General features: G+C 35.1%; 1 protein-coding gene, 2 long non-coding RNA genes and 2 pseudogenes across 4 annotated transcripts in view; 4 read left to right on the forward strand and 1 right to left on the reverse strand.

Annotated features, from left to right (window-relative positions):
- Positions 1–2,150, forward strand: part of LOC145142345 (uncharacterized) — a 3,453-nt pseudogene extending 1,303 nt beyond the window's left edge.
- A 10,402-nt stretch (positions 2,151–12,552) lies between these two features.
- On the forward strand, positions 12,553–16,620 carry LOC145142336 (uncharacterized). The gene is made up of 2 exons (XM_079074762.1): positions 12,553–15,733; positions 15,863–16,620. Exons 1-2 carry the CDS (start codon positions 12,742–12,744, stop codon positions 16,177–16,179), a joined length of 3,309 nt encoding a protein of 1,102 aa, XP_078930888.1. The 5' UTR covers positions 12,553–12,741; the 3' UTR covers positions 16,180–16,620.
- A 21,641-nt stretch (positions 16,621–38,261) lies between these two features.
- On the forward strand, positions 38,262–39,974 carry LOC145142349 (uncharacterized). Of its 2 annotated transcripts, none has more exons than XR_013723412.1 (4): positions 38,262–38,562; positions 39,221–39,368; positions 39,471–39,608; positions 39,825–39,974. It is a non-coding gene; the product is annotated as an uncharacterized LOC145142349 (long non-coding RNA). The 2 variants fall into 2 exon arrangements; XR_013723411.1 differs by having other exon boundaries at positions 38,262–38,558.
- Positions 39,975–67,740: 27,766 nt separating this feature from the next.
- The window catches only part of LOC145142346 (uncharacterized), an 8,627-nt pseudogene continuing 4,278 nt past the window's right edge, over positions 67,741–72,089 (forward strand).
- Positions 71,233–72,089, reverse strand: part of LOC145142347 (uncharacterized) — a 1,527-nt gene continuing 670 nt past the window's right edge. The window contains exons 5-7 of the long non-coding RNA XR_013723409.1: positions 71,862–71,917; positions 71,600–71,760; positions 71,233–71,510 (exon numbers count right to left, since the gene is read on the reverse strand). This is a non-coding gene — a long non-coding RNA (uncharacterized LOC145142347). The remainder of the gene's footprint in view (positions 71,511–71,599; positions 71,761–71,861; positions 71,918–72,089) is intronic.

Consider the following 72,089-nt stretch of genomic DNA (forward strand, 5'->3'; position numbering starts at 1 on the left):
GCAACTTACAATGGCTGGCTCTCCAAGATAATAAATTTTCTGGTCCCATTCCTAGTGAACTTGGGAAGTTGAAGTTTCTTACACATCTTTCGTTGAGTAGAAATCAGCTTAGAGGTTCTATTCCTTCATCATTTGGTGATTTGACATCGTTAAATTTTCTTTATATGTATCACAATCAGCTTGCTGGTCCCATTCCTACTCAACTAGTGAATTTGAAGTCTCTCACAGATCTTAAAGTGAACGACAATCAAATTAGTGGTTCGATTCCTCTAGAGTTTGGAAATTTAACTCAACTACAAAGACTTGATCTGTCTTCGAATCATTTGATTGGTGAGATCCCAAAGGAGTTTGGGAAGATGAAAAGTATGTTGAATTTATGCTTGGCTGATAACCAACTTAAAGGTATTATACCTCAGGAGCTTGAATTCTATGAACTCTTGGAAGAACTCGATCTCTCTAGAAATAGATTGAATGGGTCGATACCAAAAAGTATTGGTAAATGGGTACACATCCACTACCTGAATCTTAGTAATAACCAGCTTAGTGAGAAAATTCCATATGAGATTGGTAAATTAGTTCATCTTACAGAACTTGATTTATCTCAGAATTTGCTCACAGAAGAGATACCATCTGAAGTTCAAAGTTTGCAAAGTTTGCAAAAATTGAATCTTTTTCACAATAGACTATCTGGTTCTATTCCAATCGCATTTACAAGTTTGCCTAGTGGGATTGCCATCGACCTGTCCAACAATGAACTCACAGGTCCAGTTCCCCTTTCCTCTAACTTTGAGAACGCATCCATACAAGGAAATCCAGGTTTGTGTGGAAACTTTACGGGACTAAAACTTTGTGCAACCCAAATCTTGAAGAAGAAAAATAACCCCTTTCATCATCGGCTAATCCTTGTAATTATGCTCCCTCTTATCGGGGCAATTTTACTTGGTTTTTTCATGTATGGCTTCATTGCTTATCGAAAACAAAAGAAACATTCTCCACATAAACCATTGGAAAAAGAAGGTGGTGATTATTTCTCCATAACAAGTTTTGATGGGGGAGTAGTGTATGATGACATCTTGAAAGCAACGAATAATTTCGATGACGCATACTCTATTGGGACCGGAGGATATGGGACTGTGTACAAAGCCGTGCTACAACCTAACAATGTGGTAGCTGTCAAGAAACTTCATTCATCATCTGAGAATGTCGATCATAATGGATTCCTTAACAAGATACAAGCATTAACCAACATAAAGCATTGAAACATAGTGAAACTTTATGGATATTGCTCTCATGCGCGCCACTCATTTTTGATTTATGAATACCTTGAAAAGGGAAGCCTTGGATCAATCTTAAGAAGTGATGTTTTAGTACAAGAACTGGATTGGTTGAAAAGGGTAAATATTGTAAAGGCTATAGCTAATGGTTTGGCTTATATGCATCACGATTGCTCACCTCCTCTAATTCATAGAGACATTTCCATTGCCAATATCCTTCTTGATTCTGATTATGAGGCACATATTTCTGATTTTGGCACTTCCAAGCTTCTAAAGCTAGACTCATCCAACTGGACTGCAATTGCAGGAACCTATGGTTATATCGCGCCAGGTAACGTTCTTTTTTGATGTTAGTTCTACATTTTCTCATGTTTCCTGATATATATATATATATATATATATATATATATATATATATATATATATATATATAAGTATATGTACATATATGTATCTATGTTAGAATCTTGTGAGGTTGATATAACTTTTTTTTGTTTTTATCGCATATATCCTTGGATGTAGAGCTTGCTTATACGATGGTGGCAACCGAGAAATGTGATGTGTATAGCTTTGGGATTGTTGCACTAGAAGTGATGATGGGAAAGCATCCTGGTGAACTACCAACATTGTCTGCTGATTATCTAGTGTTATCAAGTGTTGGAGATAGTCGTATTCCACTTCCTTCAGCACAAGTTGAGAAAAAAGTGAATTTGGTATTGAATCTCTCAAGAGCATGTTTGAACTCGAATCCACAAGAAAGGCCAGCAATGCGCCAAGTTTCAAATCTGTTGATGAAGGCTTGATATTATTGTACTTTCAATGTTATTTGCTTTTGTCATGTTCGCTACATGCATCCTGATAATATGTATTTGTTTAAACGCCTTTTTGTTATGAAACTTCTCATATGTTTTCTTAAATCATTATGTAGTAGATAAACAAATTAAATAATTAAGTTACTGAAGATTGCTATCCTCTTAGAAGCTTCACTTCTGTAAAATCAAGTATTATTCAGGGACAAATCTGTCGCTGAATACTCATACAGGTACCAGTTGGTGCCAGGTGGCAATGGTTGATTTTTATAGTAAGAGAAGTGGAATTAGTAATCCTGACTTAATTTCACAACAAACATTTAAAACAAATTAAAATACTTGAAAAGCGTCTTCTCTTTTCTTATAATTACTTTGGCCATTACTTTAAACTTCACCAAATACAATACCATAAAATTCAAATTCAAGAGGGTTGCCAAAGATTGTAGGCAAGTGGGTAACATAATTTTTTTGATTTTGATGCTACCTACCAGCTAGACTACATACATATTGTGGGGCTTTTTCAAGTTTAAGACATTTATCTTAAAATTTAAATCAAGGAGAAGAGTTTTGGGCAATTAAATAGAAACGAATGGTTTATTGTTGACATACTGAAAAATTAAATGTTATCTTAACTTTTTACTGTTATCATGCATAACATAGTAAAAAGATGATAGCTATATTGTCATCATAACTTTTTATTGGTAATATAAAAAGTATATTTGTTTTCTTTTTAATTAATATGTACAATATTTAACTTGCTTTTTAATTTATACATTTAAATTTCAATAATTTTAAAAATTGATGTTTTCAATAACTTATAACTAAATAGTTACCAATGAGATATGATAGTTATATAAACATAAATTAATTTGAATTGTCAATTTAAAAAATATAATATTTTGAAAATTGTTTTCCGCCGATGTATGAAATGGTTTGGAGATAATCATATTTTCATTAAATTATTTAAATATGACGTTTTTCATAGAAAAATTTAATAGACCAGAATCAAAACTCAAATTAGAAAATGATATTTTATCAACTCCGATTTAGTTTTATTATAATTTAGATTGTTGATTTTGTTTGTACTCTAAATTTAGGTTTTTTATTTAATTTGATTTTTTGACACTTATTAATTTTCATATACAAATGTACTAATAAAGATATAAGTTAATATTTTAATTGATAATAACCATAATTTACACAAATAAATATTTTTAGAAAAATATTTCCCTTTAATATTTCAAATACATTTTGAAAATTGTATACCAAACTTAACACTTCTATGAATTATAGTGTTGGTAATTGTAAATCACCATCATCTTTAACATTTATTTGTGTTAAGATTTTATCTGTCAAATTTCAACTTTTCGACAAATATATCTTCCGAGTATAGTCGTTTTCTTCGAGCAATTAATTGCTAAAAAAGAAATATCACAAATTCAACCAAAAGAGCTTCTGAAAGGAAACTAACGACGCTCGGAAACTAATCGACGCCCGCAGCATCGCGCGGATAGCCTACTAGTATATATATATATATATATATATATATATATATATATATATATATATATATATATATATATATATATATATATATATATATATATATATATATATATATATATACACTAGGTTAAAACCCGTAGAACCCACGGGTGTTAATTTTAAATAGAATTAAAAAAAATTGATTATATAATAAAATAATATACCATTAATTTAAAAAAACTTATGAATTGTAATTTTATATCTTTTTAATAACTTTGTAATATGTAATTATTTAATTACACATGTAAATCCTCATATTTTATAAAAGTCATGAGTTTGTATAATGCAACATATTATCAGTTTTGGAGGTTTTTTTTATATTAAATAAATGGAAGTTGTGACGCACTCACAAGACAAGAGCGTAGGTTGTAAAAAAAATATTTATTGTTATTAAACTCTTACTTTTGATGCATGATTTTTGGGAAGAAAAAATGTTTTGTCGACTAAAACGTCACTTTTTCCATTGTAACTTATCACCCCCAACAAATCTTCAACTTCAATATCTCAATCACTCCTCATTTTCATTCCACGGTAGAGAAAAAAACATTCATTCATAATTCGAAATCTCAATGACTAATAAAATATTTGCAACAACTTTTTTATTAATTTACAATATACTATTGGTATCGGGCAACAAATGAGCATAGGGGAACAAATGGGATAAAATGTAAATAATGTTGAAATAATAAAATACATGTAAGAAATATAAAATGATGATTTTTGACAAACGAATCAAAGTAGATTGCTATTTATTGCATGATTTGATTTGGTATTTTTTTATTCTTACTTTTCTTATTTTTTTTACTGTTGGTATAGGGGTAACAAATGGCATAATTTGTAAATAAGACTGAAAATAAGAAAATATATGTAGGAAGTATAAAATGACGATTTTGATAAACCAACAAAAATACATTACTATTTCTTGTCTGATTTGACTTAGTACTTTTTTTCCCAAGAATGGCACTACTTTGATGAAATGTTGAACATTATGTGCAGGTAATTCTATATGACTACAAGTGGGCGGTACCTGCAACAAAATGTGCAAAAAGGAGGCTAACAAACAAGGAGATGAATTGTTGAATTAATGAAGGAAAATGTCACTGGGAAAACTGACCACTCTTCACTGTTTTGGTCATATCGCAAGCGCTGGAGCTCCGATTGACTTGATTCAAGAAGTTTCGGAAACTAAAAACAATTTACCACAACTTTCATCTTTTGTGTTTTTATTGATTCTACGGTTTTCATCACCAGAACGTGCTCGGAAGATGAAGGACGTGGATTAGGCGTCAAAGATGCCTCCTAGGTCGTCTATCCATTTTAGGCCGTTTTCAAGTGAAAATCAAGTACGACAGAAGACATCTAAAATGTCCCGAAGGATGCCCAGACGTCCGACACAATGTCTAAGATGCCTACAAGGACGTCGACGTGGAAAATTGATCATAAAATATATTTTTCAGCACCTATTTAAAGGAGATTTAACCCTAATCAATGGAGGACTTCTCTCTTGGGATTTTCCACAGTTTTGGAGGCTTCCAAACACACTCATGTTGAGTATGAATCCACAGAAATGTTGAGTGTGAATCCACAGAAATGTTGAGTGTGAATCCACAGAAAAGCTGGTCAAAAATGGCAGGAACAATGTGAAGTTGTGAAGCCACAATTGTTGAATGAAGACCCAGTTGTGTTTTTTGACTACATCTGATTTCCATCTCTATATAAGAGATTATTTTGTATTTGTAAAACTTGTATCTAGTGTAACACAGAAAGAGTGCAGATTAGCACCAAGAAATGTAAATTCCTAGTTACCGGTGGACGTAGGTCAGAGAAGGACCGAACCACGTTAAATCCCTCATGTTCATCCTTGTGTTCTTGTTTTTCGTGAGCTGTGTGTGTGTTTAGAGTCATGTGTTAAGTGTCTCGATCCTAACAAGTGGTATCAGAGCAAGGTTGTAGCTCCAGAAGGTGATTTTAAGTTTTTGGTCGAAATTTTTTTTCGTCAAAAACGATTTTGGTGTATACCGTTGGAAAGGTCTCGTTCCGAAGATTCCGAAAATATTTTTTTCTGAATTTTTTGACCACCGGAAGACGTCCAAATCGCCGGTCAAAGGTTACCAGAATAGTGACCGGAAAAAACCAGTTTGGCCGGAGAAGACGACACTGTAGACCGGAGTTCCGCCGGAGAAGACGACAATGTAGACCGGAGTTCCGCCGGAGAAGACGACACTGTAGCAACACTGTAGCAACACTGTAGCAGATTTGAAAAATTGCAGTTTAGCCCCTGAACTTTCAGAAAATTGCAGTTTAGCCCCTGAATTTCCAGAAAATTGCAAAATAGGTCATTGTTCTTTCAGAAAATGGCAGAAAGCAATAAGCTTCAGATTGAGAAGTTTGATGGGAAAGATTTTGGTTGGTGGAAGATGCAAATTAAAGATTTACTCGTGCAGAAAGACTTGGACGCAGTTTTAGGTGAAAAACCAGAGGCGATGACACAGGCAAACTGGGAGACTTTGGATAAGAAGGCCAAGGCATTTATTAGACTGACGTTGTCAAAGGATGTTGCCTTCAACATTTTGAAGGAGACCTCGGCAAAGGGAATCATGAAGGCATTGTCTAATATGTACGAGAAGCCGTCGGCAGCAAATAAAGTCTTCCTGATTCGGGAACTAGTCAACACGAGGATGAGGGAAGGAAGTTCAGTTACAGTACACATCAACAATTTGAACTCGATTTTATCCAGACTTGGGTCAGTGGGAATAAAATTTGAGGACGAAGTTCAAGCTTTACTACTGTTATCATCATTACCTGACAGTTGGTCCGGAACAGTTACAGCCGTTACTAGTTCCGCAGGATTGAAAGAGCTCACTTTTGAGGGAATTCGGGATTTAATTCTAGGCAAAGACGTCAGACGAAGAAATTCCGGGGAATCATCAAGTGAACAATTGAATGCGGTCAGAGGTAGAAGAAATAACAGAGGTAGTGGGAGCGGGAACAGGAGAAGGAGTCAGTCAAGGACTCGAAATGATGTGACTTGTTGGAACTGTAAAGAGGTTGGACATTTCAGGAATCAATGTCCAAAAGACAAGAAAGAAGTTAACGTTGCAGTAGACCATTCAGATGATGATGTTTTGATCTGTAGTGTGGAGAGCAATGTGGATTCCTGGGTTATGGATTCGGGTGCTTCATTTCACGCTACCCACAGCCGTGAAGCACTGCAGAATCTAAAAGAAGGAGATTTTGGTAAGGTAAGACTGGCGAACGATGAGGTTCTTGATGTGACGAGCATAGGTGACTTAGATCTGAAGACTCCAGTCGGTCCATGGACTTTGAAGGATGTCCGGGTAATTCCAAGTCTGAAGAAACAGTTGATTTCTGTTGGGCAGTTGGATGAACAGGGACACGAGGTTAAGTTCAGGAATGGGCAGTGGAAGGTTGTCAAAGGAAATCTTGTGATCGCTCGTGGACATAAGAGGGGTTCATTATATATGGTCAGTTTACCGTCTGAGGGAGTAACCGTCCCAGTTCAGAAGAAAAACAAAATCCGGTTCATAGAGTCTCGTGGACAGAAGAAGGTTTGCTTTGCAGATGGCAAACCCAGAGTCACAGGTCAGATTCAGGTTGAACGTGTTTGGAACGGTTCAAAAAAACCAGTCAAGGGCATTCATAGCAGTGGGAGCAAGGGTTGTGCTTCAGCTAGAATACCCAGAACACAGTGGGTTAAGAGGACCAGTATTCCATCTGTAAAAGTCTCTCCAGATTATCTGCTTCACATGGAGAGTGTCGTTTGTTCTCAGGATGTTCCAGGATCGGGCAGTTCATTTCAGTGGGAGCCGGTGGAGACAGAGAACAGGTCAGTGGCAGACTTAGCCATGACTGATGCGTTGGAGCTAACGAAAGCTTCAACTGGCCTTCAGGTTAATTGAAGAGAATGCCAGGGTAACTAGGAAGGAGTTAAGATCAAATACAGATGCACAGTTGAAGCAAAGGTGAAGATTGTTCCGTGGCTTCAAGTGGGAGATTGTTGAGTATGAATCCACAGAAATGTTGAGTGTGAATCCACAGAAATGTTGAGTGTGAATCCACAGAAAAGCTGGTCAAAAATGGCAGGAACAATGTGAAGTTGTGAAGCCACAATTGTTGAATGAAGACCCAGTTGTGTTTTTTGACTACTTCTGATTTCCATCTCTATATAAGAGATTATTTTGTATTTGTAAAACTTGTATCTAGTGTAACACAGAAAGAGTGCAGATTAGCACCAAGAAATGTAAATTCCTAGTTACCGGTGGACGTAGGTCAGAGAAGGACCGAACCACGTTAAATCCCTCATGTTCATCCTTGTGTTCTTGTTTTTCATGAGCTGTGTGTGTGTTTAGAGTCATGTGTTAAGTGTCTCGATCCTAACAACTCAAACCTTCTCCAAACACGTTCCTAATCATCAATTTCCGAATCAAAGGTGCGAAACCATCAAATTCGCTATCCTTCAACGTTTGAAGATCGTTCAACCGGCGGATCTACATCAATTCCATCAAGCTCCAGATTTGATTACTTCATCCCCAAGGTTTCATCGTTCCAAAGTTGATTGATCATTAAACTTCATTGGTTTAATGATTTCAAGTTGGTCTGTGAGTTTTACTATAAATTCCATTGTTTTTATTGAAGTTGTGTGTTTTGTTAATCGTATGGAAGGCTAAATCACCTAGGTTACTTTCGGGAATGTTGTAGGATGCTAGGATGAACATGTTTTGATTATTACTTTTATTCTAGTTAAATTTAGTTATTGTTTCATGCTTAAAGTTCTGATTTTTATTTATAGTAATTGAAGTTGGATTTTCTTATTGTGTGATATTGCAACTAAGATAGTGTATTGTTAATTCACTAGTCATTTTGAATTCAAGTAGTTTAGGAACTAAGATGATCGGTTGAATCCACATACACTATTTCAAACTTGTATTATTATATGTTCAACATTGTAATAGGTAATCGTAAGACACATTATCGCCAAACCACTAATTGTTCCTAATCTAATTAGACATAAGGAGTAAGACAATTAGTTGAACCAATATTATGTGTGCCCAAAATTATTTATTCCATGTGAGTGAACCTTAATTATGTCTAGGTAATTAAATTGGAATATAAGGGAAGAAAAATGTATTTGTCCAACCATCTGAACAATTGAACCGAAAGTACCATATTTTCTTATTCATAATATTTGTTTTAACAACCTTTTGCAATATAAAGTTTCTAGCTGTTTAGTTTAGTTTTAGTTTAATTTGATTTTGTAACAATTACAAGCATTAGTTCTTTCTTTATGACTATTTTTAACACAAGGTTTGACCATAATCTCCTCGTAGATTCGACCCTTACTTACCCTAGCTATCTAGTGTGTGTGTGATTTATTTTTGACCGAGACAATAACTTTGATCACTTACGTTTGTGGTGCCCTAATAAAAAAAAGCAAAAAACACATATCGTCATTTTTAGACACTCACAAGTCATGGACAAAGAACACATCCGCTTTGTATGAATGTTTTCAATTTTCAATTTTATTTGGATGTTAATGAATTTATGAATTTATGCTGAAAACCTCTTTTTTTTATGTTAATTGCTTTAATCACTTTATGATTTTATGTTGAAATAATCTCATTTTTAATGCGTTGCTTATTTATTAAACGGGTTATATGGGTTGAGTTCGACCCACTAACTTGTGAACCCGTAAACCCATATACTAAAACGGGTTATATGGGTTGCGTTGGGTTGAGGTTTCCAACCCACCAACCTATGACCCACCATCCCGCTAACCCATATATTATATGGGTTAGATTGAGTTTATGCTTTTTGACCCGCCAACCTGAACCCAACCTGATTGCTAGGCCTAGTTACGACTCAATTGACATGATGTGAGTTTAAATGTTTATATATGATGATTTAAGAGATTCATGATTGTTACGACTCAATTGACATCATGTGAGTTTAAATGAGATAAATGGATCCCCAAGAGTTGATATCATTAGAACTTGTTTTGTTTCTCTCTCTACAAGTTTTGTCGTTAGAAAAATCCTAAAAAAAATTTGCGGTTTTTTAGAAGTTGCATCATTTTCACAATATATGCAATCAAAAAGCCATTTTATGAAAAGTTTGATTCACTATTCTATTTTTAGACAAAATTGCAAAAATGGTCCTTGTGGTATGCATTTTTTTAAGGTTTTAGTCCAAACTTTGATTTTTTTGGATTAGTGGTCTTTTTAAGCTAGTTTCGTTGCGGATTTGGTCCATTGGGGTATTTATTTTCTATTTATTTTCTAGTTTTCTTTCATTTTTCTTAAATCTAATAATTATTTATTTATTTAAACAATAAAAATAAGATGTCCCACATCTCTCTCTCTCTCTCTCTATCTCTCTCATAGCTCACCAGACCAACCTTCCCCTTCCTTCTTCTTCACTTACAACCAAGAACCACCGATGTCGGCCACCAGAGCAGCTCCCTCCGTCACTCCCTGCTGCCATGGTACTAAAAACCCACCACCACCATGTTTATTTTGTCGAGTACAACAGCCCCAAACATCCTCCAAACATCTCCGATCCTTACTCCTTCCTCCCCTCGTCTCTCACACATCGACCTCGCCAAATGAAATAAACAGAAGCAGTAGGAGTCGCCGGAGCGAGCACCAACGGTTGCCACCGTCGTTCTCAGCCCACTCCGCACTCCCATGTTGTGACCCACTGCTTCGACTTCCTTCCTTCTTTCCATTGAGGTAAATCACAGTAGCTGCCACCTCCTTCATTTATGTCGGCTCTTAGGTCTTTCACAAGCTCCACCATTTGACAGTTGTTGGAATCACTACCAAGTTTTTCCAATAAATAACATTATATACAAAAACAACTTCAAACCAACAAATTAAAGTTCATCCAATGTACCTGGAACGAAATCAGGGATGAGAGGGCCAAATCGGAGACAAATACACATATGTAGGTACACACAAAAGCATTCAGAAAAGCACAACCAATATTTCTCAGAAGCTAAACACCCACCAAGAAATTAAAACTCATAAATTGATAGAGAGGTGGGAATGGGTCTGATAAAAAATCATCAATCTTGAGTTTCTTTTTGTTGAAACAAGGTCTGTTAAAAGAAAAATAGAAAAGGACGAAGGTGGAAGAAGGAAGAAGATGGGAGTCAGGGGAATTGGGTGTGTTTTCTGGAGAGAGAGAGAGAGAGAGAGAGAGAGAGAGAGAGAGAGAGAGAGAGAGAGAGAGAGAGAGAGAGAGAGAGAGAGAGAGAGAGAGAGAGAGGTGGGTCCTCTCATTTTTTAATTATTAAAATGAATAAATAATTGTTAAACATTAAAAAACTGAATTTAAAAATAGAAAATTAATACCCCAAGGGTATTAAAGTCATTTCAGTTTATCGAGGGACCAAATCGGCAATAAAACTAGCTCAAAAGGGCCACTAATCCAAATAAGTCTTGATTTGAACTAAAACCCTAAAAAAATTTATACCACAAAGACAATTTTTACAATTTTGTCCTATTTTTATTCCCAGGATAGATGGCATTTTATAATAAAAGTTAAAAATATTAGCTTTGGTGAGTGGGCGTTGTTCACTTTTTTCTTTTCGTCATTTTTTGCTTTCTTATGAAATAACCCAAATGATAATCACAGCCAATTTCTAAATGATCTGCTTTTCCCTTGATCAATTAATATACAAGGTTCGTTCATTTATTTTAGATTCTTTTGAAGGACCATAAGAAGTTGTCTCCATTGATCCACTAACTTAGATTGGACCCCAGAACATTAATTTCTGAAGTAAAATTTTGTCTTTTTCAAATGAAAAGGGTAGCTATTTAAAGATTGAAAATTCAGTTGACGAAGACATTTTGATAGCAACTTTTTCCGTCATAAGTTTTCGGTTTTCCATGTTAATATATATATATATATATATATATATATATATATATATATATATATATATATATAGATTTTCAGAAATTACTTTGGTGTGTAATTTAAAACAATAATGAGTCCCATTTGATTTCAGAAAACAACTATACACAATTTGATCAATTTGGTGGGTACATTTGTTTTTAGAATGAAACTTTATTTAGAATTACTTGGAAAACAAAATTAAATATGTCTAACAATTTGATTGTAGTTATAGTGCACTCCTATTTCCATCAAAAAATCTGTTTTGTCACTAAAATGTGAAGATAAGGACACTAAGAGAAAGAATTGATCAAGAAATGTGATGTGCAGAGGAATTCTAAAGATTTGCGTAAACTAATCAGTTGTGGAAAAGATGAGAAAAAAACAATAATTCAGTTGTATTTCATATTTTATTTAATTATCTTCATTTTTAAGTTTATGCAAGTATGAGACGTTTAAAGGATGAACAGATGCAATAAATGCATGAAACAATAAGAACCATCAGCTTTCATTTAATAATCTTCATATTTATCTTCTTGTCGCTTATTCACACTTTCAAGGAAAATGGGAAAAGATTATTTTACCTTGTTCATTTGTTTTTAAGATTCTTTTAAAGGGCACTTACGTCCCCATCTCCATCGACCCATTGACACAGTTTTGAAGTGACAATCATCTATATAATAGTCAGTCATCAGTTACAGAATTGATTATGAAGTAAAACACACTTTTAGTGAAACATCTATTAAAGCATTAACTGAAAAACAAAAATAAATACGTCTAGATAATCAAGTTATATAAGTTGAATTATTACACTGTTAAATACAACAATAACATGTAATAACTCATGTTGTCTTTTTATAATCCTGGCGCTTTGATAAATTTCGAGTTACAAAGAATTTCATTGTTCAAAGAAAAAAGATTAATGTCATGTAATATACAATTCATGAAATATACAATCCAAATTGTCAAACACTCCTTTGTGGAAAAATATGCCACTGACTTCTAACAATACACTCCTTTGTGGAAAAGTATGACACTGGCGGCTAACAATACTTTCCTTTGTGGAAAAATATGACATTGCCCAAATTTCCTTTTCAAGTATGTGAAAAAGAAAACAAGAGAAAAAGGTAGCTCAAGTATAAATTAGGATATGTAAACCATCCTCTTTTAGTAAAAGTAACACGGCAAAGCAAATAATGCTGTCTTCAAAATTCTTGTTTTTCTCTGTAACTCTACTAATCATCACACTCTCCTCCATACCGAATTTTGCTTCTCCTACTTTGGAGGAAGCCAATGGTCTTCTCAAATGGAAAGAAAACCTTGAAATTCCACACAACTCCTTGCTCTCTTCATGGATTCCATTCCCTATGAACTCCATGACATCATTTCCATGCACTTCTTGGTTTGGAGTAGTTTGCAATGCTGTTGGGAGCATTCAGAGGTTGAACCTCAGTTCATCGGGCTTAAAAGGTACACTCCACCAATTTTCATTCTCTTTGCTACACAATCTTACGCATTTTGATCTCTATGAGAACAACTTCTTTGGCCCCATCCCACCAGAAATCAGACTCTTGTCCAAACTTGTATATCTTGATTTTTCATTGAATATGTTTTCTGGAGTAATTCCACCTGAAATAGGAAACCTGCACCAGCTGACCAACTTGTACCTAGACTCGAACAATATATCTAGCTCAATTCCTTCATCCTTAGGTGATTTGACATCTTTGAATACCCTTTATTTGTACAAAAATCTTCTATCTGGTCCCATTCCTATTGAACTTGGCAATTTGAAGTCTCTCACTCATCTTGCGGTATACAAAAATCAACTTAGTGGTTCTATTCCTTCATCACTAGGAAACCTGAGCAACCTACAGTCTCTATACCTTTATGAGAATAGATTATCTGGTCCCATTCCTATTGAACTTGGGAATTTGAAGTCTCTCACTCATCTTGCGGTATACAAAAATCAACTTGGTGGTTCTATTCCTTCATCACTAGGAAACCTGAGCAACCTACAGTCTCTACGCTTCTATGAGAATAGATTATCTGGTCCCATTCCTATCGAACTTGGCAATTTGAAGTCTCTCACTCATCTTGTGGTATACAAAAATCAACTTAGTGGTTCTATTCCTTCATCATTGGGTGATTTGACATCTCTGAATATTCTTTTTTTGTATAAAAATCAACTCTCTGGTCCCATTCCTATTGGATTTGGGAATTTGAAGTCTCTCAATTCAATTTCCATGAGCTACAATCAACTTAGTGGTTCCATTCCTTCATCACTAGGAAACCTGAGCAACCTACAGTCTCTACGCCTCCATGAGAATAGATTATCTGGTCCCATTCCTATTGAACTTGGGAATTTGAAGTCTCTCGCTGATCTTCAGGTTGGCAAAAATCAACTTAGTGGTTCTATTCCTTCATCACTAACAAACTTAAGCAAGCTACAGACATTGTACCTTAAAGGGAACAAATTATCGGGTATCATTCCTATTGAACTTGGGAATTTGAAGTCTCTCACTGATCTTATATTGAGCGACAATGATCTGACTGGCTCTATTCCTTCCTTGCTAGCAAACCTGAGCAACCTACAATATCTGTACCTCAAATACAATAAATTATCAGGTCCCATTCCTATTGAATTTGGGAATTTGAAGTCTCTTGAAGAATTGGTGGTGAGCGGCAATCAACTTAGTGGCTCTATTCCATCATCACTAGCAAACATGAGCAACCTACAGACTATGTACCTACATGAGAATAAATTATCTGGTCCAATTCCTGTTGAACTTGGAAATATGAAGTCCCTCACTCAGCTTATGGCGAACCACAATCAACTTAGTGGTTCTATTCCTTCCGAGTTTACAAATTCAACTCAACTACGAAGGCTTAATCTGTCTTCAAATAATTTGGTTGGTGAGATCCCAAAAGCATTTGAGAAGATGAAAAGTATGTTATATTTGTATATTTCTGATAACCAACTGTCAGGTAATATACCTCTGGAGCTCGGGTCATTCCGTGAACTCCTTGAACTAGATCTATCCACAAATAGATTGAATGGGTCGATACCCAAAAGCATTGGTAATTGGGCACACATCCATCACTTGAATCTTAGTAATAACCAGCTTAGTGAGAAAATTCCACGTGAGATTGGTAAATTAGTTCAACTTACGGAACTTGATTTATCTCAGAATTTTCTCACAAAAGATATACCATCTGAAGTTCAAAGTTTGCAAAATGTACAAAAATTGGATCTTTCTCACAATAGACTATCTGGTTCTATTCCTGAAGCTTTTACAAGTTTGCCTCCCGGGATTGATATCAACCTTTCTTACAATGAGCTCTCAGGTCCGGTTCCCGCTAGCGCCAACTTTGTGAATGCGTCCCTACAAGGCAATCCAGGTTTGTGTGGAAATGTTACGGGAGTGGAACTTTGTGCAAGTCAAATTATGAAGAAGAAAAATGATCCCTTTCATCAACAACTCATCCTTGTAATTATGCTCCCTCCTATTGGGGCAATTTTACTTGGTTTATTCGTGTGTGGCCTCATTGCTTATCGAAAAGAAAAGAGACATTCTCCACAGAAACCTTTGGACAAAGAAGGTGGTGATTATTTCTCCATGATAAGTTTTGATGGAGGAGTAGTGTATGATGACATTGTGAAAGTAACGGATGATTTTGATGAAGCATACTCAATTGGGACCGGAGGATATGGGACTGTGTACAAAGCCGAGCTACAACCTAACAATGTGGTAGCTGTCAAGAAACTTCACTCGTCATCTGAGAATGTTGATCATAATGGATTCCTTAATGAGATACAAGCATTAACGAATATAAGGCATCGAAACATAGTCAAACTCTATGGATATTGCTCCCATGCCCGCCACTCATTTTTGATTTATGAATACCTTGAAAAGGGAAGCCTTGGATCAATCTTAAGAAGTGATGTCTTAGCAAAAGAATTGGATTGGTTGAAAAGGGTAAATATTGTAAAGGGTGTAGCTAATGGTTTGGCCTATATGCATCATGATTGCTCGCCTCCTATAATTCATAGAGACATTTCCATTGCAAACATCCTTCTCGATTCTGATTATGAGGCACATATATCTGATTTCGGCACGTCCAAGCTTTTAAAGCTAGACTCATCAAACTGGACGACAATTGCAGGCACCTATGGATATATCGCGCCAGGTAACGTAATCTTGTGATTTTAGTTCTACATCTTCTTAAGTTTTGTAATATATATATAAGTATCTATGTTAGAATCTTGTGAGGTTGATATAGCTTTTTTGTTTTTATCTTATGTTTCTTGGGATGTAGAGCTTGCTTATACAATGGTGGCATCCGAGAAATGTGATGTGTATAGCTTTGGAGTTGTTGCACTAGAAGTGGTGATGGGAAAGCATCCTGGAGAACTGATAACATCTTTACCAACATTGTCTGCTGATTATTTGGTGTTAGCAAATGTGGGAGATAGCCGGATACCTCCTCCGTCATCCCAAATTGAGAAACAAGTTAAGTCGGTGCTGACTCTCACAAGAGCATGTTTGAACTCAAATCCACATGAAAGGCCAACAATGCACCAAGTTTCAAATCTGTTAATTAGAATCTGCTTTGAATTGACATCTTCGGCTTGATAAAGTGTACATTCGATGTTCTTAATTTTTCTGTAGTGTCGTATGATGCTCCTGACTATATATATACAATTGAATGCCAAGGACGATTGCAATCCTTCTACTCAATACTGGAAAAAAGTGTTAGCTACACAAGTTTCGCCTTTATTTCCAGGTGAAATATTGAAGCGGGAAAGTAATATACAAGGTTTCTACAAAGAGATCAACAAGTCATTAGTTAACCCTAACAAACATGATTAAAATCAGCATCTACAAATTACCATTGCCATAAATGTAAAACATTTTTCCTGTCATCGGATGAACAGAAACTAAAATTAAAATATTTAAAAAGTGTCATGTCTTTGTTATATTTACTTTGGTCTCCGGCTCAAGGGTTAAATATGACAGTTGTTTGCTATCCTTTTTAATAATATATCACCCTTCCACCAACCTCCATACCATCAAATTCAATATCAAGAGGGAGGCCAAAGATTTTAGCCAAGTGGCTACAACTAATTTCATGATATGGATGCTATATACCCCCTGCTGGGGTTAGGGAGGATTAATTGACTTTATATGGCATAACATGGGGGTAGCATTCATTGACTTTTAACAAAGAGGGTAGCAGATACCAAATCCTCTGTTCCATTTAAGCTCGAGGACGAAAGGGAAAGGAAGGTCCTCCATAATTACCACAAAAATGTGACTATCATTTTCTTTTTTGAAGGCCAAAGCTTGATTCTTTTTGTGATACATAAAATAGAGTAGTTTTCATCTCTTCTTACTCAATTTTTATGTTCAAAGCTTGACAAGTAAAATGACACATAATGCACTGATCAAGGTTCACGTTCATTCCTTTACATTTATTTAAAGGGAATTAGCTAGTGAGCTTCTTGTGACTGCAAGTCACCCTTCCCTGCCATTGGCCTAATGTTTAAGCAGGTTAGTAATCAGGGTCTTTCTTATCTTAAACATTTACTTGAAAAATATGACATACAAGTGCTATATATCATCTTATGTTGTTAGATTCCTAACAAAGAACAAATCAAGACTCATTAATGCAAGTATAAAAGCTTCATCATCTGAACCTCCCTTGCATGTCTACTAGGAGCAGCGAAATGGCAGCCGTAGTTATATGGATTCTCAATCGATCATGGAAGAATTTGCAAACTATTTGTCATGTGTGACTATTGTTACTGGAATCTGGAAAGAACTAAAACAAGGGCTATTAATGTTGATAGACATCATAATTTTCCAGAGACATGATATCTAATGTTGAGCAACTTTTCTGAAGACATCATAGCAAGATTAACTAGTTATAACGACAGGCAAATCTGGTTCATCTGAAAGTGTAATGATAGCTGACTATTAGACAATTATAAAATAGTTTAGTATTATAGGGATGCATAGTGTAATTGTATGATCTATATATACTCCTTAGGTACGTGATTATTGATATAATACAATACACAATATTTGACCAAGTTTGTCTTGGTATCAGAGCATAATTCTCGGCAACCCTAATGGCCACCATCTTCTAATCCTTCTTCTAAACCTTCGGCTGTACAATGGCCCTAATCGCCGCCTTCACTGCACCTAAGAAAACTTCCCACAATTCTCACAAGTTCGGTTTCACCCTCTCTCCTACAAACTATCGTTTTTGGAAAACCATGATTCATCCTTTTCTTTTCACAAACAATCTCATCGGTTATGTCGATGGTACCATTCCTTGCCCACCGGAAACAATTGAACATACCAGTACTTCAGAAAAAGAAACCACCACAAAATCTTAGCCAAACCCTAACTATCCGATTTGGATTTCTAATGATGCCCATGTCAGGATGTTGATCATCTCTGCAATATCAGAGGCTGCCTTCCCACATGTTCATGGAACTACTACATCACGTGAAGTCTGGCTCTCTCTAGAACGTGCCTACGCTCCTCACACGTCTTCCAGTGAATACACTCTCAAAACACAGTTACTGAAGATACAAATGAAGGTGATGAAACATAAGAAGTCTATCTCGATAGGGAAAAAGAGTATGCTGATGCTTTATCCAACATTGGTGAAGCTTTTAAAGAAAAAGATTTGGTTATGCTTGTAATTGCAGGTCTTCGTGAAGACTATAATAGTTTGAAATCGACTCTTCTTGCTAGACAGGTTCCAACTGCCTTTAATGAGTCACATGGACTACTCTCAGATCACGATTTCATGATCAAACAATCTGTTCCTGTTGTTCCATCACCACAGGCCTTTACTACTAATACTACTGGCATGTCTTTTCTAACAGGGTCTTCACAACAGGATCCCGTTCAAGCTCTTAATCAACTTGCCTCGCCACTCGGATTCAGTCTACAACCTTTTACTCAACAGTCATAAGCTTGCTTCACTTCCTACTCTCAAAACAACCGTGCTTGTCGTTGCACCACCAACAATCGTGGGTTTGGACGTAGTCCAAACAACCGAACCAACAGAGGACAATTTAATTTGGCATCCAATCAAAATACGGTGTATGGAACTTGCAAGCGATGTGGCATTGGTCACATCCCATCTAACTGTCGGAACCGTGACCCGGCAACCATCCGAAACAGACAATAATCTTCAGTCAATCATGATGATTACCGGTCCAAATCCCCCTCCTGGCTCCTTGACACTGGTGCTAATAGCCATGTAGCACCAGAATCGTCTAGTATCTGCACGTCTGAACCATATTATGGTTATGATGTTCTCCATGTTGGAAATGGTAAGGACTTACCCATTTTACATGTCGTTTCCACTAAACTTCACTCTCCAAACAAAACTCTTTCTTTACTCAATATTCTTCATGTACCACAAATTAAACAACATCTTCTTTCTGTTAAACAATTATGTCATGATAACAATGTTTTCTTTGAATTTCATAAAACTTTTCACTCCATGAAGGATGAGATGTCGGTCAATATCCTCCTCATAGTCCAAGTAAGAACACGCTCTACTCGCTTCATCTCCCATCCTTCCAACCAATTTCTAGAAGCGTCTTCACCGGTGTTCGTGCTCTTGTGCACACATGGCATTAACGGCTTGGTCACCCTCATCCGCAACTTTTACATTCCATGTTAACAAAATACTCTCTTCTAGTTTTGCACAAAAAGTCAAGTATTCCTTGTAATGCATGTCATGTAGGAAAATCCTCTAAACTTTCTTTGCCTTTATCGAATTTTAAAAGTTCTTGCATTTTAGATTTGTTTTTCTGTGATGTATGGGACCTTCTCCTATTACCTCTTCTGATGGACATAATTGTTTCCTACTTTGTGTTGATCATTTTACTCGTTACATGTGGTTTTTCCCTTTAAAACATAAATATGATGTGTTTGCTCACTTTAAACACTTTGTAGCTATGGTTGAATGATATTTTAACACACAACTTAAACTTGTCCAAACTGATTGGGGTGGAGAATTTTGAAACCTTGCTAATTGCTTTTCTACACTCGACATTACTCATAGACGTTCATGTCCTCATACGATTGAGCAAAATGGCTTTGTTGAACATCGTTATCGACACGTTGTGGAAACATGACTCACTTTGCTTGCTCAATCCGGTGTTCCATCTCGTTTTTGGCAATTTTCTTATGACACTGTTGTTTACCTAGTCAATCACATGCCATCCCATAACACATCCAATATGTCACCTCTTGAATACGCCTTCTCTCACAAACTCGATTTTTCATTCTTGTGTGTTTTTGGTGGTTTGTGTTATCCTCATATTCGTCCATATAATAAACACAAAATGGATTTTCGTTCCCTTCCATGTGTCTTTCTCGGTTACAGTCCCGATCACCATGGTTACCAGTGTCTCGATCTCACTACTGATCGCATGTACATTGCCCGTCATGGTCGTTTTGTTGAACAAAACTTCCCCTTTCTACAAACCAATCCTCCACCTGGGACACCTACACCTTCCGGCCCATATAGATCCAGTTATCCTACACCCATTCCATCATCCGAAACGTGACAATCTACCCGTTATTGACACCACACTAAACAACCCAAATTCTTCCAATGACACCCAACCTACCAGCCCATCTACATCTACTGCTCCTAATACCACATCACATGTAACTCCACCTGCTACCTCCACTGATACTTCTTCTCATAATCATCAGATGCCTCCTCGAGTTCGACCATCCAATCTTCGCCCAAGTCCCAAACCACGAGTTCCATTCGACCCATATGCCTTCGCCACCCATACCGACTTCTCTACTTTTGAACCGACAACCTTTATCGATTCCAACAAATCATCAAAATGGAAAGTTTCCATGAATGAAGAATATCATGTGCTAATACGTAATAAAACATGGTATCTTGTTCCACCTATTCCTGATGTGAATGTAGTTGATTGTAAATGGGTGTACAAACTAAAAAACAGATCAAACCGGGAAAATCACTCGGTACAAAGCACGTCTCATTGCAAAAGGGTTCAATCGACAATCAAGTATTGACTACACTGAAACATTCAGTCATGCTGTAAAATCTACTACTATTCGTACAATGCTTTCTCTTGTTGTTACACAGAAATGGGCTCTACGACAATTGGATGTTTAAGATGCCTTCTTGCATGCAAAACTCCAAGAGACTGTTTACTTACGACAGCCACCTGGTTTCGTTGATCCCCTAAAACCTCATCATTTATGCTTGCTTCATAAATCTCTATAGGGGCTCAAACAGGCGCCTTGTACGTGGTTTCATCGATTAACAAAGGCTTGTAAGCTCTCGGCTTTCGTTGCTCAAAGACCGACCCCTCTCTTTTCTTTTATTCATCTAAGGGCACCAACTTGTATATAATGGTTTATGTTGATGATATTATACTCATCGGTAACAAATCTGCTGCCATCGATCATATCATTAAAAAGCTGAGTCAAACCTTTACAAGTCAAGATTTGGGAACTCTTTCATATTTTTTGGGCATTGAAGTGGTTCACAAAAACTCTGACATTATTTTATCTCAAAAGAAATATATTTTAGAATTACTTCGGTGAGCAAATCTATCTCATGCGAAACCGGTATCATCTCCGATTACTACCACTGCAAATCCGTACCTCGGTGACAATCCATTATTCCATGACCCGGTTAAATATTGTCAACAAGGTTTGCCAATTCATGCATTCTCCTACTACAAATCATTGGTCTGCCGTTAAAAGGATTCTCCTACTACAAATCATAGTCTGGGGATATGCCATTTATCTTGGCAAAAATCTCATATCTTGGTCGGCCAAAAAACAACGAACTGTCTCTAAGTCATCAACGGAATCAGAGCACAAAGCCTTAGCTGACATTGTAGCTGAACTCACTTGGCTTGAAGCCCTTCTCCATGAACTCAAAGTTTCTATGACGTCTGTCCCTGTATTGTGGTGTGATAATTTGGGTGCTACATACTTATCAGCAAATCCGATCTTTCATGCTCGCAAGAAACATGTTGAGGTTGATTTCCATTTTATCGGAGAAAATGTAGGTCTACGGAAACTCTCGGTTCAATTCATTTCCACACATGATCACCTTGCATATATCTTTATAAAGCCATTGCCATCCCAACGGTTTGCTGAGTTAAGATCCAAGCTATAGGTCGCTCCTTAGCCTTAGCTTGTGGGGGACTATTAGACAATTATAAAATACTTTAGCATTATAGGGATGCAAAGTGTAATTGTATGATCTATATATACTCTTTATGTACGTGATTATTGATATAATACAATACACAACATTTCACCAAGTTTGTCTCTGACATATGGGAACCATTACTATTTTTTATATTGTATAGTGTGAATAAACATATGTTTGGATACCATTATGGTACTTATTTCCTGAAAATATTCTTTGTTTTCTAGTAGTCTATGAAATCACAACACTACACTATGAACAAACCATACAACTAATCTCAGCATTTAATTCAAAAAAACAAAATCATTCAGGCATATCATCTAACGGTTAATATGTATTAATCTTTTCTTAAAACAACCATGAGTAAAGGAACATAAGTTCAGCATAAATGGAGTGTTGTAATTCGATGGCAAAAAAATGAGCAAATGATTTCGTAGCGAATTCTGATAGATCCAAAACGAATTTGTGTCATCTTTAAAGGATTCGAATGATTTGGTTTGTGTTTCTGCACTTGGAAATTGACACCGTTGGAAGGAAGGTGGAGGACTGTGGAAGGGGTATGGGGTGTGAAAAGTAGGCAGGGAGCTATGAAAATCGATGAGGAGAGTAATATGATTGTGAGCATCAACGAAGGAGTAGCGCGTTTAGTTGGTTAGGGTCGTGTTGGATGAAGTGAAACTTAACTAACCTATCTGTCGTTCCATAATAAAAAAAACACAACAAAATTTCATTTAGGCTGTCCGGAGTACTCCTCACGAACTACGAACCACTTCAATTTTCATCTTGTTCCACCTGGGCATCTTCTTCTTCCACAATAGCTGGTGTACACGGTACATAGCACAAACCAATTTGTAGGAAACGCAGAGGGTAGAAGAAAGATCATTGGTCATTGTGGCTAGTGCTCCCCACTACATTCAAGGACGATCACAACTCACCACGGACAACCAGGGTAGTGTTCACCTTTGTGGTGGGTTGGAGAACCACGATCCATCGTAGAGAGTACTAAGGAGAGCATTATTAACAAAAATAACCAACTTTTTTTAGTTTATATAAACTAACCATTTTCTCCGGATTATAAATAATCAATTCCCACTTTTCATAGTTTCTCTTGGTGGCTCTGCTGATACAAGTTGATCAAGCTCTAGGATGTTGTTACAAATTCAAGTTTGGCCCTACTTTATGGTCAAATCTACATGCTCTGCTACAACCATGGAATTTCATGGCTCTACATGCTTCACCAAACTATAGACAATGCAAGTTCAAGGCTTCTTTTGTTCCTATAATGCCCTCGTATACCTCCAATGCCCTAAAAAATTCCTAACTTCATAGTCTAAAAGGGTGTTGCTATCCATTTTTTCCTTCTTCCAAATCCAAATCCTAGAGTCTTTATTTTTTTTACTTTGATTATAACTCAATTTCTTTTTTCCAGCTTGGTGTTGGGCCTTTATATATATATATATATATATATATATATATATATATATATATATATATATATATATATATATATATATATATATATATATATATACCTTTTATAATTATAGAATTTGAAATCAAAGAATTCAATATAGTATGATATGAATCACAATATTAATTTCTTCATATCCTTTCCAAAATCGTTGTTCAAAATTATGTATAAGTATAATCTCATTCAGTTGTTATCACAATTTCGTGATATCTGGACTTTGCAGCATCAGGTTCGAATATCAGCTTCATAAGGTTAGCAATTTTTTTGATTTACTGATTAATTTCTTACATTTGATTATAGTTTATGTGTTCAGTATATGTGTCAATGGCTTATTAGTGGGTTTTTGATAAATGGATTTTCTATTCTCTCTCTCTCTCTCTCTCTCTCTCTCTCTCTCTCTCTCTCTCTCTCTCTCTCTCTCTGTGTGTGTGTGTGTGTGTGTGTGTGCGTGTGTGTGTGTGTATGTGTTTGTATGTGTGTGTGTGTGTTTGGATTGGATTCTATGTTTGGATTGGATAAAGTAAAATTCAGTTTAATTAGTTTTGTGTTAATTGGATTGGATTATGCGTTGGGATTAGATGAAAAAATAAATAAATAAAAGTAAAAATGGAGTACCTTCACGAAGGGTTTAGTTTCTATATATATCAAAAGAGAAACGTGATTACATTGCCTTCAATAATCAACGCCATTCATTGCGTTTCCTTGATTAATTTCAACCATTGGATCATTTTGATGATGTCATCATAAAATTAATATTAACTAAATTAAGCTGACTACGTTTGGAAAGTTGAAAACTTATTAATGGTTACTGAAATTTTTAATTGGAATGTATTGGAGTGAAATAAATGTCAACATAATTGTCAAAACATAAATATGGTTTCTTCCTTTTTAAAATCAGTTAATTTGTATATACCTTTCATAATTATAGAATTTGAAATCAATGAATTCAAAATAGTGTGATATGAATCACAATATTAATTTCATCATATCCTTTCCAGAATCGTTGTTCAAATTATGTATAAGCTCATTCAGTTGTTATCACAATTTCGTGAAATCTGGACTTTGCAGCATCACGTTCGAATACCAGCTTCATAAGGTTAGCAATTTTTTTTTTATATACTGATTAATTTCTTACATCTAATTATAGTTTATGTGTTCAGTATATGTATCAATGGCTTATTAGTGGGTTTTTGAAAAACGGATTTTCTATTATCTCTATGTGTGTGTGTGTGTGTGTGTTTGGATTGGATTCTATGTTTGGATTGGATGAAGTAAAATTCAGTTTAATTAGTTCTGTGTTAATTGGATTGCATTATGTGTTTGGATTGGATGAAAAAAATAAATAAATAAAAGTAAAAACAGAGTACCTTCCTGAAGCGTTTATTGTCTACATATGTTATTTCTTCAAAATGACTTATTTAAGCTTGATGTAAAACTACTTTTAATTGGAAAGATTCGTATATTCTTTAATATATGTGTGTGTCTGTCTTTCTCAATCAGCATATGCATTTTTGTCCAAAGGTAAAAAAAGACAAATGTAATTTTGATATGGCTGTATTATACATAGTTGTTGTAAAATAACATATTTACCCTTGCTGTGTGTGTATGTTTGTGTTTGTGTGTGTGTGTGTTTGGATTGGATCCTATGTTTGTATTTGATGATGTAAAATTCAGTTTAATTAGTTATGTGTTTGGATTTAATTCTGTGTTTGGATCATATGAAAATAGAAGTATAGAAAAGTAAAAGTGGAGTACCTTCCCGAAAGGTTTAGTGTCTACATACATTATTTCTTCAAAATAACTTATTTTCCTTTGCAGTAAAAACTACTTTTTTGGAAATGATTCATATATTTCTTTAATATATATATATATATATATATATATATATATATATATATATATATATATATATATATTAAAGAAATATATGAATCATTCAAAAAACCCGGTTATATTTTGTGTCTACAAAAGACTACATAGGACCCACTATAAAAGACCCAGTTATTCAAAAAACCGGGTTATATTTTGTGGAAACCGGATTTCATAAAAGGGAGAGCAATATGACCCGGTTTAAAGTAAGGAACCGGTCTACATGATCAAGTTAAACAACCCAGTCTCAATTATACAACCGGATCTTTTTATTTGTGTAGTCATATGGCCCGGTTTTGTAAATACAACTGTGTCCCATTGCCAGAATGCCAGTTGCCAGGGGATCTAATTTATGAGATGATTATCCGAATATATAAGAAAAAACTTGATTTTTAACATATATGTTATGGGTATTCAAGGCACAGGTTTTTTTGATAGATCATGAAACAAAATTTAACTTTTAGGCTCAAACTATTAAGTTATTTGAGGATAATAACCACTAATTTCTAATTGTTTCTTGCAATATCTATTTATTCAACCATTCACTCAATATAAAGGAAGTTAGCAGCATATTTCTCTGTCCCTGGTGCCCAATGTTTTCCTATTTTGCTTCATATTTTGACCATTTTGCCCCTTGTTTTGAGTCTTTTTTGCCTGCGTATGTCTCCTCTCTGGTTCCTTGCTAGAGTACACCATCCATACACTGGAAAACTCATCTGGTGAAGTTCAAGTTGTTGATCTTCTCATCTTAGTTTTGTATTTTGACGTTTGTCATTTTTTCCCTTACGGGTAGCCAATCTGCTATACCACAACAAATTATCAGTATAATTGCAAGTTGCATCATATACTTGAATATGATGTTAATTAAACACTAAAAAACGAAAAGAAAATCGAATTTAAACTATATATAAAAAAAAAACTTAGATCACCAATATGCTAGCACAACAAAATACACAAAGGCATCCAGAGGTACCAGGTACCAAAGGAGAATAAAAAAATAAAAATAAAAAAACACCTCTACAGATCAGAAATGGGGGAAATAGATTTAACACACTTAAAAATGATAGGAGGGACTTACCAGACCATTAAGAATGGAGTAAGGATGTGAATCCGGCTGGTGATTTGGTGAGGGCGTGAGGGCATGATAGAGGAAAAACAGAGAATATCATGATACAAACTACAGAGGGTGAATTTCTTAAATTAAAGAGGGTGTAATGTTTTTCTTTCTCGCCTCTCTTTTTATGTTCTCTATCACCTCCACCTCTCTTACCCTTTGCGTTTATCTCTGCCTACAACAGTCCCTCACGATTTCTTCCCTTTTATCTCTATCTCTCTTTCTCTCCGCTGTGTGTATTAACAATCGAAGTGTTGTTTGTGTATTACAGAAAATAAATTGTACGTAGGTGATTCTAGAGAGAGCGGGTTGAAAAGGTACGGTGCTGTAATCCATCAATGGAAGAATATGATGGAGTTTGTTGGCGGGAAAAAAAATGTAATCCCGACTTCAACAACAAAATAAAAAGTTAGAAATTGATAATGATAATACTAAAGAGGTTTCATAATCGTCAAAAAAAAAATATTATATGTATTTCAATTAAGAGGGTATTTTTGTCCATTATTATTAACTAATTTCATTTATTATTTGTTTGTTGCATACCAAACAATATTAATAGATAATTCATCTAAGGGATAATATCTTAGGTTAATTTTGAAGATTTGAATTTTTAAAAAGGTTTGAATTTCGAAGATTGTTTTAATATTTTTAATATCTAAATTTTAAAATGTTGTTTGGATGGAACCTTTTGTTGTGTTGTATTATTAAAATTACTATTTTATCATTTTCTATTATTTTTTTGTTGAATAATAATAAAAAAATATAAATACCATACAAAATCCAAATTAACACAAATCACAATTTATCTTTAATAATTTGTAATGATATTTTTTTACTTATATTTACAAAAATAACATCCTTTTTATTTCCCTAGGATTTCAAAGTTAAAAACAACGTATTTAAGATTGAAAGTCAAATTTCTGTCCCCAACATTTGAGTTAATGTGTCTATATGATTCATAAGGCAAGGGATGTTGAGACATCCATATGAAATAGAACCATGAGACATCCAAACAACAAACCTCCATAAATTACAACGAACTTTAATAACTTCAAAAAAAACAAAAAAAAATCAAAAAACAACGCTCTATATACCAGCACCATGGATAATTTTGTCCAGCAAGCAGCACAAATCCCGAAAACCACCAACACAAATAAATCAGGCACCAACCAATGAACCACAACAAAACCATGGGTAATTTGGTCCAATAATATGCCAAAAAACCAGCAAGAGCACCACCAGACCGACAAACATGTAAAGGATCAAACATTGCACCTCATTTTCCAATTTATTGTATTGAAATTAGTCATAGTCTTTAACCAATTTAACATGTACATGCTAATGTCGTCCGCGATTATCATAGTAGCCTGTCTCTTGCTAGTAAAATCGATAATGTTTTAAATATGTCATCCGAGAAAATTAGCCAAATTTTACAACGAAAATAGCTACACGTTATATATCATAACAATCCATAAAGCTTAATAATGCAAGGGCTTAACCAATAAGCACTTAATCCTTAAAGCCCGAAGTTAATCCTTTCCATAAGTGATTCTAACACCAAGACCATCCCAAATGTAACATCTAGTTCCTGCAACAAGGACAGTTCAGTTACTACACGACACTGAGATGACCCTTGAAAGGGTTATGAGTATGAAAGGGTAAATAAGGAAAATTGTTATGTGTAGGAGTTGAGAGGAGTTGATCCCAACAACAAGGACAGTTCAGTTACTACACGACACTGAGGTGAGTTACCTTCCAGTAAAAGTGGGTCTATGGCCACAACGCCGACCCACTAGTAGGAGTTGTTTGATAGATGATTGTCTTTGTGATAGTTATCTAAGTTTGCTACTACCTGATATGTTTTATGTGCTAGCATGATATGATGTTATGTGATAGTGGTAGTAGGGGAGATAGTCCCCAGTTACCGGTCAATAGGACCGAAGGGTAGTTTATGAAATAAATCACTTGATGATGTTTTCTTATGAATTGTTTTATGAAACGCTATATATAAAAAAATTGGACTTGAAAAATGAGATGTTACACCAAAGGTTGGTGCTTTTTTGACATACATGTCCAATGTATGTCATGAACCCATATTAGCTCAAAATGAGAATTTATGACCTAATCTCTATGCATGGAATCAAATAAACAAGCCTAGGCTTTGATACCATTGAAGGGTTTTGAGCATTATAACACTCCTAAGGTGTACATGTTGATGGGTTTTGAGCATTCGAACACTTCCTAGGTGTACATGCAACCCTAATAACCTTGAATCTATGTTTTCTCTATATACATGCAAATTTCTTTTTCAAGGTTATTTCCTAACTAGCATGGCATGGGGATTACATAAAACATAAAAACTAGTAGAAATACATACCTTGTTGCTTGGATTCCTTCAAGACTTTGTGAGCCTAGCACCCCAAATGTTGTGCCTCAAATGCTTCACACAACACCACAAAACTTGGAATAACTTAAGAGAATACTTCTTGCACTTGAAAATCGGTTATGCCCTCTCTAGAAACACTAGGTCGCCGATTTGCTAGCCAAAGGGTTCCTTTTATAGTGTTGTCACAATTAGGGTTTTCACATGAATACTCTTAATTGTCATGACTCTTCATTTCTCATGGCCCATGGGTTTATAACTCCCATGGACTATCCATGGAGCTCCATATGGTTATAACCAAACCCATAAACCATGGATCATTAATCCACCATGAAAGAATTGATGATTGTCATAATCAACCCTATATATTTAATTAGTCTCACTTTGATCACCAAATTAATACTAGATTAATACTTGATCAATACTAATTAAATAATACTATTATTAATATATTAGAACTTATAATATATTAATAATCATAAGTGCTTTATTCTCTCATCTAGTCTCTCCAATTATTGCAATGTCATGCAACCCAAATGGACCATGTCGGGTCGGGTCAAGTACATACCAAATAAAATTATGGACTTAGACACTATATCCAACAGTCTCCCACTTGGATAAGTCTAATAACTATATTTGCAAATATGACTTCAAAATCCGACTAGCAATCGTAGCTCTTTCAAAGTCTCTCGGAACTGAGATGATGATGATACGCCATTTAAGATAAGTGATCATATAATCCTCTGTTCTCATGATATCAGCCGGACAAACATATGGAACATGGTCTTACTTATTGTCCAGCATTTTGTTTCTCGATCTCTGATTTGTTTCGACATAGAACTAAATTGAACACATCAATTAGGTTCTGACCGGGCCCGGTACATAGGTCAAAACCAAATCATCGAGGGGCCCAGATATCGCTTCTATTTCTAGAAGGAACAGATAAACTTCAACTGATATGCTTGTACTAACTACTTGTTGAATTATTCACAAAGGCACGTTTTATAACATCGAGTTACCAATGCGTTTTCGTACAATCAATGAATAACCAACTCATAGTCAACAACTCATATCTCTAGGTTTGAAGATTCATATGATATTACCGTCTCACGATCACTCGAGATAAATTCCATGAAGTGATGCAAGTGAGCGTGGGTTGGATCCAATACTCAACCCTTATGAGTACTCATGAATGTTGTAGCAACCATTGCATTGTCCAAAGCACTTTAGACAAATCATACAAGCCAAATTCATGACAGTCTTAAATCAATACTTACTTCCAAAGTTTGACTGACTGTGGATGGTTTGAATAATAACATAATTATTCTGGAAGTAAAAACATGCAAAATTGAAACATAGTAAACAATCAACACAAGATAGTAACACCTTACTCATAAATAAATAACAACTTTTATTTATCATCAAATGTCAATTACATTTTACAAGTTTCAGGAATCTAATTATTGAAACTAATATCATCCTTCAGCCAAATGCGCCTCGCATGCTGTAAATGCTTAACCCTGCTCAGTCCCTTCGTGAGGGGATCTGCCGGGTTCTCATCTGATGATACCCTCTTTGCCACGAGGAGTCCTTCTTTTATTCTATGTCTGATGAAATGGTATTTCCTGTCAATGTGCCTAGATCTCCCGTGATCTCTTGGTTCTTTAGCCAAAGCAACCGCACTTTCACTGTCATAGAAAATTTCCATTGGCTCTTTTATAGCTGGTACAACTCCAAGGTCTCCGATGAAGTTCTTTAGCCATATCGCCTCTTTTGCTGCCTCGCTTGCTGCTATGTACTATGATTCACAAGTTGAATCAGCTACTGTCTCCTGCTTGGAACTTTTCCAAGTAATTGCTCCTCTATTTAGGATAAAGACCCAGCCTGACTGAGAGCGGAAATTATCCCTATCAGTCTGAAAGCTAGCATCACTATATCCTTCCACTCTCAAGTCATCACTGCCCCCGAGGGTAAGGACCCAGTCCTTAGTCCTCCGCAGATACTTGAGAATGTTTTTTACCGCTGTCCAGTGTGCCTTGCCAGGGTTCCCTTGATATCTACTGACCATGCTCAAAGCAAAGGCCACATCAGGGCGAGTACAAGTCATAGCATACATGACCGAGCCCACAGCGGAAGCATATGGTATCTGACTCATCTCAGCTATCTCAGCCTCTGTACTCGGACTCTAAGTCTTACTTAGCTTGGCATTACTCTGGATTGGTAATTCTCCTTTCTTGGAATCTTGCATACTGAACCTCTTCAGTACCTTATCCACATAAGTACTCTGACTAAGTCCAATTAGTCTCTTACTCCTATCTCTCAATATCCTTATCCCTAGGATATAGGCAGCTTCCCCAAGGTCCTTCATAGCAAAACACTTCCCAAGCCAGGACTTAACCTCCTGCAAAGTTGGGATGTCGTTTCCTATGAGAAGTATGTCATCCACATACAACACCAAGAAGCTAACTATGCTCCCACTAGCCCTGACATACACACAAGACTCATCCTCACTCCTAGAAAAGCCAAACTCTTTGACTTTCTCATCAAAGCAAAGATTCCATCTGCGAGATGCTTGTTTCAATCCATAAATGGATTTCTCAAGCTTACACACTCTATTAGGGTATTTTGGATCGACAAAACCCTCTGGCTGAGCCATGTAAACATCCTCAGCCAACTTCCCATTAAGGAAAGCGGTTTTGACATCCATTTGCCATATTTCACAATCATGAAATGCAGCTATGGCTAACAACACTCTAATAGACTTAATCTTAGCTACTGGTGAGAATGTCTCATCATAGTCAACTCCCGGAGTTTGAGTAAAGCCCTTCGCAACCAGTCGCGCTTTATAAGTGTGTACTTTCCCATCCATGTCAGTCTTCTTCTTGAAGATCCATTTGCACCCAACTGTCTTACGACCTGGTACATTGTCAACCAAGTTCCAAACTTGATTGTCATACATGGACTGAATCTCGCTGTCCATAGCCTCCTTCCATTTCGCAGACTCAGGGCCTGCCATGGCTTCCTTATAATTATTAGGTTCATCCAAATCTATCAATGTACTATCACTGATAAATGTATCACCTTCAGTGGTGATGTGATAACCATAATAAATTTCAGGTGTGTTCCTCACCCTAGTGGAACGTCTTGGAGGTACAGACTCATCTATCGGCTCAACAAGAGTTTCCTCCTCAGGTTGGCTGACAGCATTTGAGGTTCCTTCACCGCTTGACTCTTGAAGCTCTTCAAGGTCAATTTTCCTCCCACTGTCCCCTTGGCTTATGAATTCTCTCTCACGAAAGACTCCTCTTCTAGCTACAAAGACTACATTATCAATGGGTCTGTAGAAGAGGTAACCAAAGGATCTCTGTGGGTAGCCGATGAAAATACACCTCTCGCTTCGGGGTTCAAGCTTGTCATGAGTCTCACGCCTCACAAAAGCTTCACAACCCCAAATCTCGATGTGGTCCAAATTGGGTACTTTCCCAGTCCACATCTCGTGAGGTGTTTTGGCAACCTTTTTAGTAGGGACTAGATTAAGGATATGGGCGGCAGTCTCTAAAGCATACCCCCAGAAAGAGATTGGTAACGAAGCTCGACTCATCATGGAACGAACCATATCCAACAAGGTTCGATTGCGCCTCTCAGCCACACCATTCAACTGTGGTGTCCTGGGAGGTGTCAATTGTGAGACAATCCCACATTCCTTAAGATAGTCAAGGAACTCAATGCTAAGATACTCTCCTCCCCGATCGGATCGGAGCATCTTGATGTTCCTGCCCAATTGATTCTCAACTTCCTGCTTAAACTCTTTGAACTTTTCAAAGGTTTCTGACTTATGCTTGATTAAGTAAATATATCCATATCTACTGTAATCATCAGTAAAAGTCACATAATAGCGATTAGCATCCTTTGTAGCAACTCTGAAGGGCTCACACACATCCGTGTGTACAAGGTCCAACAAACCTTCACCCCTATCACAAGTACCTGTGAAGGGTGACTTTGTCATTTTTCCAAGTAAACAAGACTCGCAACTATCATCTGACTTGAGGTCAAATGATTCCAAGACTCCAGCCTTTTGGAGTTGGCCTATGCGCTTCTTGTTAACATGTCCAAGACGACAATGCCACAAGGATGATTTATCAAAGCTATCTGAAGAATCAATATACAACACATTATTTCCTAGATTGTCTACAACATTCACAGCTTCATATACACCATCACAAGGTAATGCTTTAAAGTAAAATACATCATTGTAATAAACATTAACAACACCATTTTTATTATCAAATGCAAATGAAAAACCTTGTTTGTACAAGCCATGAAAAGAAATAATATTTCTCGCCATTTCGGGCGAGTAACAACACTTATTCAAATCTAACATTAACCCATTATTAAGCAATAAAGAATAAACTCCTATCTTGGTAACAGGTGATGCTTTCCTGTTGCCCATGACTAAGTTTATCTTCCCGTGCTCCACTTGCTCACTTCTTCTTAGTGCCTGCAAATCAGTATAAATGTGAATACCACAACCTGTATCAAGCACCCAAGAATTAGCATTAGATGAGTTGTTAGACAATATTGTGTAAATACCTGCATGGGTGGGTTTAACCTTCCCATCCTTTACATCTTGCAGATATTTGGGGTAGCTTCGCTTGAAGTGTCCCTTATCTTGGCAATAGAAGCACTGTGCTTCCTTTGGGTTTGAAGAAGGAGTAATGGGACCTTTCTTTGTCCCACTTGAAGAGGAACCATCAAGAGTCTTACCCTTGGTACCCTTTGAAGGGCTTTTCCTCTTCTTACCCTTTCCCTGCCCAATAGCCAGAACAAGGGTTGTTGAAGGAGTAGAAGTAGCAACCGCTTTACCCTTAAGGCCATTTTCAGCTGTCCTTAAGAGTCCTTGAAGTTTGCTAAGTGTGACTTCCTCCTTGTTCATGTGATAAGTCATACGAAACTGATCATAACTTGGAGGTAAGGAATGGAGAATGATGTCAATCGTCATTTCCTCAGGGAAGTCAACATTTAGCTTCAGCAACCGGTCAACGAACCTTTGCATCTTCTGCAAGTGACCGGTGATGGGTTCACCATCCTTCATCCTTGCGGTTATCATGGAGGAAATGATTTCATACCTCTCTTGACGCGCGCTCTGATGGTACCTTTCCATCAGATCCTGGTGCATCTCATAAGGGTAGAAATCTTCATAAGACTTTTGGAGTTCCGGAGTCATTGTGGACATCATGATGCAGGACACCTTGGTAGCATCCTTCTCATGTGCAATGAACTCTGCAAACTCTTCAGGAGTAGCAGTGGCTTCATTAACAACCTTAAGCTCCCTGTCAAGGACATATTCTTTGTCCTCATAGCGGGTAATCATTCTGATGTTTCTGATCCACTCATTGAAATTGGATCCATCAAAGATGACCTTACCACACAAGTTCATAAGGGAAAAAGAGCCTATAGGGTTTGAGCCAGCAACGTTATTGGAAGACATCTGAAAGAAGGACAAGTTTCATTAGATTAAGAGTCCTTAATAAGTCACCCAAATGAAATATTAAGGCTAGGATTCAACAAACTATTTACAGTTGGAAGAGGGATGCCGTAATCCACACTATAAAATATTTGAAGGTAGGTAAATGACGATTTACCAATTTCCACCATAAGAACAAAATATTTTATTATTAGGTTTTATTGGTTTTGAAACTCCTAGATCTTTTGAGATACATTGAACTTTTCAATGGCATGTTTGAATCTCGATTGTGCCCTCTTAAGTTTGTGACTGGGATGCCGAGGATCACAAACAATGTGTGAATAACCATACAAATTGACTTGATACCCTCAACAATATTACCTAATCGATGTGCCGGTTAACCACACACGCTCCACCGATCTATAATAAAGTCAAGTTACCCTTTGCCACTCTTACTAGTCCATGTTAGTGTGTCGGTTAACCACACACGCTCCACTAACGACTTGGTAAGGTACAAAGTGTAATTTTATGGGCTAGCACCAATTTCACATTTTCCTAAAGTAACTAAGATTGGTAATTTATAATGTATAGTTACTTTATAATTCATTATACTTTTAATGAGTATTTAAAGTCGTATCCTACCCGTTCGGCTAACGACCCTCCACCGATCAGGGAAGCGGTGGGTGAGAGTGGACACCCATTAAGTCACCATTTTATAGGCAACAACCTTATACCCCCCTTATAGACCGGCTTCGTGAATGAGGCCTACTAACGGTAAGAATAACATATTCTTATACATATCTATATAATAAAATTATAATAATAGTATAAGTGTTGATTTTTAAACTTTTTAAAAATCTAAGGTTTAATTTGGAATTAAAGTATTAAAGTGTATGACTTTTCAAATTCCAAAACTTGAGGGCAAGATTTGAAACTATTCCAAGTCTCTTCAATTTGTAACTTATGAGTTTTAATGGTTCATAAAATGAAGACTCTTCATTTTATGAAACCTCTTTAGTTCTTTAATCACAATTCAAAGAAGTGACTTTTGGTTATCCATAACTTGAGGACAAGTTATGGACACCATCATTGCCATTAAGATCATGAATTAAACACACATGGAGGTTACACATAATTCCTATGATCTTCTAAAACTCATAAGAACACAAATTCATGTCAAGCAATTTCAAGAAATCATATAAACATATACAATACTTGAAAATTGATAAAAGTCATGTAAAATGGGTTAACATAATCATTATCATTTTGAAAAACAGATTTTACAAGTCCAAAACAGATTGGGATAATGATTTTAATCCATTTCCAGCAACAAAACTCGAAAAAACTGCCCAGCACGCTCCTACTCGTCGAGTGCATGATTCTACTCGTCAAGTAGGATGAATTTGTTCATGGACTCGGTGAGTCCTCCCCATGAACTCGGCGAGTCTAGTCGTCAGAGTGCAGAATTTTCGATTTTTAAGCAGTTTTGCATCAAGTATACAAAAAACAATCCTAGGCTCTGATACCACTAATGGGTTTTGAGCATTCTAACACTTCCTAAGTGTACATGCAACCCTAATAACCTTGAATCTATGTTTTCTCTATATACATGCAAATTTCTTTTTCAAGGTTATTTCCTAACTAGCATGGCATGGGGATTACATAAAACATAAAAACTAGTAGAAATACATACCTTGTTGTTGCTTGGATTCCTTCAAGACTTTGTGAGCCTAGCACCCCAAATGTTGTGCCTCAAATGCTTCACACAACACCACAAAACTTGGAATAACTTGAGAGAATACTTCTTGCACTTGAAAATCGGTTATGCCCTCTCTAGAAACACTAGGTCGCCGATTTGCTAGCCAAAGGGTTCCTTTTATAGTGTTGTCACAATAGGGTTTTCACATGAATACTCTTAATTGTCATGACTCTTCATTTCTCATGACCCATGGGTTTATAACTCCCATGGACTATCCATGGAGCTCCATATGGTTATAACCAAACCCATAAACCATGGATCATTAATCCACCATAAAAAAATTGATGATTGTCATAATCAACCCTATATGTTTAATTAGTCTCACTTTGATCACCAAATTAATACTAGATTAATACTTGATCAATACTAATTAAATAATACTATTATTAATATATTAGAACTTATAATATATTAATAATCATAAGTGCCTTATTCTCTCATCTAGTCTATCCAAGTATTGCAATGCCATGCAACCCAAATGGACCATGCCGGGTCGGGTCAAGTACATACCAAATAAAGTTATGGACTTAGACACTATATCCAACACATGCAACCCTAGAAACCTTGGATCTATGTTTTACTAAGATACATGCAAATTTGTTTTTTCCAAGGTTATTATCCTAACTAGCATTACATGGGGAACTTTTAAATATAATAGCTAGTTGAAGTACATACCTTTTGTTGTTTGCATTCCTTGAAAACCTTGTGAGCCTAGCACCTCAAGTGTGATGCCTCAAATGTCTCACACAACACCACAACACTTAGAATAACTTGAGAGAAGATCACTTACACCTCAAAATCGGCTAGCCCTCTTACTTGCTTGTAGTAGTGCCGATTTTGGTTAACATGTGGTCTTTATATAGTTGTCACACAAGTAGGGTTACACCATGTAAACCCTAATTGTCATGGCTTTCCATATTCCATGATCCATGGGTTTGTAACCTCCATAGATTATCCATGTAGCACCTTATGGGTTTTAGCCCAATCCATACAAACCATGGATAATATTTAATATGTAAGGGGTCCCACCTCTCTCTCTCTCTCTCTCTCTCTCTCTCTCTCCGCCAAAATAATAAAGGACCATATTAACCCACCTTCACTGCCATCAACATTGCAGCCTTCCCCTTCCTTCTCGTCGTGAATCGCCGGATGCCAAAATAACCGGGCAGCAGAGCTGCTACCCACCATTGGCAAAACCCACTTCACGACCGCCACCGCAGTGACTGTTGGAACACCCCTACTCTGACCATCTACCATCTGACATCGTCCATCGCTCTTCCCTCTCATCATCCCCGCTGAGCAGAAGCAAGAAAGGCAACCAGAGCAACCTCCGGCCACCACTACAGCCGCCATCTGCTGCTGCCACCATGATTCCAGCCGCCACCACCACCTTCCACTGCTTCAATCGATTTACAATGCAAAATTACCTTTTCTGGAAGGATATTGGGAGGATTGGTAGAGGACTAAGAAGCACAAGAATGTGAGGAGTGGGATCAGGTGAAGGGAATGATAATGGATAAGCAGAGCACCTACGATTCCTCATGCCTGTATCCAAGCCTCTTACAATTCTCCCTTATTTTAATTCCAACTCCTTAATTTCTTATTCCCATCTCTATACATGTTCATCTATTTGCTTAATTGGATGTCTCTGGACAGAAAATTGGAATTGTATGCTTCCAATGGTGATAACTCTTACTAAATAAATCAGAAAATGAAGGAGGAGAACAATGCACTCCAGGTGCTCGATGAAACACTTGAAAGAAATGTTCCTTCACAAAACTAAAAGTGTATAATTTCACACCTGGAGAAGAAGATTGGCTCTCAATTCAAACAGGCCACACTCGATGAGGTGTTTGGGTTACAACAACAGCAACACCACCCTTGCGGGTGGTGGTGTTTCTCGGTAGTGAAGGAAAAGGGGAAGAGCAGTAGAAAAACATGAATGGAAGGCAGTAAGTGGTGGTATTTGAGGGTGGGTTTGAGTGATCAAACGGGATGGAAGATGGGTAGCTGGGTTGTGGTTTCCGGTGGGGAAGGATGTGATGGCAGTGGTGGTTTTATGGCGGAAGGTGGTGCTACCGTGTGGAATCGTAAGAGAGAGAGAGAGGGGGGGACCCCTTGCATATTAAATATTATTTATTTATTTATTTTAAAAAAAGTAATTGAATACCTCATAAATGGTCCCTGTGTAGTGAAATGACAAAAACGCCCCTGACTTAATGGCTAAATGGTAACGGAGTTAGCCGAAAGGACCAAATGTTAAAAGTTTTGAAACCACAGGGATGATCCGGGAGGTTTTTGTAAATTAGGGACCAAACTTGATATTTTCGAACCACAAGGACCATTTTTGAAGTTTTGTCATTAATATATATCCCGCCCAAATTTCGTGAAATTTATTGAAAAGAAGCGCCCTTTTCATTCCACCATCTCACACCCCCATTTATCTCTGACGACAACAAAAAAAATCAGAAACCCTAATCGCATCATCTCTCTTACTTACCGCCAACACCGGAGCAAAGGAACTGCCGTTTCTCCTCTATCGTGCTCCTACTTCAAGTCTTCATTTATCTCGTACGGTACCAAAAAGATGAGAAAGCCCGACTAACCATCATCTCTCCTTCTTACCACCACCGTCAGAGCAAAAATATAGCCTCGTTTCCACTGTCGCGAAAGCATTGCCGCCTCTCCTCTATCGCAAATCTACTCGTGTAAGTAAGCATTGCTTATCTTCCTTAACACCATGATATCTTTTACTTACCACCATTAAACCAGCAATGACATAACCTGAAGATCCACATGTAGCACAATCAATAGTCTCTTGGTCAAGATTCTACGAACACGAGTTCGAGATTGTAGATTTATTTGATTTTTGGCAATAAAAGTAAACATTTAATAGACTATGAACAAATATTTACTAAGAAATCCCTAAAATTCAGTTAATAGACTCCTATATTCTATACCGTGCTATTATTTAACTTATTGTTTATATGTTCACTGAACCAATTGACCATCCACACTGAGTACATAGAAAAAGTGTATATTGCTACAACTTCATTTGAAGTACAGATATCTGATGGCTTCCAATAAGCATCTGATGGCTTCCAACAAGCATTGTTCATTTGTACCATACAATTTTATAGGATTTATTGGCTGCTCAGAATTAAACATATGTATTAAGCCATTTTCTGTTAGTTTTGTCTAGATGAAGAATTTGAAACCACAATTAACAAATATTTGATTGTATAATTCCATACAATGCCATAAATCTTCTTCCAAATGATATTAAAGAAAGAAACCATTACTCTGTTTTTTTCCATACATATGCACCTTTTATGATGTTATAATTTCATTATTTATAAATGTCCTCCAGAATAAATACATTGGATGCTCAGACACAACAATAAGTCAACAACAGCCTTCAAGAAGAGGCTTAAAAAGAATTTCTTGGACAAGAAATGAGATCCACTTAATATCTACCTACATCTGGATGAGGCTACATTGAAAAACTTAAAGAGAGGGTATAATTTGAGGAATTTTAGTTTTGTGAGACTTGAATGTCTCTTTTGAGTATTATTGTTATGTTGCTATGTTTTAACTAAGTTACTTAGTTGTATTTGTAGGTAAAAATTCAGAAAGAGACGAGCTCGGAGTTTTTTAAGAATCCTATCCAACTAGGCCATCATGGGTATATGGGCAAAAAACCTTCGTGGGAATATGAGATGCCATCCAATGATAACATCTTACTTTAATGATATATGGTTAGTTCTTCATATTTATAACATCATACTTATAGTTTAATGATATTTTGTTGAGATTCTTTTTTTTTTTTGCATCCAACACCCTGACATTGCTCCAACATGATATGATGACGTAATTTTATGTAGTAGAAAAATCTCATGTGCTTGCAATTGTTAAAATTCAACTGTCTTATAATTATGGTAAAAAACTAATTATCTGTTATGTTTGTTTTTCAGTGGTGATAGAGGATAGAACTGCTTGGGACAATTCCTCTACGATGGAATCGCGGGTGTTCTTTCTTTAATTTTTTATGCAAGTTTTATGATGTAGTAGGAACTTACCAAATTAATGGTTTTTTTGTTAAATAGTCGTGTTCTTTCTTTGAATGATGTTTTTATTGATGTCTATTATGGTTGAGTTAATTGGCATGTCAACATTTACAAAAGATTTCATCCATAATTATTTAAAATGTTTTCTTTTAATAGTTTTGTTGTGAATTAATTGTTGTAAGTATGTTGTTACTAGGTTTGCAGAATTAATTAAAAAATAGAAAATAAAATAGTTATAAGACCTGGTTGCATATTGTAGATTCTGGCTATAAAGTACAAGAAGAATGGATTTTGGGTTTCATAATGGAATCCGGTTGTAGGAATAAGAACTGAGTCATATTATCCCACAAAAGTGATCCTAGTGAGGAAGAAAAACACAGTTTTAAACATAAGAACTGGGCTTTATTATGAATATATGACCCGGTTGAAAAACCGGGTTCTATTACGTTTTCTGAATAAGACTCGCCCATAAGAAACCTGGTTGCAAACCGGGTTCTATAAAGCTTTTAACCGGGTTTTTTGAGGCTTTTTGTAGTAGTATGTTTGTGTCTGTGTTTCTCAATCATCATATGCTTTTTTGTCCAAAAGTAAAAAAAAGGCAATATACTTTTGATATTGCTTTATTATACATACCTGCTGTAAAACGATTTGTTTACATCAAAATGATATTGCAGGTGTTATCGTCCTCTCACATATGGCAAAGCTCAAAACTTGGGGTGATAAAAATATATTTTTATTATAAATGTCCATGTCATTAGATTAATATTTTATTTATAAGATAAATTAATATATAACTTTAATTGTTATTTCCAGGTCAGCCTCAAGTGGCTCACTGTTTGTTTGGGTCGAAATTGCATATTAATGATGACATGTCTCACATTTCAGAATTAAAAAAACCATATGTCTTTTATCATTAATTAATAGATTAATGTTTGTTTTTCCTTATTCTTAATCATTAATTATTTATATTGTTTAACTTCTTCACTTTTTTTTTCTTATATGTAGTATTGCTGATATGGATTTAATGTTGAGTCTTCCATTATTACTACACAACTTAACGCCGATACTATTTTGGCCAAGGCCAAGGATTACTACCTTCGTTTTCCAATCAAGAATATTGATGATATTCCAGATTACCATGAGGTATACTTAACAATATTAATATTTTTTCATTAATTTTATAAATTTATGGCACATAACACAATGAATATATATATATATATATATATATATATATATATATATATATATATATATATATATGAAAAAATTATATATTTTAAAAAAAAAATTATGAAATAGGAAATTGGTTTGTCCATCATTGCTACTGTCATCGGTTTTGATTTAGACGAAGACTGATATTCTTTTTATTGTTGTGACTATTCAAAAAAAGTAAGTAAGAATAATGATGATACTAATGCTGAACCATTTACTTGTGATGGTTGTGGTGGAGCTTCCGATGTTTACAACAAGTAAATTCATAATTTTACATTTGTAAAGTTCTTGTGCCATTAATCTTTATTCGAATGTTTCAAATTTTATTTCATTGTCCATTAAAGTGTCATTTTATAAGTTTTAGGGTGAGGGTTGCAATTTGTGTTCAATATGAAACTGAGTCTGCTTCTTTTGTATTGTTTGACTGTCATATTAAAGATGTTATTCACCGTGGTAATCAGTGGCTGATAGAAAAGATATCAAAGATAGCGTTAATTTTTTTTTTGTTTTATGATATTAATTTTGTTTATTATACGTATTGAAGAATTGAATAAATTCATTTTAACCCATTAATGCATCCAATTCTTTTTAGCATAAAAAGTTGTCTACAAATATGTCCTTTAATGATTTGTACTTTTTATGCGTTCTTTCGCGTTTAACGCAGGTTATAATCTAGTTTATTAAGTAAAACACGCTCCACTTGACTTTGTCATTGGTCTATATACTCTCCACATAACAACATGTACTAAATGATTGAAAATTCAGTCCGCAAAGAATTTTGCATGGCAACTTTTTCCGTCATATGTTTTCCGCTTACAAAGTTAAATTTTGTCTTTTCTAAAATTAGTTTTGTTTGTAATTTAAAATAGTAACAATGAACCCAATTTGATTTCAAGAAGCAACTATACACAATATGATCAATTTGATAGGTACATTTGCTTTTAGAATAAACTATTATTAGAATTTTTTGGAAAACAAAATTGAATATGCCTAACAATCTGATTGATGTTATAAGGCACTTCTAATTCCATAAAAAATCTGCCGCTAATAGTGTCGATAATATGTGAAGATAAGAGAGAATTGATCACAAAATGTGATGTGCAAACAAAATTGAATATGCCTAAAAATTTTATTGAAGTTATAATGTACTTCTAATTCCATAAAAAATCTGTCGCTAATTCTACAACTAATATGTGAAGATAAATAAGGACCATAAGAGAAAGACTTTGGGTAATCAATATATGAAATTGTAATGGAAATTTTTTGTTTTGCAACCTTATTAACTTTTAATACTTACTATGATATTCGTATAAATTTTAAAATTACATATATGGATTTGATTCGCATCATCTCAGGGAATTTAACAAACCACAACATTTAGAATTAGTGAACTCACTAACATTGTTGTAGCTCAGTTTCATGGCTGATTCACATCTATGTTTTATCTGTTCTAACAGTAGTTGATTTTTTTCTGATAATTTATTTAATATACCATAAGAATGTAAGAAAATCTATTCCCTTGGGTTTTTAAATGATAATCATGTTTATGTCATAAATAATCCATAACATGGATTTTGGTACGTGTTGAACTGGACAGACTTGATTACAAAGCTAGAACTTGTCCAACTCTTCTAAATTGCTGTTCAATTAAACAAAATTAAGCAAAAGTTCCATCAATTCATGTGACAACCCGAAATTTTCTATCCTGTTCAGTCAAACACTTCATTGAAAGTCAAACTCATTTCTGCTATCTTTTAGCACAATTAGGAGTTTATTTGAGCGTTCTGAGCCTTGTACACTTAAGGGATAAGTGTCGGGGTTTATCTGCTGGAACTATAGTACAAAGAACAAGCCTGAAACACCTTGACCAAGAGTTCACGGCCACCACAATGGAGTTTACGGCCGTAAACTCCATGTGGGCCGTAAACTCCACCTTATATGATGAAATGTTGGCCATTTGTTCATTCCTTTCTTTCCCTTGGCTGATTTCCTCTCAAATCCTCTCAACTATCATCCCAATCTTCATTCCCGATCTTCAAAACTGTTGGATTAGGTGTCTAAGCCCATAACTATAATTGGTATGTACTTGAATTGACAGCAGCACAGTCCTTTTGGGTTGCCCTCAACCTAGCAACTGGACAAGGAAATTATGAAAGGAGAGATATTAATTTATAAGATTAATAAATTATATATATATATATATATATATATATATATATAATGATTTATTAATATGTTAATGGATTAATATATTAATTAGAAATCATTATGTTTAATTAATTGTTAGCCAGAAATTAATCAGAATTGATTTTGGGGTTAAAAGAATTAATTATAAGGTGCAGGGACTAGTTTGCAATTATCTAATAGTTGAGTGGAAGGCTCTAGAACCCCCTTGGAAGAGGGTGGACGAAATCTTTAGGGGAAACCCTAATAATTTCGTCCATAGGGGCTTGGATAAGGCCCTTGGGTTTGCTTAGGCCCTAAGCAAAGGATAACTAGGGTTTCCCTTAAACCCTAGATCCCTCAGCTATATAAGGAGCCTCCTGGTTCATGTTTTTGGACACTCTTTCTTTTGAAGAAACCCTAAGGCCGAGATTTTGCATACTCCCTCTCCCCTCTCTCTCCAAGTTTCCTTCTTGCTAGTCATTGGGTGTGATTCCATTAGAGGCATTACACTTGTGGTGCTAAAGCTTCCAAGAAGATCAAGATCAAGATCAAGGGAATATCAATTGTTTGCTATAGCAATTGAAAGGTATGTAAACCCTAAACCCTAGTTTACTATTTTCGATAATAGCCTCTCTCCTCTAGGGTTCTTGTATTGCAATTCAAAGTTGTATGTTCAATAGTTAAAACATAGATCCAAAGTAGGTTGCATGTGAACTTAGGAATTGTTTTTCTAGTTTATTTGTTTTACCTAAAACCCATCAGTGGTATCAGAGCCATTGTTGTTTTAAATTGAATTGCTACAATTGTTGAATTGCAAATTAGGGTTTATAGCTATTAAACCCTAAAGGCCAAATTTTCGATTTCTAGGGTTTTGGATCAAAGGGTTTTTTCGAAAACCCTAGCCTCCAAAGAACCCTAATCGAAATTAGGGTTAGGGTTTTGAAAACCCTAGCCTCCTCCCTTGTAAATTTCGAAATATGCTAGAGGATAACTAGGGTTTCTTGTTTTTTGGATAATTGTTACTTAATTAGATTAATTGGATAATTATCCTTACCCTATTTTTCGAAATTAGAGGGATAAGGATTAGGATTAAATTAATTGATTAATTTAATTAGATAATCCTTACAAGATTTAATAATTTGATTAATAGTTAATTAATAGATAAATATTAAATCTAGTGAATTGGTTTATTTAAATTTGAATTTAACAGCTTAAATTTCGAAATTTATATAAACCCTTGAAGTTTTAAAAAGTTTTAAAACACACCTTATATATATATTATAATTAAAGGTTTAATATTATATATATAAGAATATGGTCAGTCAAATCGCTAGTATGCCTCATTCACGAAGCTAATCTATAAGGGGGGTATAAGGAAACTGCCTATAAAATGGTAGTTGAATGGGTGTCCACTCTCACCCACCGCTTCCTTGATTAGTGGATGGTCGTTAGCAGAACGGATTTGATAGGACAACTACTTCTCATTAAAAGTATAATGATATTAAAGAAAGTACTAGAACATTATTTTCAAAATCCCAACTCTAGTTACTTTAGGAAAAATGTGAAAAGTATGCTAATCCATGAAATTGCACATTATGCTTTATTGGTCGTTAGTGGAGCGTGTGTGGTTAACCAGCACACTAAAAGGCACTAATAAAGAGTAGCAATGGGTATCTCATAATTGTCATTTTGATGGAGCGTGTGTGGTTTACCAGCACATCAATAGTTAATGATAAAGACAATGAGGTTACCAAGCACATTTGCATGGTTATTCACATCTTGTTTGTGATCCTCGGCATCCCAGTCACAAATAGAAGAGCATAATCTGAGAATAAAACATGCCATTGAATAGTTTCAATGTATCTCAAAAGAATTAGGAATTTCACTTCGTTTGTTTCGTCTAATGGTGGAATTGGTGAATCGTCATTCACCTACCTTTATGAAATTTTGCACTTGGATCTCGGCATCCCATTTCTAAGTTGTGAATCTTCATAGTTGGATCCTAACCTTGATATTATATCTTTGGGTTATTCTATTAAGGTATCTTGAAATCTAACTAAAACTTTCTTTCTTTTCAGATGTCTACTCCTGGAAACACTTCTGCTTCGTCCTCCTCCAACCAAAACTTCTCTTTGCTCAATATTTGCTCCAAAGTCGTTATGGATGGCTCAAACTATAACGATTGGATGCGCAACATCAAGATGGCTCTTCGTTTCGAGAACAAAGAATATGTTCTTGAAAAGGAGCTCAAAGAGCTTGATGAGAATGAAGCTACTCCTGAAGATCTTGCTGCCTACAAGAAACATTACGATGATGCTACCAAAGTGGCATGCATCATGGTGGCAACTATGTCCCCAGAACTGCAGAGGTACTATGAGGACTACTGGCCTTTCGAGATGAACAAGGACCTTATGGAAAAGTACCATAAGCGAGCTCGTCAAGAAAAGTTCGAAGTAGTCAAGTCACTCATGGCTTGCAAGATGAAAGATGGGGAGTCGGTTGTGTCACATGTGCAAAGAATGCAACGCTACATAGAGCGTTTGGTCAAGCTCAATATTCACTTTGATGAGGAATTGGCCATTGACATGGTCTTGAACTCACTTCCTGAATGTTATGGTCAGTTTATTCTAACTTACCATTTGAACAATACTGAGCAGACCTTGGCCCAATTGCACAACTTGTTGCAGACAGCTGAGGCAGGGATGAAGGGTAAAAGTATACCCTCCACACCTACGAGTGCCCCTGTTTTGGCTATTGGACAGGGAAAGGGGAAAAAGAGGAAAGGTCCTCCCAAGCAAAACTGGAAGAGCAAGGCTCAAGCTGGGTCATCTAGTAATGACCCAAAGGCTAAGCCCAATGGTTCCACTCCCCATGTTTCTGATCCAAAAGAGGCAGTTTGCTTTTACTGCAACCAAAAGGGGCATTGGAAGAGATCTTGCCCACAATATCTGCAAGATATCAAGGATGGCAAAGTGAAGCCATCTTCGGCAGGTATTTACACTATTTCTGCTAATAACTCATTATCTTCTCGTTCATGGGTCCTTGATACAGGATGTGGTTTTCATATCTGTTCTGATTTGCAGGGTCTAAAGGAAAGTGAGGAGATAGAGCGAGGAAGGATAAACCTGATCATGGGAAACAAAAAGTCTTCACCAGTAACCAAGATCGGAGTTTATCAGCTTCTGCTTAGTAATGATGTTAGATTAGATTTAATAAATTGTTGCTATTCGTCTGAGATGACGAGAAACATTATTTCATTTCATGCATTGTTCAGACAAGGTTTTACATATTCTTTTAATGATTTGAATGGTTCAATTTCTGTTTATAAGAATGGTGTTTTTATGTTTGAAGCTTTGCCTTGTAATGGTGTGTATGAAACAGTGACTTGTGTCGATAGCCTAGGAAATAGTGTACTTAATATTGACTTGTCTAATAGTGTAGACAAGGCATGCTTGTGGCATTGTCGTCTTGGACACATTAACAAGAAACGCATAGCCCAACTCCAAAAGGATGGAGTGTTGGAATCATTTGACCTAAAGTCAGATGATATGTGTGAGTCTTGTCTTTTGGGAAAAATGACAAAATCACCATTCACAGGGTCTTGTGAAAGAGGTGAAGGTCTGTTGGATCTCATACACACGGATGTGTGTGGACCCTTCAGATCAACTACAAGAGATGCTAATCGATTCTATGTGACTTTCACTGACGATTATAGCAGATATGGATATATCTACTTGATCAAGCATAAGTCAGAAACTTTTGAAAAGTTCAAAGAGTTTAAGCATGAAGTCGAAAATCAATTGGGCAGAAAGATAAAGATACTTAGATCCGATAGAGGCGGGGAGTATCTTAGTATCGAGTTCAACGACTATCTGAAAGAATGTGGGATAGTCTCACAATTGACTCCTCCTAGGACACCACAGTTAAATGGTGTAGCTGAGAGGCGCAATCGAACCTTGTTAGACATGGTTCGTTCTATGATGAGTCGGGCTTCGCTTCCTATTCACTTCTGGGGGTATGCCTTAGAGACAGCCGCCCACATCCTCAATCTTGTCCCTACAAAGAAGGTTGCCAAAACACCTCACGAAATGTGGACAGGGAAAGTTCCCTCGTTAGCACATATTAAAGTCTGGGGTTGTGAAGCTTTCGTAAGACGAGAGACTCACGACAAGCTAGCAGCTAGAAGTGAGAAATGTGTTTTCATTGGTTACCCAAAGCAGTCTTTTGGATATTTGTTCTACAGGCCTAGTGAGAACGTGGTCTTTGTAGCACGAAGAGGAGTCTTTCTTGAAAGAGAGCTCATATTCAAAGAGGACAGTGGGAGCACTATTGACCTTGAAGAAATTCAAGAGTCAGCCAATGAAGGAACCTTAGATGACACTAGCACTCAACCAGAGGAAACAGTTCCTGTTGAACCAATTGATAACTCATTACCTCTTAGAAGATCCACTAGGGTGAGTGTGCCACCTGAGTTGTATGGTTTTCATATTACTTCAGATGGTGACACATTCATAAGTGACAGAACACTGGTAAACTTAGATGAACCAGTCACTTATAAGGAAGCAATGGCAGGCCCAGAGGCTTCCAAGTGGAAAGAGGCAATGGACAGCGAGATTAAGTCCATGTATGACAACCAAGTTTGGAATTTGGTTGATAGTGCACCAGGTCGCAAGACAGTTGGGTGCAAATGGATCTTCAAGAAGAAGACAGACATGGATGGGAATGTGCATACATTCAAGGCTCGACTGGTTGCAAAAGGTTTTACTCAAACCCCAGGGGTTGACTATGATGAGACTTTTTCGCCAGTGGCTAAGATTAAATCTATTAGGATATTGCTCGCCATAGCTGCCTTTCATGATTATGAAATCTGGCAGATGGATGTCAAAACTGCTTTCCTTAAGGGGAAGTTGGCTGAAGATGTTTACATGAGTCAGCCAGAGGGTTTTGTTGATGCAAAGTTTCCCAATAGAGTGTGCAAGCTTGAGAAATCCATTTATGGATTGAAACAAGCATCTCGCAGTTGGAATCTTTGCTTCCATGAGAAAGTCAAAGAATTTGGTTTCTCTAGAAGTGAAGATGAGTTCTGTGTGTATATCAAAGCTAGTGGGAGTATAGTAACTTTTCTGGTGTTGTATGTCGATGACATATTACTCATTGGTAACGACGTTCCAACCTTGAAAGAGGTTAAGTCTTGGCTTGGAAAGTGTTTTGCAATGAAAGACCTTGGAGAAGCTGCCTATATTCTTGGGATTAGAATATTGAGAGATAGAAAGAAGAGACTAATTGGACTTAGTCAGAGCACATACTTGGATAAGGTACTAAAGAGGTTTAGTATGGAAAATTCCAAGAAGGGAGAGCTACCTATCCAGAGCAATACCAAATTGAGTAAGACTCAATGCCCGAGTACAGATGTTGAAATAGATGACATGAGTCGTGTACCTTATGCTTCCGCTGTCGGATCGATCATGTACGCTATGACATGTACTCGCCCTGATGTGGCATTTGCTTTGAGCATGGTCAGTCGCTATCAGGGAAACCCAGGTAGAGCTCATTGGATAGCAGTTAAGAATATACTCAAGTATTTGCGAAGGACAAAGGACTGGGTTCTTGTGCTTGGTGGCAGTGATACTTTGAGAGTAGATGGTTACAGTGATGCCAGCTTTCAGACGGATAGAGATAACTTCCGTTCTCAGTCGGGCTGGGTATTTTTACTGAATGGAGGAGCAGTTACTTGGAAGAGTTCCAAGCAAAATACGGTGGCTGATTCTACTTGTGAATCAGAGTACATTGCAGCAAGTGAAGCGTCGAAAGAAGCAGCTTGGTTGAGGAACTTCATCGGGGATCTCGGAGTTGTTCCAACCATCCAGGAGCCTATGGAACTCTTCTGCGATAATGAAGGAGCGGTTGCCTTGACAAAGGAACCGAGAGATCATGGTAAGACCAGACATATCGACAGAAAGTACCATTTCATTAGACATAGAGTTGAAGAAGGCCATCTTATAGTAAAGAGGGTGTCATCTGAAGATAACCCAGCAGATCCCCTCACAAAGGGTCTGAGTAGGGCTAAGCATATTCAGCATGCTCGGAGCATAGGACTGAAAGATGATATTAGTTTTAGTAGTTAGATTAGTTTTTGAAACTTGTAACAAAGTAAATGTAATTGACTTTTGGTGATTAAATAATAAAGTATTATTTATAAGTTTGGCTACTACCTTTTGTCAATTGTTTATTACTGTGTTTCATATTTTGCATGTTTTACTTCCTGAATAATGAGATTATTCAAACTCCACAGTCGCTCGTACTCTTGGAAGTAAGTAGTGAATTAAGACTGTCATGAATTGGATTGCAGATTGTCTAAGGATAGACATGGCAATAGAATTGCTGCAATGTTCATGAGTACTCAGAAATTGAGATTTGAGTATTGGATAAACCCACGCTCAGAGTATTACTTCATGGAATTCATCACGAGTAATACTGAGACGATAATATCTTATAATCTTGAAACGAAGATATATGAGTTGTAATTTACAAGTCGGTTGTGCATTGGTGATACGAAAACGCATCAGTAACTTGGTGTTATAAAACGTATTGTCATGCATAATTTGATGAGTAAAAGATACAAGCATATGAGTCAACGTTTATTCGTTCCTTTTGCCCTAACAGGAAAAGCGATATCTGTGGGCCCCTCGATGATTTGGTGTTGACTTATGTGCTGGGCCCAGCCAGGACTAAATTGATGTGTTCGATTAGAAGTCCTACATCATCACAAATCAGGAATCGGGAAACATAGATTCTGGACAAACAGACTGATTACATTCCATGTCTTTTGTCTGGGGATATCAAGCAGAACGAAGGGTTATATGATCACTTATCTTAGGACACGTAACTGACTGGGTCAGAGTTCGGCAGCAGCTTTTTGGAAGCTACAATTTGCTGGTCAAATTTAGAAGGCATACTAGCAATTATAGTTACAGACTTATCCAAGTGGGAGACTGTTGGATTAGGTGTCTAAGCCCATAACTATAATTGGTATGTACTTGAATTGACAGCAGCACAGTCCTTTTGGGTTGCCCTCAACCTAGCAACTGGACAAGGAAATTATGAAAGGAGAGATATTAATTTATAAGATTAATAAATTAATATATATATATAAATGATTTATTAATATGTTAATGGATTAATATATTAATTAGAAATCATTATGTTTAATTAATTGTTAGCCAGAAATTAATCAGAATTGATTTTGGGGTTAAAAGAATTAATTATAAGGTGCAGGGACTAGTTTGCAATTATCTAATAGTTGAGTGGAAGGCTCTAGAACCCCCTTGGAAGAGGGTGGACGAAATCTTTAGGGGAAACCCTAATAATTTCGTCCATAGGGGCTTGGATAAGGCCCTTGGGTTTGCTTAGGCCCTAAGCAAAGGATAACTAGGGTTTCCCTTAAACCCTAGATCCCTCAGCTATATAAGGAGCCTCCTGGTTCATGTTTTTGGACACTCTTTCTTTTGAAGAAACCCTAAGGCCGAGATTTTGCATACTCCCTCTCCCCTCTCTCTCCAAGTTTCCTTCTTGCTAGTCATTGGGTGTGATTCCATTAGAGGCATTACACTTGTGGTGCTAAAGCTTCCAAGAAGATCAAGATCAAGATCAAGGGAATATCAATTGTTTGCTATAGCAATTGAAAGGTATGTAAACCCTAAACCCTAGTTTACTATTTTCGATAATAGCCTCTCTCCTCTAGGGTTCTTGTATTGCAATTCAAAGTTGTATGTTCAATAGTTAAAACATAGATCCAAAGTAGGTTGCATGTGAACTTAGGAATTGTTTTTCTAGTTTATTTGTTTTACCTAAAACCCTTCAAAAACTAGTAAGTTTCTTGTCCTAACTAGTTGATATCTTACTTGATCTAGTGATCTTACATGATTTCATCCGTGAAATCATTCCATTTGTGTAGATCTTCAAGTTTCACCAAGAACACACACTAGTGTTCTTGGCCAAAACCGACCATTCAAGCTCCTAGATCGTAATTACTCTTGGTCTAACTCGTTGTACACTAGGTTTAACATGTTTAGGCCTTAGAAACATCAAGAATCAAAGGATGAATAAGAGTTTACGGCCAAGGATCTCCCAAGGCCGTAAACTCCCTTCAAGGGTGCAATGATGCCCTCTCTTCCTTCCTTATGCCCAGAACTTAGCCTAGAACCAACCACCATTGAACTAAGGACCTCAAACATCGAAATGGTACTTCTTACCATGAGTTTACGGCCGTAAACTCATGGGGAAGTGGTCCCCAGGCTGTAAACTCAAGTTGAGGTCAATTCTTAGACCTTAAACTCACCTAGCCTCTTGTTTAGCCTTGGAACACTTAACCACTTAAGACATCATGCCTTTAAGCCTCAAATTGAGACCCTTTAGAGAGTTTACGGCCAAGAGTAAACTCCCCTAGGCCGTAAACTCCATTAAGTATGGTCCATGGGCCATAAACTCAATAACAATGCCTTGCACTCCTTTGTTGCAACCCAATGGCCTCCTAACACTTTGACCAAAGTGTTTTCCACACATTAGAGTGTTTATACTTGTCTAATTAGAGTTATAATCACTAATTGTATACATACATATGTCTTTATACGTTATTACGATCATTGTGTGTGTTCAAGTCTTCACTTGACACCTAGCACTTGTCCGACACTTCCATACGATCCACTCACTTCAGGTGAGTTCATACCCCTTAATTAACCTTTTAAATGTTTTTAAATGTTTATAAACGCTTTTATGGGGGGGGGGGAATACAAGTTGAATCATGCTAGTTAGTACATCAATCACATGTGATTAATAACTAGCATACAAATGGATTTACTACACTTTTGGCTGTTTACTCAGTATACTACTTCCAAATGACTTACCAAAACGTTTTTACATGTTAAAACTTTTTATCAAACTGTCTTACATACTGTATGTTTCCTTTCAAACTCTGTTACAATTGTGTTTCAAACAAAGGTTTTTCTTATACTTAGAACTGTCTTATCAAACAAACTACTTTCAAATCGTTTTTATAAACTGACACCAAGTCATCAATTCTCATATATTTAACTTTTCAAAGGTTTTACAAAACTTCTTTTATACTTTTATATTGTCAAATGCATGCCTATATATGTATAGTTATATAAGTAATGTTTAAAGGACTTAGGACTGCTAGCTCGCTTTAATTCCTTTTCCTTGTTTGGATGTGGCCTTAGGGTATCAGTTATTTGTCCGAATGTCGTCTAAATATTAGTTATATATTATGTATACCTATATAGACATAAAAGTTACATCAGTCAATTCAGTACCTTTGGGTAGCAAAGGCATACTTTCGGTTATACACGTACATTACTAGTAACTATAATAGGTATAGTTAGGAGATACTACTTACTATTCCAAGTACAAGGAATCACACAAGAGTCAGTTCATTCATGAGTCTATACTAATACATTACATACTATATGAAGAGATACTATTACATACTATTACAGAAGTACAATTACAGAAATACTATTACATACAATTACAAGAGATACAATTACAGAGATACGATTACATAGATACTATTACATAGATACTATTTCATAGATACAATACACGATAACTTAAGAGAACACACATTAAAGAGAAACAGGGAGGAAGATACAATACACGATAACAGAACAAACATAATAAGGTGCTATAACATGGAACAATTACAGGATCTAACTATACCAATGAATCACTAACGCATTGTTCTAAACAAAAGGTGATAGTTATATTGGGTATACATGATCATATAATCTTAATGTGGATGCTTACGGCTTGCAATTATTGCAGAGGTCGCGTTTGGTCCCCAGAATCTCTTGACAGGGAGAGCGTTTAGTATGGGATCTAGCCATCACATTATACCTTAATACTCAATTTAAGGAAATTAGTACAATAGTAGTCACTTTATACAATACTACAGTACTTACACTTTACAAACGACAAATGTACATCGACGGGTGTCTACGGTTGTACTGTTCGGCGAGTTACCACGTCGTGATTTTCCTAGTACAAAAGAATACGATTTCAGTTATTAAATTATTTTCCTTATTACCTTTATTTTGTGTCGCATTCACATAATCGATGAGGTAGATTAGATTTGAATAATAATAGTCGTACAAGGGACAAACTTTCACTTATGTAGAGGTTCAAACCTTCAAAACAGTCGAGTCTTGGTAGAAGACTACATTTTTATACTAGTAGGAAATATGGGATTTTCTAGGGTTTTCATACTTATGCAAACTTTTCTTCAACATTTACAAGTCTTTTCTTTACAGTTTTACAAATCAAAGACACATAAATACTTATGAATTCACCAGCTTTATTGCTGATACCCGCTTTCAAAATAACTTGTATTCTCAGGTCACAAATAGACAGGTACGACGACTAGGTTTTGTGAAGACGGAGCAGTCAAGACTCGTTTTTATTTTGATTATTCATTATGTTGTTTTATTCTATGAAAGAACACACTTGTATTTAAAATTATACTATAAATGCAATGGATGATGTTGTTGCTTGTTTACTACTTTGCATTGTTGTGATACATTACATGACGTCCTCCGCCCCAGAACGTTTCCGCCGTTCTCGGTTTTGGGGTGTGACAATTCATCTCTTAGGCATTTCATCAAACCCATATTGCACATAAAGAAAAAGTTCCATCTATATAGATACTAATTTTGATGGAAAAGGAGACGCGATGAAGAAAGAAATCATAGAGAAAAGTGTAAATGTGAAAATGAAGTATTAATGATCAAGTGTAAGATGGATACATACCAACTAACAAACTACATTAATTGCCACCAATTACATAAATTGACCAAACAAACTGCATAAACCGTCTAAGTAACATCAATGGAGTGGACCATCAACTATATAAACTAACTATTAACTACATAAAATGAATATGAGCTCACTACTTCCAACACGCCCTCAAGTGGGAGAATGATTATCTTCTAGGGACGATAAGGATATTGTTCTTCCTAAAGTAACTAAGAGTTGTTTTGGATCATAAGTTCATATTTAACAATTTGACATATCTGACCCCTAATACATTTTTTATGCGAAATAAAAAAGAATGACCTTCGATTGAAGTATATGATTTAGATCTTCCACTTTTGTTTTCAATTTGTTGATCTATTCGCTATCCTTTGTTGATTCAAGATTTCTTCAAGGTGATCCATCAGCGCACTTCAATAAAAAAAATTAGTTTTGTAACCAAACATTCAAAACACAGAGTAGATCGTAATCAACTTTGATCAATAACGTTTTCAATCAACAAAATAATCAAATTAGAACGAATACGTGTTTGATTCAACAATGTTCTTGAAAAATGGATGAAAACGGTATCGTTTTTTTATTTGTTTCGACTATGTAATCGGATAAAGATTTATAAAAAAAAGAAAAAGAGAGAGAGAGAGAGAGAGAGAGAGAGAGAGAGAGAGAGAGAGAGAGAGAGAGAGAGAGAGGGAAGTTGAGTGAATCATGTAGTGGGGTTATCTATTCTAATAAATGAAAATCTTTTTGACACATGTCACATTCTCATTGATTTGGTCACATGTCATTTTATGTTTATTTTCATTTAAATTTTTTCCACATGACATTTTATGGCTTTTTCTATTTTATTAAATTGCACATAATATTTAAATGTAATAATTGCAATAAATGTAATAATAAATACATATCAATTTCATTAATTAACTTTCCTTTTAATTTCAAATTTATAAATTAAAGTCACATTAGTTTCTTTTGTTTATTTTTCTAAATTATTTGTTTAATTTTAAAAGAGAAAAAAAAACACTTTGATTTTAATAATTTAAGATTTTTTTATTTTTTCTTATAAATTCAAAGTTCTCATATATTTAGAATTTCAAATGTTTTTTTAAATGAACCCAAGTAATTTATGGGAACACCTAGGTGCTGTTTGTTTTTCTGAAGTGCAGTCTGCGGACCACATCTGCAAGCCTCTGCAGCAGAAGAGGTGGACCAAACGTCTGCAGTCTGCAATAAGAAGACTGTTTGTTTTTTAACGTCTGCAGGCTGCTGAAATAAACTGAATTTTAAATAAAATGATTTTACAAACTTAAATTGATTTTTCAACACCAAAATTTTAATAATAATAGTCATACAACGCTGAAAGTAAAATTCATGCAACTAAATTAGTCATACAATAAAAAAAAATTGGTTTTAAAATAACAATTTCATTTAAAACAATTCAATCTATATTGTGCATCAACTGCTCAGCAATTTCATCCCGTAACTGAGTCATATATTCACGGTCTGCTGCAGTACCATGTGTTGGAATCTCGTCTTCATCATCATCAATGACCACATTGTTATTTCGAAACGAGACATTGGGTTCATCGTATCGTGCGAAATACTCATCACTCAGTCCTTCTCCTTATAAAATTATGAAGCGCGAAACATGCCATGGCAATGTTTCTTTGTGTAACAAATGGGAATGGTGCCATCCTCTTCAATATAGGGAAGCGTGCTTTCAAAACACCAAAAGCACGCTCAATGACATTCCGAAGTTTTGCATGTCCATGGTTAAATTTTTCTTTATTGGTCAATGCACATCTTTGACAAAAATCTCCAAGTCAATACCTCACATTACGATAAGGGGCCATAAATCCTCGAGTGTGTGCATACGCGGCATCACAAAGATAATATTTGTCTGTAAAAAATGTAAAACACTAATCAATTTTCAAACTAAGATAAAATATTAAAAAAAAACAAAAACTTACCTGGCGGTGGAAACGGGAACGATGCTTGTGGATCGGCTACTGCTTCTGATAATATTCTAGAGTCATGCGCTACACCTTCCCACCCGGCCACAACAAATGTAAAAATCATATTAAAGTCACAAATTGCCAATACGTTTTGGTAGCAATCTCCCTTTCCCCTACTTCTATATAAGTCTTGTTTCTTAGAAAGGACGACCGCATGTATCAAAGTGCCATCAAGTGCACCAACCGCCCCTTTGAAAACCCGTCGTAACCTCCTATTATGTCCTGGAATGTTTGGATTCGGATTAAAAGAATTTGGTACTATAACGTCTTGTGCAAAAAACATCATTTTTTTCAACACTTCATAAAATTTTTTATGAATTGTTTGTTTCGAGTGTTGAAATCTTCTCTTGATAATCACATAACGTTGATTATGGCCGATCATCATAAAAAACATAGCCATCTTTTCCTCAACCGATACATGTTTGCTATCCTTTAATGAGTAATTTGCTCTAAAATGAGCACATAGTCATACAAAAGAGTCACGAGACATGCGTAGTACTTCAACACATTGTAACCGGTTACGATGCAATAACTCTAATGTGTATTCATGTCCCGTCATTTCCGAATCATTATCCCGCAATCCTTTCACACCTCTCTTCCAAAAAAAAAACGGATGTACAAGTACATAAGAATTACGAGAAGTATCTTTTGATCGTGATCCATTATGAACCTAAAATCAACAAAGTAAAACTTTAAAAAACATTACATTAATCATATTTCAAGTAGCAAAAAAACATTACATAAAACATATTTCAAGTAGCAAAATAACACTACATAAAACATATTTCAAGTAGCAAAATAACACTACATTAATCATATTTCAATTAGCAAAAAAACAACAAATAGTTTCAACAAAAACAAAAAGACCTAACAAATAGTTTCAACACAAGAAAAATCAAACGACAATTTTTCCGTCCTTTAAAACTCCTAAACTTGTACCCGTCATCTCAAGCCATCCTCGTAATATCTCGGGAACATCGGGCAAATGCATCCACATCTCTCTCATGTTCATGGTCCCTCCAAAAATGTGATATGCAACAAAGCGTAAAGGATCTGTAGGGCCTAACTCAAGCACCTCTAACTTCTCTAAACATTGAAGAATTGTATACCCTTTAGTAAAACTTTGTAGAGCTTTTTTCATTTCAAATGATAAATCGTCAGCAGTAACAGAAGTTCCATCAGGTGAAGAAGCAGAAGGCGAGGCATTAGGGGCTCTAGGAGTAGAGGGTTTAGCCCTTTTGTTGGGGTTACCAGAGGGTGAAGCAGTATATGGTGAAGAAGCAGAAGGTGAAGCAGCAGAAGGTGAAGAAGCAGAAGGTGGCGGCTCATGAAAAGGCTCACTAGCATGATGGGAAGTGTCATCACCATCATCATCTATTACAAGAAAAGGGGTGCCCGTAATCTAAAGTGGTGGAACACGACAAGAAGATGCTCCAACTACTGATGATGATTGGGTTGAGTAACTCCTAAAATTACCAGTGGCACTGTTTCCATCGAAAAGACGTGCACAAAGATCTGGAAAAGGCAGTGGAATGGTTCTCAATGAAGTAGCCTTCGGATGCCCCTAAATCCAAATGTAACAAAAAAATAGTTTAAGAATATTTGGCAACTTCAAACATAAATGTTTAACAAAAAATAGTGTGTGTGTGTACCTTCTTAAAATCATCCAACTCCTCGGCTGTTAAGTTAAAAGTATTTGTTTGAGAATTGTATATATTGTCAGTTTTGTTTTTCAAATATAGCCATCCTGTGTATTTGGCTTTCAGATTATCATATGCGTTTTCATTTGTTTTTGAGTCAAATCCATGCCAATTTTTTCCATAAGAACTCTTCCAAGCCTTATCCATGAATCTTTGTGCAAACTTAATCCTTTTCTTCTTACATTCTCAACTTCTTCAACACAAGTTTCCAATAAACATTTTAAATGTTCATTGGTCCATTGTTGTTTCTCTCCCATCTCTAATAACCAATATATCATAAAAGCTTTAGGTAAGACAAATAACTTGATTTCATGTCATAAACATAAAAAAAGACATTTTCACCAAAAAAACAGCACATATACATCATAATTTCACATTTTCAGCAAACAAAACCATAAATAAACACCATTATTTCACAATTTTAGCAAAAAAAATCATATAAACATCATTATTTCATAATTTCAGCAAAAAAAAAAAAAAAACAGCATATGAACATAATTATATGACAATTTAAGCACAAAACAACACTTAAACAACAATATTTCAGCAAAAAAAAATAGCACTTAACACTACAAACAAAATGACATTTAGTGGCATACGTTTTTAAGGGCATATATTTTTTATGCCACTATAACATGTTTTTAGTGACATACTTTATGTGCCACTATAGAATTAATAGATTTAGTGACACTTAAAAATTTATGTCATTAATATAATACTTATCAGTGGCATAAAAATATTAAATGCGACGGAAAACTCTTTTTTTTGTGTCATATATTTATTTATATGCCACTAGAGTTTTATTGTATGATTTTACTAATTTATTTTGTGCCACTAAAAAAATTGAATTTCCGCTTCATATTCCCCTTTCCAAAATGAATTGGCATTTATTGCCAAAAAAACATATATATGGAATTTGACGCTTCCACCATTTATCATACAGTAATCGACCGTATTTCACATCTTAGAGCATCATACCATCATCAGAGATCCCCAAGTCCGAGTATGGATCTAATTTGAGTATGGCCCTAATTTTCAATTTCAAACTTATAAGTCTTCGATCGATTTGATTATGTCATTATAAGCCATCAATCGTGTTGAATGCTTCAATTGAAGAAAAAACCGATGTCTAATGATATCATCGTATCCATGACGGATATCGATAATGGCTATGCAAGAGGAAGTGAAAGCTAGGGATTGAGTGATTGAAATCGACGATAGTAGTTTTCTGAGAATAGTTTTCATAGAACGGGAAGATCGTCAATGTATACTAATGAGGTAACACTAGTGGATTCGGATGAACGACGCCAATAGTTTGCTGCTGGATTCTCTGCTAGCACTAGTAGATTCAGATGAACAACGACATGTACATGAGGTTAGTTCTCGAGGCATGCATATATTCATCTCAATCTTGTAATAACAACATTAGGTTGTTATTTCTTAAGAAATAATAGCCAATTTTGTGAAGCTAGCTTTAAAATTGAATAGATGTCTCTTGTTCACATCGATCATGTTTAAACATTAATATAATTGATTTTTGATGGTAGCTACAAGCAGAACATTCTAATTTATGTGGCTAAACTAGTTTTTGAGCGCATTTGTGTAAAATTCTTACCCTAATGAGCTAGATTATGAAACTTACCGGAGTTGCAGGTTTTGCTGGAAATCTTCTAAATATGTAGTGGTATACATAAATTTAATGTTTTTCTAAGCTTTAAGTGTAAGAATGATTTCCTTGATCTAAGTTGAATGCACTAAGATATGATCTAAGCAGTTATCGCGGTCCAAATTTCAATAGCGGTCACATGCCGCTATTTGAAATCGCGGTTATCGCGGTGGTATAGCGGTTTTTTAATATTATGTATAATTAATATTATATATTTATACAAAATTTATATATTAGATTATTAATACTATATGGAATTAATATCATAAAAAATCATATAAAAACATAACATAATCTATATATAATATTCTAATATAGTCATATGGAAACTAAAAAGTGTCAATATGTCAATACAGCTCAAGTCGTTCGTGGTTTCTAAGTACTGAAATAGACGAGAAATGGAAGTTGTCATTTGTTGATTTGTAGTTTGTAATTAATTATATTTATTATTTGGACTTATTAAGACAAAAAGTATAGTGGACTAGTGAAAAAAATAAAGATTTAATATTGAAATAACACACAATCGTTTTTTTCTTTGTTAAAGTAGCCCAATATGTACGAAATTGTAAAAGTGGGTGTAGCGTCGCTATAGCGCTGATGAGTTTCGCGGTAAATAGCGGTCAATAGCGCCGCTAATAGCGCCACCGCTATTTGTAAACGCTATTTCAAAATAGCGGTTCAGTAACACCGCAAAACGCTATAGCGCGCTATTAATAGCATAGGATATGGTTGAGTCTTTTTGGCAAGTTGAAGTTTCTATTTTCTTTATTCAATATTTTGCTATGGTAACTGCTCTTTGTTTATAGGCCCTTATTGTCACTTGTCAATTGAATTAGGACTAGGGTAATTACTATTTAAATTAATTTTGCTTATTGACTATTAGTCTAGCAATGGCTCTGCGGTTGTCAAATTAGTTTTTGTTTTGCAAATTAGTGTTATTAATATTTTGCATTTTTGAATCTTTTTAGTTGTTAATAGGGTTAAAGTATTTGACTGTTAATTTGTGCCATTGCTTTTTTTTTTTTTTTTTTTTTTTTTTGCAAATCAGAAAAGAAATATTCTTACTTATGCTCAATGAAATTTTCAACAAAGAACTATGTAGGATTGAGAATATCTAACAATTCTGATGATGTTGGTTCCCATACAACTAGCCCACTATTTTTGCCCTATATCATCGTCAAGATCAAATTAGTTTATTATTAAGTGAATTTCTTTTAAGTGTTTCCAGGAAATCTAGTAAAAATTTTAAATAAATGTCTTATGAGTTTTAGGGACCTGTGAAGTTTTAATGAATTCACTTTCTTTCATCAAAGGAAAACCAATTTCATCTATAAGATCCGTAGCATGTCAAGCTTGAATCGCAAAACCAACATCCCACTCTTGACAGCCAAAACTCTGTTTCTAAAATTATAACAATCAACTCTTGAAATTAATAATAAAAATTATGGTTTTTATGATGGGTTTTTTATGACTTTTATTTTCATTCCATCTTCAGCTACCCAGGGATAATTTGAAATTCGGGCAAGATGCTTTTTGAAACAAACGCTATTAAGCACTTGTCTTTCTCAATCCTGCTCTCTACTTGCTTCTAAATGCAAAATATTAGGCAATATAGTTTTAATAATCTGTGTATCATAGTACCCTACTTTCATTTTTTTTATTACAACTTTTTCCTTATAAAGAAAGCATTGTAGTTTGAAATATATATGGAACTATAGTAATGCACTTTCAATTTTTTTTCTTATTAGGGCATTATACTTCGATGAATCTACCCAAATATTGATCGAAAATATGATGTTATAATAAACAATTCAATGAAAGTATGTTGATATGTAGTAGATTGTGGTTGAATAAGTCATGGGGACTGTTGTTGAAGCTGCAAACAAGGTAGTCATTTCCTAAGCCTTTTATCAATCGTTGTTTGTTTTTTATTAATATATATTACTTCTATGGCTTTACACAAATTTCTCCCACTTTATGAAATTTGGGAATCACACAGGTGACATCACTCATATCATTATTCGAACAATGTAGTAACTTAGAGTTCATATGCATCTATGGTTATAGGAATCAGGTGGAAGTGATATTAGTCAAGCTTTGGATGTATTTTTCCTAGGTGAAAACTTTGGTTATGCCACCTCTTGCGTCTCAATCAGGTTGGATATATAAATCTTTGCATTTCACATTTGTATGTTTACTCTGTTTTCCTCATAGTCTCTCTCTCTCTCTCTCTCTCTCTATATATATATATATATATATATATATATATATATATATTATTTTCCTTATTTTAACATCTTGAGTTTTTATAAAGAGGAGAAAACGCATAAAAGATGGCAATGTTGATACAATTAGGAAGCAAGTCAAAGTTTTCTTGGAATCCAGTCTCCCTACTATCGAATATTACAACTTTAAAACGAATGTCTGAAAGGTAATATTCTTACTTTTTGTCGTAAAAGAATTGATATATGATATTTAAGGGTCAAATGTGTAACTTTCTAAAAGTTTACTGAACTTGCTTTCAAATTGATGCTGTTAAGCCTGCTGGAGAAGGTTTTGAACCAGTTTAGGCCCTTTTCACCCTATTGGTTGAATATATAAAATAACTTATGATCCCTCCGATACTATATATTCCCAATGGGACCGATGTCTAGTATTTACTAAAATATCCATATATATAACAAGAGTTATAAATAAATTTTATGTCTTGCAGGTTGATATCATCTCAGTTACTTACTCTAAAATTTCCGGTCTCGTGTTTAATGAGGTAAAAAAGTATTCTAGTAAAATTACAATAAAAAATGACATTTTTATTTGTGTAATTAACAGGGAATTGATAGTATTTGTTATATACAAGATTATTCAAGATAACATGAAGTTCGGGGAAGAAGTTCAACTACAATGAAGTTTAAAGTTTTTTTGTTACCTTTGTTTAGTTATATTTTATATTTAGTGGCTATGTGGTTTGACATTTAAAGTTATTTGGCATAGATACAGAATAATGAAAATTTTATTATTTTCCATGGATTATAATTTAATTAGCTTTTTTGTTTTATATTATAGCTTGAAAAATGTAGTTCTATTAGTTGTATAATTCTAGAATCTCCATTGATATTTAATGACACAAAATATGTGCCACAAAAACTTTTGTTGTATTCTGGAACTTAAAAAAGTGCCACTAAAGCAACATGAATTCTAAAATTGAATTACTATTTACCGACACAAAATATATGCCACAAAAAACTTATTTTCAATTGTAGCAGATAAAGAAGTGCCACTAAAGTCCTAAAATGCTGCAGCGTCATAACCGAAATGTGCCACTAAAGGGTTTTAGTGGGAGCGTTTCTAGTGACACTTTTTATTTGTGCCGCTCATTCTCCGAGCAGTCTTTAGTGGCATTTTTTAGGGTTTTTAGTGGCACTTTTTGTATGCCACTAAATGTCATATTTTTTGTAGTGTAAACATCAACATTTTGATTTTTCAGCAAAAAAACAGCATATAAACATCATTATATGACAATTTCAGCACAAAACAACACTTCAACAACATTATTTCAGCAAAATATAGCATATAAACATCAACATTTCGATTTTTCAGCAAAAAAACAGCATATAATCATCATTATATTACAATTTCAGAACAAAACAACACTTAAACAAAATTATTTCAGCAAAAAAGAACATATAAACATCAAAATTTCGATTTTTCAGCAACATACATCAACAAATATTGTATTTCAGCAATATTTAACAGAAATTAAACAAAAGAATGACTGTTTTCGAATTTTCAGCAAGAAAAAAACAAGAAAAGCTACATAAACATCACCTAATTTCAGTAAAATGAAGAGTTTTTCAAGAAAAATACTCTTTAATTTCGTACTAAAACAAGAATAATCATCAGAATCAGAAGAGTTCTTACTTGTTTGCTGCGTAGAGGAGTTGTTAGCTTCAATGGGAGATTGCTCTCTTGCGATCGGAGAGGAGGGCGGCAGTGGGCGGCGGTGCTGATCGGAGTTGATGAACGTGAAGACGATGATGGAAGCGAGGAAAGATGCGTCGATGGTGGAAGGATTTGAGGGGGAGAAGTTTTGATGGAGGCGCCGATAGAAAGAAAATAAAAGGCTTGTTTTTTTTTTTTTTTTTTTTTTTTTTTTTTTTTTTTTTTAAGGTTAAAAGGGTTTGCAGACCTTAGAAGTGGTCGGCCCATGTCTGTGTGGTAAAGACCTCGCGTAGATGTTTTTAGATCTGCGCACTTCGAAAAAACAAACATGCTGCAAGGGTATATGTCTGCGCGTGGTCTGTGCGGCGCAGACAAAAGTGATCTCGCAGATCTGCAACCAAAAAACAAACACCTCCCTAGTTTTGCAATACGTTAACAAAGTTTGGATTATAGCTACCATTGCACGGGGGCCCAAAATGTCTGCGCAAGGGCCTAAAAGTTGTTTTTCTATGTGCAATTGGCCAAATCATAACGAACAAATCATAACGAACAAGAAGTATTGTTGAAACTAAAAATATAAAATTTGAGAAATCGGAATTGGGCAAATAAGTATTGTTGAGGAGGTTGATTCTCATCCCAAAACGTTGGCATTTTTGGGCTAATTTCACGCTAATTTTACATGAAATTAGAAAAAAGAAGTCGAGTAGAAGAAGTCGCCGAGGGAAGTTTAAGATTTCGCAAGGGTCACTCTATTTCTTTTAGATTCAGGGTAAATTTCATACCAGTGTCGAATTAATTTGTGGTTATGACAAGCATGATTATAAAATGGTGTTGAATTGAAATACAATTATGCATAGTTTTGTAGAAATTAATCTCAGATAATTGTTAGTCAATAGAAATAGAGATACGATATACAGTTTATTAATTGGTGTAGTTATAAAGAGCTACTTTTTCTGGCGCATCGAAAAGCCATTTTTTTTAACTATTTGAAGTACCCATGTTTTCTATCTATTCCCCTATGTGTATTTACTTTTCAGTTTAACCAAAAAAAGTAGCTCTTTATATGTATAATGATAAAATTGTTTTTCACCATTATATGTATAATGATATATGTTAATATGAGATTTCTTTTAGATGTTCATAATACAAAATGACTTTACATTTTAAACTATGTGACTAACTCTGTAGGAGTTGAATACATCCAAAGAATGATAACATTATCCTTTTAAATCATCTTCTTTACCCTCATTCACACGTTCAAGAAAAACACTAGGTCCATTCATTTTTTAGATTCTTCTAAAGGAGCTATCACCATTGACCCATAATAGAGTCGTTCCGCTAAAAAACATTGATTTCGAAAGTAAACCACACTCTACATCGCTTTTCCCATGTCCAATCTTGTCTTCCCATACCAATATTAGCTATTAAAATATTAAGGCTATGTTTGGCACACTAGCTTTTTCTCAATGTATATTTTATTTTAAATTTGTTAAAAAAATAGATTTATAAAAGTATTAAAACGTAATATTAATGTTTGGCCACATATATATTTACTTGTTGGTGTTTAATGGTTACTCCTTAGGATTCGTCAATTTGGTTGCGGTTTAGGAAAAATTTCCTTTTTGTTTTGTATTTAAGTAGTGCGGAATAAGTTTTAGAGTAAATTACACGAATGGTCCCTATGGTTTAGGGTAATTTGTGCGTTTGGTCCCTAACTTATTTTTTTAACTCGGAAGGTCCCTACTGTTTGTTTTTGTTACACGCTTGATCTCTGTCTTACCTAAAAAAACTATTTTGCCCTTGATTTTTTTAAAAAAAATATTTAAATAAACACACCCCAACCCCAACCCCCATCACCTTACCTTACCTATCCTACCATTTTTTCCTATTTAAATAATAGTTTTTTTTAGGTAAGATAGAGACCAATCGCGTAACAAAAACAAAAAGTACAGACCGAGCGCGTAACAAAAACAAATAGTATGGACTTTCCGAGTTAAAAAAATAAGTTAGGGACCAAGCGCGCAAATTACCCCAAACCATAGGGACACTCGTGTAATTTACTCTAAGTTTTATTATTATTAATAAATGGTATGTTTGGAAGAATTTAAATTTTTTTTTTTAAAATCGTTGAAAAGTTAATATGTGTAACTTTTAAAAAAAACTAGATTATAAACTAGCTTATAATCTATTTGTAGTTTACAAAACATGAGAACTTCAATAAATTCGAAAAATAAGCTAGCTTATAAGGTAGTTATGACTTACCAAACATAACCTAAAGTTTTGTTCATTAAGATTTACTCATTGTAAGTTTTCCAGTAGCAAATTTTCAATTACAGAAGTTAAATTCAATATATATATATATATATATATATATATATATATATATATATATATATATATATATATATATATATATATATATATATTAAATTAGTATGGTAGGTAATTTGAAATAATAGCAATCAAAATCAGTTTGATTTTGGAACCAAATATACCCAAAATCGAAATCAGTTTGAGCATAAAAACATAAATCGAAGGAAAGTTTCAACCTTCGCAAGTGTTACTCCACTTGTTTTTTATTCAGGGTAAAATTCCGTACCAATCTCGAATTAGTTTGTGGGTATGACATTGTGAGGTGTTTATTATTCGTTTGGTTGAGCCCCCGTAATTAATTCGACCGGAAAAGCTGCTAAATATATATGGTTTTTTTTTTCTTAAACATGATTATAAAATGATGTTGAAATTCGATTATGCATAGTTTTTGTAGAAATTAATCTCAAGTAACCGGTAGTTGGTACAAATAGAAATAAGATATATATAGTTGATTAATTGGTGTAAGTATAAAGAAGTCGGAGGCTAGCTTCAACTAGACGTGTCCAAAAGCCACAGCACCATATGGTGAATTTGAAGTACCCGCGCTTTTCTATCTGTTCATTTATTTGTATTTACTTTCAATTTAACTACAAAAATTATTTATTTATATGTATGATGATAAAGTTGTTTTTCATCATTTATTTGATTATTTTCATTTTTGAATCGGTGTTACTATGAGATTTCTTTTAGATGTTTATAATACAAAGTGACTTTAGATTTTAAACGTTGTGACTAACTCTACAGGAGATGACAAAAAAGACAGATGAACTAAACCTAAAGACTGATAACATGATCCTTCTAAACCATCTTTTCTACCCTCACTCATACGTTCAAGAAAAAGACCAGGTCCATTCATTTTTTATATTCTTATAAAGGAGCCATCACCATTGACTGATTAACTGTTTCTTGATGTGTGTGTGTGTGTATATATATATATATATATATATATATATATATATATATATATATATATATATATATATATATATATATATTGTTCAAAAACACATTTATAAAAATATAAAAACTTAATGTTAATGTTTGTTCACATATTTATTTGTTGGTATTTAATGGTTACTACTTAGGATTGGTCATTTTGGTTGGGGTTTACGGAATTTTTCCTTTTTGTTTTTATTTAAGTTGTGTGGAAATAAATTTTTTATAGTTAATAAATGATTAAATAGTATATTTGGAAGAATTTTTAAAAAAGCTTTATAACTCCATTGAAAAGCTAGTCTGGGTAACTTTTCAAAAAATTAGCTTATAAATATTTATTATTGATTTGCTAAACATTGCAACTTAGAAAAATAATAATAAAATATTAAAAAAAAACTCAAAAAATAAGCTAGTTGTGGCTTACCAAACATAGCCTAAAAGTTTTGTTCATTAGATTTAGTCATTGTAAGTTTCCAGTAGAAAGGTTATAGTTATATTGAAGTTAAATTCCAATTTTTATTAATTACTATGGTATGTAATTTTGTCGAGATCAGTTTGATTTTAAAACCAACTATACACAATTTCACATATAATAATTTTGATAGGTACATTTGCTTTACGATCGAACCTTTTAATTAGAATTAACTTAAAAACAAATATAAATGTGTAGCAAATCGATAGAAATAATATTACATTTCTAATTCCATGAATCACCTAGGATACACTTGTCTCTTGGCTCTTGCTAACACCTACTGCTACTTTCTTTATTAATCTTTGTTGTTCTCCAAAATCCCATGAGAAATACCACTAAAAGTTTAACACACTCCTTGTAGAAAAATATGACCATGACTTCTCAGTAAAGGACGCTCCGTGTGGAAAAATATGGCATTGCCCAAATTTTCCTTTCTTGAAGAGAGAAAATAAAAAACAAGAGAAAAGTGTAGCACAAGTATAAATGAGGACATGTAAATCCTCTTTTTTCAATAAGTAACATGGCAAAGCAAATAATGTCTTCTTCAAACTTTTTATTTTTCTCTTTAGCTCTACTAATCATCACTCTATCCCCCATACCAAATTTCGCTTCTGCTTCTTTAAAGGAGGCGAATGCAATTCTTATATGGAAAGCAAGCCTTACAATCCCAAACAACTCCTTACTCAGTTACTCTCTTCATGGATTCCCTTCCCTATGAATTCCAATGCATCAGTTCCATGCAGTTCTTGGTTTGGAGTAGTTTGCAACGCTGATGGGAGCATTCACAAGTTGAACCTCAGTTCATCTGGCTTAAAAGGTTCACTCCACCAATTTTCATTCTCTTTACTATACAATCTTACACATTTTGATCTCGCTATGAACAACTTCTTTGGCCCCATCCCTCCAGAAATAAGACTCTTGTCCAAACTTGTGTATCTTGATTTTTCAATGAATAAGTTTTTTTGGAGTAATCCCACCTGAAATAGGAAACCTGCACAGGCTAACCAACTTGTACCTAGACTCAAACAATATATATGGTCTAATTCCTTCATCATTGGGTGATTTGACATCTTTGAATTTCCTTTATTTAAGACAAAATCAACTCTCTGGTCCTATTCCTATTGAACTTGGGAACTTGACATCTCTCGTTACTCTTGATGCGAGCAACAATCAACTTAGTGGTTCTATTCCTTCATCATTGGGTGATTTGACATCCTTAAATGTTCTTTTTTTGTACACAAATCAACTCTCTGGTCCCATTCCGATCGAACTTGGGAATTTGAAGTCTGTCACCGATCTTGTAGTGAGCGACAATAAACTTAGTGGTTCTATTCCTTCGTCATTGGGAGATTTGACATCTTTGAATTCCCTTCATTTAAGACAAAATCAACTCTCTATTGAACTTGGGAACTTGACATCTCTCACTACTCTTGATGTGAGCAACAATCAACTTAGTGGTTCTATTCCTTCATCATTGGGTGATTTGACATCCTTAAATGTTCTTTTTTTGTACACAAATCAACTCTCTGGTCCCATTCCGATCGAACTTGGGAATTTGAAGTCTGTCACCGATCTTGTAGTGAGCGACAATAAACTTAGTGGTTCTATTCCTTCGTCATTGGGAGATTTGACATCTTTGAATTCCCTTCATTTAAGACAAAATCAACTCTCTATTGAACTTGGGAACTTGACATCTCTCACTACTCTTGATGTGAGCAACAATCAACTTAGTGGTTCTATTCCTTCATCATTGGGTGATTTGACATCCTTGAATGTCCTTTATTTGTACAAAAATCAACTCTCTGGTCCCATTCCGATCGAACTTGGGAATTTGAATTCTGTCACCGATCTTGTGGTGAGCGACAATAAACTTAGTGGTTCTATTCCTTCATCATTGGGAAATTTGACAACTTTGAATTTCCTTTATTTGCACCACAATCAACTCTCCGGCCCCATTCCTATTGAATTTGTGAATTTGATGTTTCTCACTGACCTTCATATGAGCAGCAATACACTTATTGGTTCTATTCCTTCATCATTGGGTGATTTGACATCTTTGAATTTCCTTTATTTAAGACAAAATCAGCTCTCTGGTCCTATTCCTATTGAACTTGGGAACTTGAAATCTCACATTACTCTTGATGTAAGCGACAATCAACTTAGCGGTTCTATTCCTTTGCTACTAACAAACCTCAGCAACATACATATTCTGTCTTTTCGTGTAAATAAATTATCTGGTTCGGTTCCACAAGGATTGGGAAGTCTACATTCGCTTGAGCTGTCACATAATCATTTTTCTGGTCATTTGCCTGAAGATTTGTGTCATGGGGGAAAGCTTCGACATCTTTCAGTAGCTGGTAATCATCTCACTGGGCCTATTTCAGGAGGCTTACGGAATTGTCCTAGCTTAGTTAGGGCTCGTTTTGACCAAAATCAGTTCATTGGAGATATATCCAATAGCTTTGGCATCTATCCACACTTAAAATACCTTGATATCAGTCATAATAATTTTCACGGAAATATTTCTCAAAACCGGAGTAAATGCAAGAATTTGTCATCCTTAGTGATGGCCTATAACAACATCAGTGGTAGCATACCACCAGAGTTTGCAAATTTAACTCAACTACAAAGGCTTGATCTTTCTTCCAATCATTTGGTAGGTGAAATCCCAAAGGAGTTTGGGAAGTTGAAAAGTATGTTGAATTTGTCCTTGGCTAATAACCAACTTTCAGGTGTTATTCTTCCAGAGCTCGGATCTTGTGATCTCCTTGAAGTACTCGATCTATCCACAAATAGATTGAATGGGTCAATACCAAGAAGCATTAGTCAATGGGAACATATCCACTACTTGAATCTTAGGAATAACAAGCTCAGTGAGAAAATTCCATCTGAGATTGGTAAATTAGTTCATCTTACGGAACTTGCTTTATCTCAGAATTTGCTCACAAATGAGATACCATCTGCAGTTCAAAGTTTGAAAAATCTGAAAATACTCGATCTTTCCCACAATAGACTATCTGGTTCCATTCCTAACGCTTTTACAAGTTTGCCCAGTGGGATTGACATCAACCTGTCCAACAATGAGCTCACAGGTCCAGTTCCCCTTTCCTCTAGCTTTCTGAACACATCATTACAAGGCAATCCAGGTTTGTGTGGAAATTTCACAGGACTAAAATTTTGTGCAAATCAAATCTCAAAGAAGAAAAATGATCAACTCAACCTTGTAATTATGCTCCCTCTTATCGGGGCAATTTTACTTGGTTTATTCATGTGTGGCCTAATTGCTTATCGAAAACAAAAGAGGCATTCTCCACAGAAACCATTGGACAAAGAAGGTGGTGATTATTTCTCCATAACAAGTTTTGATGGAGGAGTAGTGTATGATGACATCTTGAAAGCAAGGGATAATTTTGATGAAGCATATGCTATTGGAACCGGAGGATATGGAACTGTGTACAAAGCCGAGCTGCAACCTAACAATGTGGTAGCTGTCAAGAAACTTCACTCGTCATCATCTGAGAATGTTGATCAAAATGGATTCCTTAATGAGGTACGAACATTAACGAACATACACTACTACAAAAAAGAGCATTACCGACGGCCAAAACCGTCGTTAATCCGTCGCTAATACTCTTTACCGACGGAATTGTAACAGACCAAAATCCGTCGGTATATTCTTGTCGCTAATTGTTTGTAACGGATTTCCAATGGCTACAGCTAATTTTTAGCGACAGATTTTTCCGTCAGAAACAGTAACGGAACACCAACAGAATATTTTTGCAACGGATTACTGACGGAATTTGTTTGCAACGGATTACCGACGGAATAATTCACTAACGGATTACCGACGGATTCTGAAATAACTTAGTAATGGATTACTGACGGAACCTCAGAATAACTCACTAACGGATTACCAACAGATTTTCTGTGACAGATTAGCAACGGATTTTGGTATGATAAAAAAAATTAAAAAAAATTATATATTTAACACATAAAAATCATAAAACATACACCAAATTTATTATTTAAAACCAACAAATATAAAACTAAAACATACACCAAATCTAGATTTAACATACACCAAATCTATTATTTAAAACCAAACCAACAAATATAAAAGTAAAACATACACCAAATCTAAATTTTCTGTGTTTTCCTTCCACTTTCTCAAATTATACATCATTTATCCAAACCAAAGCTTTCCTTCCAGAACAGAAATCCCATCTTCATTTTTCTTTAGAAGCTCATGCATGCTATAAATAACGGTCTGAATAATATGGAGTGAAAACACTGAAAAATTCAAAATTTCAAAACTTTATCGGTACTCAAGTGGTTTAATTGGTTAAAAATATTCAAAAGAAGGGCAAATTAGTAATTACCTGAAAGATAACATTTCGTGAACAGGCCTGGTGATGGGCATTGACATAAAAAGTGAACTTGTGAAATACACTAATCTTCTTCTAGCCTCTAGATTTCTGGGAACATTTACTGTTGAATCCTTGATTGTTAAAAACGAGTGTAGCCTCTTAATTTGTGACCTCTTTATATGAAAAAAAATGATAAAAATTAAAAACCAATATGAGAAAAATAGAAAAAGGAAAAGTCAAATAACATGAATTTAACTATTAGTCTAGTGCATACCAATTCAGAGCAGCATTAACAGCTCCACTCTCCAATTCAGGGCTTCCAACTTCTTTCTGGTAATATACAATTGAAAATTTTAACCACATTATTACAGTAAAAAGAAAAAGAAAAAGAAAATAAATTGATTATAAAAAACAAATACAGACCAGAAATCCAGTTAAAAAAAAAAAAGTAGTGTTAAAAAAAAAAGTAGTGAAATGACATAACTGCCCCTGATTAAACACT

This window comes from Lactuca virosa, unplaced genomic scaffold, assembly GCF_052849685.1.
Source record: "Lactuca virosa cultivar CGN04683 unplaced genomic scaffold, Lactuca_virosa_CGN04683_v6 scaffold_20, whole genome shotgun sequence".
NCBI lineage: Eukaryota > Viridiplantae > Streptophyta > Magnoliopsida > Asterales > Asteraceae > Lactuca > Lactuca virosa.

Bases quoted from the DNA above. Each gene is read 5' to 3' on its own strand.
- LOC145142336 (XM_079074762.1), top strand. From the start codon at position 12,742: ATGCTGTCTTCAAAATTCTTGTTTTTCTCTGTAACTCTACTAATCATC. The intron at 15,734-15,862 runs GTAACGTAATCT...CTTGGGATGTAG, and splicing joins CTATGGATATATCGCGCCAG to AGCTTGCTTATACAATGGTG.